Genomic DNA, 72089 nt, shown 5'->3' on the forward strand with positions numbered 1-72089 from the left:
CATGCAGGGAAACGCAGTTTGTTCCAGTTTTGTTTTTTGTTTTTTGTTTTTTTGTCTCTACGTCTTTCAGAGCCGTCCTCACCCCCCGCTGCATTTAATGGAGATCAACTCTGTTGTAATATCAAAGCGGGGAGACGGTGTCTTTGTCTGCCGCGGCCTTGTTTATCGATCGCAGGGCGCTGTGCTCGCTGCTCGCTGTGGAAGCCGGCGACAGAAAGAGGAGGAGGTTTTATTGACAGGTGACACAGACAGTCCCCGACCAAAAGGAAGACGGAGCTCCATTAAAAATGAGTTTTTACTCGCTTCCTCCAGCTTGTGCTCGGTGAACAGATGAGTTTCACCGATTCCCACGAGGAGGCACAAAATCCACGATTTCAATATTTTCAATTTCAACAACAAAAAAAAGTATCTGCGAGCGCCTCAGCCTCAGTGGTTTGAATATCACGGAAGAGAAAAATTCATGCAAAGGGGAGATAAAGTGTGAACGAATGGAGGGAAAGAGTCGATAAGAATGTGTGTAATAATGTTTTAATGCACTTCAGTAATGAGATCTTCTCCACTAACATGAATATTTTAAAGCCGCTTTATTGAAAAAACGTTGATCATCGGCGATTAGATTTTTCCCTGTTGAATAACGTGAGAAATGTTCAGTTTTTGACCAAATATGCAAATAGAATTCTGTCTCTTTCTTTCTTTCCAGTAACATAAGATAACGTTATTCAGTCGACTGCACAGTGGAAAGACTGTCGAACAACATCGTAAACGTGAACGTTCTGACGCTTTTAAGCGTGAATAAGCCTTTTTTTTTTTCTCTCTCTCCCTCAGCAGACGCTTTGACACGTGTCAGCAGAAAACTCACAGGTGTGACTAACGCCATTAGTGAAGTCAGCACAGTGAAAAAACAGCTTGCAGCGATTTTAATGTGACGTGTTGAACTTGAAAAATGTCCTCGCCAGATGTTTAGAGCCACGTGATATCATCAAGGAGACCAAACAACTTAAAGGGATAGTTCGGAATTTTGGACATAAGACCTGTTTTCCAACTCAGCCGGTGTGATGGAGACGTCTGGAGACGTTTTCAAGAAATTTCATTCAGTTCTTCTAGTTGCCGAGTTCGCCGATGCTATGGCTAGCATAGCGCAAGTCAATGATACAAGTTAGCATGGCATTAAAAACACTCATACTGACTCCACAGTGCACCCGAGGCAAATCGATTGTAACGGCAGACTATCGATGTACATATCTGTGTTGATAGAATGTTTGAAATAAAACCAACCTTGCAATTTGAAGGATTTATGTCTCAGCAGCAGCAGCGCGTCATACTTCCGGCAGCGGCGGAAGTATAGTGCTGAGAAAGTAGTCCCTCAAAAATCCATGCGATGCGACGTTAGTTTTGTTTCAAATATTATTCTATCAACACAGATATGTACATCGATAGTCTGCCGTTACAATCGGAGTGTTTTTAATGCCATGCTAACTTGCTGCTAACTATCATTGACTTGCGCTAGCCATAGCATCAGCGAACTCGGCAACTAGAAGAAATTTCTTGAAAACGTCTCCAGACGTCTCCATCACACCGGCTGAGTTGGAAAATAGGTCTTATGTTCAAAATTCCCAACTATCCCTTTAAACGTGTCAGGGTTTTGGAGCATATTGAAATCTCTGAGGTTTTTACACAACAGCTTCTACAGTCTGTGTTTTTTTTTTCTTAATTTCTGCTGTTGTCTCGTAGGACTACAAGAGAGTCTCCTGTGACTGAATTTGCAGAGAGAGAAATAGTTTGTTTTCTTGCAAATCCCAATCCACAGTCTTCTGCTGACTTTGTGTTTTCATACATTAACCGGAATACTTTACAACTGACGAGGGAGCGGGTGCCTCAACAACTCACAGCAGACAGAGATTAACAACTACAACAACGCCTTTGCTTTCAAGTTTGGGATGAACTTTTAATTTCTAACAGAAAGGAAGATGCTATTATGGACATTTAGTCATAAAAGGTTAAAAAAAATCAAGATTTTTGTCCACAAACCAAAATGATTCAGTTTTTAATGATTTCTTTGTTATGTGGAGCAAAGAAACAAAGAAAATATTCACACATAAAGGTGCATTATGTAATAAACCTAAAGCAACTGGCCATAAAATCCTCCTAATATGTCACAGAGACTCAGGAATAATGTTCATATAACAAACTGAACTCACCAACAACAACAGTACAGACAAAATATTTGCATTAAAAAAAAGATTTTGCAGACTGCAAATCATGTTTATGTTTTGAAATCACGTTTTTTGCATGTGGCGCCACCTACCGCCGTCTACCGATCATTCAGCTGCAGAGCAACCACGGGTTGCCAGTTACGTCAGAAAAACGAAACCTAGAAGACCTCGGTGTTTTGAATTTGAATGTAGTAACTGTTGTTGGCCACATTCTTACATATGGCGCCTTTAAGAAGCTCAAACAATGAGAAATCTTGTTTTAATCATGAAAAAAGACTCTAGAGCAAATGTCTGTAAAAAAAAAAAAATAGGTCTCAAATGTTCTTTTGACAGGAATTTGATGTCAGTTAATCTGCCTTTTGGATCTCTCTCTTTATTTAAGTTTGGATTTCTCTCACATGTAAGCGTATTCCACTTAAAGGTGAAGTAAGTAGTTTATAGTGCCATCTAGAGGAGAGGCTGAAATGTACAACAAAGAACTGCTCCTCTGCTCACCCCCCTTATCATATAAACCCATAAATACTACACAGTGTCCCTTTAAACTGGAAAAATAACTTCTCGGAGCTCATTTCTTTCCTCAGCACATCCTTCCATCCAAAAAAAATAAAAATCAGTGACATTTATTTCAATTTTATTTCTGCTCTTGCAGTCTGACCTTTGATGCCGTTGACTGACTTACTGATCTAGAAAATTAAGTTACGTGCAATCTGTGCCATATTGGAGCGGCGGCTAAATGCATGAATGCAGATGCTTTTGAAAAGATTACATAAAACAGGGCTATTCAACTAAAATTTCCAATACCAGTGGGCCGGTCAACCCCTGTACTACTGTTTGCTTGTATAGTAAACGGATACAACAGGTTATAAATTTTTTAGCACTTATTTATTGAAATGGCTGCTAGTTTTGTGCTAAAAAGGTAAGAAACAAAACCACCAACATTCAGGTACAATACAATTTGCATACAGGGCAAAAAGGTTACAGTTACAGTATCACCAACATTTGGGTATAACGGTCACAATTGGCTCTCACAAAATTGGTGGTAACAATATAAACAACATTAAGGTGCAATGGCCACAAAAGGCTATTTTTGCAGAAATAAAAGTACAATACAGTACCAACAAGACACAGGTACCAACAATTATAGGTGTACTAGTATTTGCCAAAAAGGGACATAAAGTGTTGCAAAGAAATAGGCGACGCTACGGTTTTTATTGGCTTTTCAATAATACATTCATTGTTTATGGGTTAATGGGCAGCCAAGGCTGGTCCAAATCGCTTGAAGGGCCGGTTCTAGCCCCCCCCCCCGGGCCTTTTGGTTGAATAGCCTTGACAATAAAATGTGTGTTTTGATTTCTCAACCAGATGAAAAGCCGCCAATGAGTGAACGCTAAGCACCGGCCATGGCTGCCCATCGAATCATCCGAGTAACAAACAACAACCACGTCCTCCCTCGCTGCAAGTCTGAGGGGACGCTGGTGGACCCGAGCGAGGGGGTCACCGGGGCCAGTCTCAACGATGTCAAAGGTCAGTGTTTCAGTCAGGTGTTGGATACATCCTTTTTTTTACCTATTTGTTTTTACATCTTTGACAAATAAATTATTCATGCCCTAATTACGAGCGGCATTAATCATCCCCCGTCTGTTTCACTTCACCGGTTGAATTAATGCTTTGTTTGCATGCTCCATATGCACTAACGAGGTGCACTAAAAATAGTAGATTATGCAGTCGTGCTCATGCGCTGAACCAGTGATGTGTAAATGTTCCAGCGGAATTAAACGTGAGCCCACGAGGGTCCATAAATGGAATATTCTGAGAACCAAAGACATCAAGACAAACATGAAATTATTGATCTGATCTGATCCTCTTTCCCTTTCAGTGCCTTCTCCCAGTGCCTTAAGGCTGGACACTTCCTCCTCCTACGGGGCTGCACAGGAAGTGGTTGCCATAAAAGATTATTGCCCCAGCAGTTTCACAACGCTGAAGTTCTCCAAAGGCGATCGCCTCTATGTGCTGGACACGTCGGGTGGAGAGTGGTGGTACGCCCACAACAACACGGAGATGGGATACATCCCAGCTGCCTACGTTCAACCGGTCAACTTCAGGAACTCCTCGCTGAGCGACAGTGGGATGATCGACAGTCTCGGGGAAGGGTACGAGGAAGGGTCCAAGGAGTTTGGGGGTTTGGGGGAGTGGACAGGGATGAGCCTGAAGTCTTCCCTCATTTACAACAACAACCCCTTCTCTGTGAACCCCTTTAGCTGCACGTTAGCTCAACGCCACAAAGCTGCGGGGACGAGGAACTCGGCAGACCTTATTCTTTTTGACGCTCTTGCATCGCCATCGTCTTGTTCCAACATCAACACGAGCTCAGTCAACGGTTTCAGCAACCACCACGTCAACAATACCACCCCCGCCAGCCCAAACCAAGAGATTGTACCTAACCTTCACAGGGATAATCCCTTTTTCAGGAGTAAACGTTCTCATAGTCTGTCAGAACTGTCTGTTCTGCAGGCACAATCCAATCCGACGTTACCGTCTTCTGGATTCTTTACTGGTCTCAAGGCTCCTTCCCCAGAGCAGTTTCAGAGCAGGGAGGATTTTAGAACTGCTTGGTTGAACCACAGAAAACTAGCTCGGTCTTGCCATGACCTCCAGTCCTTGGGCCAGAGTCCCGGTTGGGGTCAGACACAGCCGGTGGAGACCAACATTGTGTGTACGTTGGACAGTAATGGAGGGGTTGTCCAAATTCCAGACACCCATATCAGCGTGCACATTCCCGAGGGTCACGTCAGCCACGGAGACCACCAGCAGATCTCGTTGAAAGCCTTGCTCGACCCTCCATTGGAGCTTAACACCGACCGCTGCTCCTCTGTGAGTCCGGTGGTGGAGATAAAGCTCAGCAACATGGAGACCAAGTCCTTCATCACGCTAGAGATGAAGGTGTCAGTTACCGTGAAGAAGGACAGTTGTCAAACTGCTGAGGTGCTTTGTGTCCGCAGTGATTGCAAAGAAGGGCCTTACGCACGGATCCCCAATGCCTACATTTACAAGGACACCGTTCAGGTGCAGCTTGAAAGTCTAGAGCCCTGCATGTATATGGCCGTTGTGGCTCAGTCTCAGTTCCTCAGCCACAATACAACTGTTTGGGACTACGTGCAGAGGAAAGTAACTCTGGGTGTCTATGGACCCAAGCACATCCACCCTTCCTTCAAGACAGTTGTGGCCATGTTTGGGCACGACTGTGCCCCCAAAACCTTGCTGGTAAGCGAGGTGGGTCGGCAGGCTACCTCAACCCCACCAGTGGCTCTCCAGCTGTGGGGTAAGCACCAGTTCATGCTAGGATACCCTCAGGACCTCCAAGTGGGATTGTACTCCAACATGTCCAACTACCAGGTGAAAGCGAGCGAAGGCCGCGGAGTGATTTGCGGGTTTCAGGTCAAACTGGGGAAGGTCAGCAGGCTGCTGTACATGATCACGTCGCAAAACCCCAACAGTATCTCAGACTTTACTCTCAGGGTTCAAGTCAAGGACGCCCTCGATTGCATCATCACCCAGTTCTGTGTCCAAACTCCGCAGCCTCCCCCGAAGACGGGAGCGAGGATAACGGGTCAGAGGCGGTTCTTGAAGAAGAAAGAGCTGGACAAGATTGTCCTCTCGCCGCTGGCGGTCACCTCCAAATACCCAAAGTTTCAGGACCGGTGTATTACGAACCTGAAATTTGGCAAGTTGATCAAAACGGTGATCAGGCAGCACAAGAGCACCTACCTGTTGGAGTACAAGAAAGGGGATGTTATCGCTTTGCTCAGTGAGGAGAAAATCAAATTGCGAGGGCAGCTGCGGACCAAAGAATGGTACATCGGATACTATCAGGGCAAGATGGGGCTCGTCCACGCCAAGAATGTTTTGGTTCTGGGTAAAGTCAAGCCCATTTATTGGTGCGGCCCTGACCTAACCACCACGATACTGCTGGAACAAATCCTGAAGCCTTGCAAATTTCTGACATACATCTACGCAACGGTGAGGACCGTTTTAATGGAGAACGTAGGGAACTGGCGGGCGTTCGCAGATGCCCTGGGCTACGGGAATTTCACGCTGAATTACTTTTGCCGGACAGAGCTGGACAACGAGCCGGAGAAGGTGGCGTCGGTTCTGGAGAAACTCAAAGAGGAATGTACCAACGTGGAGAACAAGGAGAGGAAGTCCTTCCAGAGGGAACTCATGATGGTGAGTAGAAGTAAACGTGGGAATGAATGGTTTCATATTATCGTTTTGTACTTTTTCCACTCACCTGGTTATGGTGTATTAAAGGGATACTTCACCGATTTGAATGTGGCTTTGTATTGCTAGAATAGCAGTAGTATTTTTTAGAAAATATGCTTCCCTCCCTCAGTTTTTCCCTGACTTGTAAAAAAATCTGTTTTCCCTTATCCAAATGTGCCCTACTGTGAGTCAAATGACATGTTTTGCATCACAGTAGGGCACATTTTGAAAATGGAAACAGATTTTTTTTACAACTCAGTGAAAAACTGAGGGAGGGAAGCACAATTTCTAAAAAATACTACTCCTATTCTAGCAATACAAAGCCACATTCAAATCGGTGAAGTATCCCTTTAAGCAAATGTTCTGTTTAACCAACAGTTTATCACTGTATCTCTATCCATCCACAAACATGACATCCAAAAAATGCACCATTTCGCAGGTTTAAGAATACTTTGCATTGCTGGAACGGCGTAATCTTGGAAAGAATAGAGATTCTCCTTCATCTTCGACACTGCAGCAACAGCTGAAATGATGTAAATCATGAGGCAAAGCAGAGGAGACACTGTCTGTCTCACTCTCACTCAGCTCTCAGCTGGATGCTGCATCATTAGTCCAGCTTTGTTGCAGCTGAAAAGAACAGAAATCCAATTTCCTAACCAGTTAGTCACTCATTGCCTGATTAATTAATGTTCACTCACTGCAGCTAGATATTTTTTTTTTAACTGCTCTGCTTGTGTTGCAGTCAGGCGCTATGACACAGAAGGTCACACGGCAGTGCATTTTCATTCCAGACAGTATGTTCTCCTCGCGCTGAGATTTACAATCTCGCTCTAATCCCAGAGCAACTCCTGTCCCTGACATCCGCCTGCATATAAATACAAACGAGCTGCTCTTATTATTATGAAGCCTTGTCCCCGCCCATTTTTGTTGACCTGTTTTTTTCCCTATCTCTTCCCAGTCATGTGTTGAATAGAACAGCTGATTCCTTTTCCCCCCCGCGGGAATCCATGACCCACAGGAATCTTGAAGAATGTGAGACTCTTATAGATAGGAGTTCCAATTCCTATCTTAACCCTCAAGCTCAACCCTTAATCTTAACTGGCCCTCAAAACCAAGTGTTGAGGGTTATTTTGTCACTTAGAAATGGGACACCCCTTAAATGCACATACGTCTTCAGACTGTAGGGGGCAGAATAACGCGAAAGCTGCGTCCAGTCTGTCTTCAGAGGTCAACGATTCGATTCTAAACCGATTATCGATGCGTCTCGATGCAACAATTTTTTACTTTAATACTTTGCTACTCATTTAAAAGTCAAATAAATCAACATAAATATAAAAGTGGCAGTGCCCCCTCATCTGCCTCATCCGGTGCAGACAAACGGCCCTTATATTACCGCGCATCGCCCCTGCGCTGTTCTCTTCTCCCTCTCCTGCGCCGTTCGTCGCTCCTCTGCGCCTCCAAGCGTTCATTTCATATCTAAGGCAGACTGGATCATTTCTCTACGTGTTTTATCCCCACATAAAAATAATGATCTTTATGACGAGGATGGAGTGCAGTCGCGATGAAGTGCAGGTGATCCGAGTGAAACGTGGTGACAGGTGACATGGCGGCCCGCTAGGCTTATAATACACTGGGGGGAACCCTGGCTCTGCAGCGAGCGAAGCGAACAGAATGTTGCAGCAGGCGAAGGGATTACATTTTTAAAAATTCCGATTATTAACTTATCCGCATCGATTTGGAATCGTTCTAGAGAGAATCACGATGCATCGAGGAATCAATTATTTTTCCCACCCCTAACAGTTACCACACACCACGGCTCATTGAAAAGTAAACGATAGCAAACGATCGCTTGGCCGCACCGGCCGGCTATTGACAAAAGATCGTAAAATAAAAATAAATGTTACGCAACAATGACGTTAGTAATCCATAATATGGGCCTAAACTAAGATAATAAAATGGTTTTCATCATTTTTATATCTCTATTAACAAAGAAAACACTTAATTTGTAGCGTACTCGTTTCGCTGCTTTCGGCGCCATTTTGTTATGTGAAAACACGCAATGCATTCTGGGTAGCCCTTGCTCCCAAGGGTGGTCTCGGAAAATCTCAATATTGAGGGCGATACAGCCCTTAAACTTGCCCTCAACTTAATTTTTCTGAGAATCGGGACAGCACTTGGACTAGAGGGAGCACATTTTTGAGATTGAGGGTTAAGATTGAGGAATTGGAATTCACCCTAAATGGCCAATTTCTTGCCTCAAATTATCTTAAAACTGCGTTTCCGTTTTAAGCAAGGAATTGGAATTCAGCAAATCTGTGTGTGTGTGTGTGTCTTTACGTTCACTTACATCAGTGATCAGCAGCTCGTCTTATTGCCTGTAGCAAAAATGGAGGGTGGAGGAGAGAGAGGACTGAAATTAACATCTGGAGTTTAAGCAAAAACAACTCAATCACATGGACACACACACAGAGGCCTGGATGTGTTTCGTTGCCTCACAGCGCTGCCACCCTGAGGGAGGAGAAATCGTCCAGAGGCATTCATTCCCCTCTTTCTCAGACGCCATTATTCAAAAAGTACTTCAGCAAATGTTGTTTATCCGGCGCAGCAGAGTTGATGAAGCGCGCGCGTCTCCTTTTGTCACAGCGTCGTGTTCGGCGTGGCCACAATTCAGCCGGCAGCCAGTGAAACAGCTGGCGGTGGTAAAGTGGAGCTGTTGTGCAAAATGATAGCGGTTCGTCGTTTGCTGTGCTACGCGGAACAATTTACGCCCGGTGTTTCCGCCTCGCTGTGTTCAACTGTGAGTCACGTGACCCTCCCCATAATCTCGCCGATCTGTAAAACTAATAACGCATGGTTTTATGCTTCATAAAAGGCCAGCGTTCTGTTCTGTTCTATTCTGTTCTGGCAGATGCTTCCAGCTCCTGCTGACACTCTCTCACAGTACAGTACCTGCAGTGTGCACACTTTGGCTTTACTGTCTCTAAACAGAGAAACAGAGATCCCTCATTGATTCCACTGAGGAAAGTGTAACAAAGAACAACACTTAAAGGTGCATTATGTAATAAATCCAAAGCAACTGGCCGTTAAAATCCTCCTAATGTGTCACAGAGACTCAGGAATAATGTTCATAATATAACAAACTGAACTCACCAACAGCAACAGTACAGACAAAATAATTATTTGCATAAAAAAAATATATTTTGCAGACTGGAAATCATGTTTTATGTTTTGAAATCATGTTTTTTTCGCGTCATGTGGCGCCACCTACCGCCGTCTACCGATCATTGCAGTCAGTAGAGTCTCAGCTGCCGAGCAACCACGGGTTGCCAGTTAAGTCAGAAAACCAAACCTTAATAATTCTTACATATGGCGCCTTTAAGCCTCTTTTATTCAGGGATCTTGTCGTTTCGCCATTACGACATAAGTCTTCCCTCGCCACCGCTTGCTTGTTTTCACTGAATCAAACATAATGATGCCCAAATGTTGGGCTACCCGACATAAAAAAAATGGAGCAACAATTCCCCCCATGCTGTCTGAAATGGCAAAACAGAATAAAGGTACTTACACTACAATTCTGGCTGTTTTAAATGGATTTTTAAGGTTCGGCAATTGTCTTTTGAAGCCAGCAATTAGTCCGTATCACCTTATTGTCCACGATGTGGAACGCCGTCTTTGTCTCCACATTAAAGCACAATATATGAGCCAATTAAACAATTAAAATCACAAGCAGGGCGACGGTAGGCGACAACTTTGAGACAGAGGATGCACCGAGCTGTTTAAAATCACCTGTGTGGCGGCATTTTGGATTCCCTATATAGACAAATACAACCGGTGAGAACTGGACGGACAAAACCAAAACAGCATGTAAATATCGCAAGAGACTGCTAACCTATAGCGGCAACACGAGCAACATGCAGCAGCATATAAGCCGCCACCACAGTGAGAAGCAAAGTAACGTTACGCCACCTCGTTAGCTGCCAAACTATAAATACGTCATATCTTAACACACACGGCACACGATTAGACTCTAAATGGCCAATTTCTCGCCTCGAATTATCTTAAAACTGCGTTCCGTCACACAGAAAAGTGAGAAACGGCCACTGTTTCAATGTTATTCCGCTTCCACAGTCTCTCTCTCTCTCGGACAATGGCGTCCTGTAGCCAAAAGCACAACAGCCTTGCGTAGCGACCTCTACTGATCGGGCGGGAAATTGCCTCGCGTATCCGTCACCACGACGCAGAAGTATGAAGGCTTGAGTGGTCTCCGTGGTTACGCAGTCGGATAACGTATAATGTGGCCTTTACTTGTGAGAGTGTTAATATATGGAGTTAGATTTGTGTCTTTATTATTCAATCAAAAAAAAGTTTGCTTCAATCAAAAAAAATATTACTTTCATTACTTCAATCAAAACTTGCTTCAAACCAAAAAAACGTTGGTTTGAAGCAAGTTTTGATTGAAGTAATGCTGTTTTACGTTTGGGCCATATTATGGGTAGGACATTTGTGTCTTTATAACTCAATCAAATAAGTTGCTTCAAACAAAAAAAAAATATATTTTCAATCAAAAAAAATCACTTCAATCAAAAAAATCCTTTTCAATCAAAGAAAAACAGTGTTCAAATGTATTTTTTTGAGTCTCAAATATATTTTTGCATTCAAACAATTTTTTTCTTTGATTAAAAAGGTTTTTTTTTGATTGAGGTGAAGGTTTTTTTTGATTGAAAAAATGTTTTTTGATTGAATCTAACTCCATATTTATAAAGAAAATAGATATTTTTCATGTATTTTGTTGTTTAAGACGACCGTGTAAGTTGCACTTTTTATAAGAGGACGCAAACTGTTTTTTTCTGTAAAGAGAGAGCACCTCTAAGACTTTTTTCCGACGAATAAAAGATTTTTTTTTAAAATCGTGAGAAAATCGTATATCGTGAACGAAAAATCGTGAACCGTACCGAGTCGTGAGTCGAGTGTGTCGTCGTTACATCCCTGCCCTTTACTCTTGCCATGGATAAAACACAGTTTCTTTCATGAGATCGTGGGGGAAACGGAGACGCGAAGATAAAGGTGTTTTGAGGTTGGAATGTGGAAACTGATACAAGCGGAGAAGAAAGAGTGCAGACACACCTTTTCACACAGGTTTAGGGGGAAAAAAGGCTGAACTTTCTCAGCTTGTGTCCCCGAATCCAATCGTTTTACGCCGATTCGATCTCGAAATGTCACCGAACGACGTCCTCTCGCTTAAATAAAAGCGTTCCGTTGCGTCTGAAAACATGAAGACGCAGAGTGTGGGGTGAGGGTTTTGGCTTGGTCTTCAGTGTCACATCAACCCTCCTCCTTCTCTGGCCACACTATCTCAGACAGGTGCTCGCATGTGAAACGCGAGCAGGTTTCCGTGGATCGGGACGCGGCTCGAGGCCCCCCGGGGGCACCCGACACCGCCCCGGCAGATCTTTTGACGCCGCGGCTCGCGTTACAGAGGCACTTGGACGCAACGAGAAAGACGTCTCTTGTGCTCGCCGGCGGCTGAAAAGCCGGGGAGAGTGTTCTTTAATAATGGATCGGCACACAGAGGAGAGGCGAGGTGAATCGCTCCTGCAGGGGGAACGTAATCAATCCCATGCTAGACCCCCCCCATCTAAAACAAAAAAAAACAAGGCTTTTAGCAGCGCGGTGAGCAAGTCTACGGCTCCGGAAAATTAGACTTCTTTATAAATGTACGGTGGCCTCAAACCCCAGTGATGGATAATAAAGAATTGCACTTTACAATTAAGTGATAAATATTTAACAGCCAGCCTGATTATGCAGACCTGGCTGCGGCAGGATTGTCAGACCGCTAACCGGGAGAAATGAAAACATATGCCGCCGATTAGACAAAGAGCTGTTTGTCAGAGTTTCAGGTGTAAACAAAAGAACAGAAGGACGTTTTACAAAATCTGCAGCGACACCTGCTCCGTCGACGAAAGACGACTGAAAATGAGCAAAATCCCTCTTTTTGCCCCATTGAGGATTTGTCACATTTGCGTGGAAACTGAGACTGAGCTGTCGTTTCTGCAGCTGCTGAAATGAGATGATAAAAAATGACGAAAAAAAGGGAGAAGAAACAAAGGCTTTTTTAGTTTAGTTTTTCTTGTCACCGGTGATTGGATTCATGTCTTAAAAAAATCGTAAAAAAGTTGGTGCAAAGCAAACAGGTCACTTTTGCTCAGTGACAAACGGTGACATTTTATTTTAAGCTGCTGTTTAGAAGTTTGCTGTTAGAAGACACTTTAGGGCTTTTAGAAATTCCTTTTCCTTGAAGGTGGTTTGTGCATTTTCAGGAGCGGGAAATGAGATCAAAGACGTTCTCACACGTCGGTGCAAACAGAGCAAACACTGACGCTTTTCACGAAGACTCGTTAGAGAACGGCAGCTCAGGATTTGCAAAAAGGGAGGGGGTGAGCAGAGGAGTAGTTCTTTGTTGTAAATTTCATCTTCTCCTCTAGATGGCACTATAAACTACTTACTTCACCTTTAAAGGCCACATTATACTTCTCCAACTGCGCAACCACGGAGACCCCTCGAACCTTCATACTTCTGCGTCGTGGTGACAGATACGCGCTGCAATTTCCCGCCCGATCAGTAGGTGTCGCTGTGCAAGGTTGTTGTGCTTCTGGCTACAGTGAGCTATGGTGTCCAAGAGAGAAAGACTGTTGTTGTTGAAACAGTGGCCGTTTCTCACTTTTCTGTGTGACAGAACGCAGTTTTAAGATAATTTGCGGCGAGAAATTGGCCATTTAGAGTCTAAACATGTGCTGTGTGTGTTAAGATATGACGTATTTATAGTTTGGCAGCGACGTTATCAGCGGGGATCAGCTCCGCCTCTGTCAGGACGCTCGGTGCTCACTGTGAGCCGGCACAGAGCAGCTTAGCTCGGCCTGTCCTGAGGACCAATCGCAGCTCTTGCCGTCTCCGTTGTCCCTTGACGGAGTGACGGACACTTAAAAGATATTTCGTGCAGTCGGAGACGACGCAGAGGCTCTTCGTAACTTACGTAGAGCACTTTACGCAGGAGTATAAATTGGGCTTAAGACAAAAGTTATAGGTGCATTACGTAATAAATCATAAAATCCTCCTAATGTGTCACAGAGACTCAGGAATAATGTTCATATAACAAACTGAACTCACCAACAACAACAGTACAGACAAAATATTTGCATTAAAAAAAAATATTTTGCAGACTGCAAATCATGTTTTGGCGTCATGTGTCGCCACCTACCGCCGTCTACCACTCATTGCATTCAGTAGAGTCTCAGCTGCCGAGCAACCACGGGTTGCCAGTTACGTCGGAAAAACAACAACCTAAAAGACCTTGGTATTTTGAATATGAATGTAGTAACCGTTTTTGGCCACATTCTTACATATGGCGCCTTTAACGTTTATTCATTCAAAACCTATAAAAACGTACTTACTGTACAAAAAAACTACTTGCATATATAAAAGCTTAGTCTAGCTGCCTTTTTCTCCCAGAAGTCACAAAAATAAACTGTACACAAATAACATAAACTGGTGTTTTTTCACCTACAAAGAACCGTGTAACCGATTTTCCAAAGTCCACTCTTAGAAATAAAAGTGCTTGGTAGAACCATATAAGGGTCTTCGGCTTGTCCTCATAGGAGAACCCTTTTGGAGGTTCCACCAAGAACCCTGTTAAAACCCTTTATTAAGGAAAGATTTTTCAACACAGGACTCTCTCTCTTTTTTTAATATCTCTGTGAACACAACAGTGCGTCAGTGACAAGGTGAATAATGTTCTTGTCATATTTTGTCGGTCTGGAGAAGAAGGCGGAGAAAAAAAAAACTATAGCTACAGATATAATAATACTAATAATAATAATATAAGAAAAAACAGCAGCTAGAAGAATATTAAAATAGTGAAGTCAAGGGCAAACAACAAATCACACATGACAACTTTAGATTACTGTGCAAGTGTAAGCAAATAATGGAGGTCTTCATTAAAATATAGCTGGATGTGTTGTTTTTGGACGTGCATGAGCGCACGTTCTGACAGCTTTTATTATTAATATTACTCTGAAGCAATAGCCACCTTTATCTGTGCTCTCTCTCTCTCTCTCTTTCCCTGTTTGTCTCTATCTCTCTCTACCACCTGGCCGACGAGCACTCTGGCCTTCTGCTGTGATGTCGTCCATCTGCTGATTCAAACAAAACACAGGTTTTAGTCTAAATATAGATGCTGCTTAGGTCACACACACACACACACACACACACACACACACACACACACACACACACACACACACACACACACACATTCTTGTACTTGCTGCATACTGAGGACCGGGTTGCTGACAAAGTGAGGACCAGCATTTTCCACTTCATAAATCAATACAATTACAAATATCTACTTCATGAATGACAAAGAACTACTGGTTGCAGTACCATAAAATGTCTGTAGGTGGAGCCCCAGAGCAAGTACGTTTGGTCCAAAACGTTACATAAACGTCATACTATACTATGCTGACCAAAATTTGAAAAAAGAAATCAATTCTTGGACAACATTTTTTTTCCAAAATTGGACCCAAAATTTTCTGTCCAAAATTTGACCCAAAATGTTTTGTCCAAAATTTGACAAAAACGTCATACTAGTCATCCAAAAAAAATTGAAACAAACAATAAAAAAAAAAAAAATGAAACATTTTTCAGAAAATCTTTTTTGAAAAAAAATTATTGAAAAAAAAAATGTGAAAAACGTTTTTGAAAAAAAAATGTGAAAAACGTTTTTGAAAAAAAAATTTTGGTCCAAAAATTGAGAAAAAGTCATACTATACTATGTCGTCCAAAATGTTTTTTTTTTTTTTTGACAAATTGAGTATAGCATGTTATAGCAACCTAAGGAAGTGATTTCCATGAATACAAAGTGAGGACCGGCCAAAATGTCCTCACTCCGTAAAAATGACCTCACTTTGTTGGTTAAAAACCCTCACTGGTCCTCAGTATGCCACAAGTACAGGAACACGCACACACACACACACACACACACACACACACACACACACTTGAGCCGCCTGCTGTCTGTATAGATGAGCAAGAGGAGTTCAAATGCAAATCAGCGCGATTATGTGTCTATTTAAGCCGGAGAGGATTTAAAAGCAGGCGACACAATAAGGAAACGGGAAGGAGTTTGTTAAACGCATCAAAACGAAGGTCAAAGGTTCAGGAATAATCACGTTCTCCTTTACTGCGACAGAAGGACATGAAAGGTCTTTGTGGAATTAACATATGTGTCATTATGGTCAGATAAAAACACATTTCTTTTTACATTATGTGAAGGAAAATGCATCCTCACGAGCGCCCACGCAGCTCTTTGTGCTTCTGCGTGAGCCCACGCGTTGATTTATCTGCCGCAGCATTAAACTGACCGACACACGGTCACACAGTGTGACCAGAGCCTTTGCCTCTGTCGTCTCGTATTTCACTTCCAGTCACCAGCACTCGCAGCGGCGGCACAGTATACACTCTTAGAAATAAGGGTTCCAAAAGGGTTCTTCTACAAGGGCTGAGGTTTTTACCTGGAACCATTTGCTCCTGAAAAACCCTTTTCCCGAAGAAAGTACGAACCATTTCGATCCAGAGAACCCTTTAAAACCCCTTCCCTGAATAAAGGGTTTATAGCAGGGGTTCCCAAAGTGTTGATACCTGAGGGCCAATTTAGGAACCCAACATTGGACTGAGGGCCGCCAAAGGAAAATAAAAGAAAAAAAAAAAAAACAGAAATAAATCCCATTTGTAATCATTTTAATGACCAGATTTCTGTTATAATCTCTTCTGTAAACCAGTGACTCTGATCCCTGTAGTTCTAACACTCAGCAGGTGATTCTGACGCTTTTGACGTTGACTGTTTTACTAAATCACTGCATATTTAATCAAACCAGAGCTTCACTCCACCCCCACACGAGAGGATCGTTGGCCAGATTTCAGTCCCAATCTGGCCCTTCAGACCAGCGAGTTGAGCGGGAAAAACTGATGAAACGCAATTTGAATCTCAAGTGGTAAAATAATAGCACAATAACCCACATGAACAACAAGATCTGCACATTTCCCCCCCATTGTTTTACATGTAATGAAGTATCTTTTCTCCAAAACCTGAGATTTCTTGATAAAAAAAGGAGCAATTTCAACCACATTGTGCAAAAGTTTGACCATTTCCACGCGTGTGTGTCATAACAACGTACAGACGACGGCATCTGAAACTGACCAATATGGTAATTCATATAAGATAAGAAAAGATAATATAACAGTGGCTTGATATTTACAGTATAAACAGATTCGATTATGAGTAAACTGACATTTGAACTCATTCATCCTGCGGGTCCAGATTGGTCCCTTGGCTGCGCTGTTTCTGGCCCACGTGCTGTATGTTTGACACCCCTGGACTCCAGATTGTGCTTTCTTTGCACACTCTTAGAATAAGGGTTCCAAAAGGGTTCTTCTACAAGGGCTGAGGTTCTACCTGGAACCATTTGAAAAACCCTTTCCTGAATAAAGGGTTCTTGGTAACACTAATGATTCCAGTAAGAACCATTTTGATCCAGAGAACCCTTTAAAACCCCTTTTCCTGAATAAAGGGTTTTAAAAGGGTGTTTGGTGGAACCCTCCGAAAGGGTTCCAGGTAGAACCTTTTACCTGGAGCCAAAAAGGGTTCTCCTATGAGGACAAGCTGAAGAACCTTATATGGTTCTACTTAGCACTTTTATTTCTAAGAGTGTAGAAGATAAACCACTTCATTTATGGTAATGTCTTCATCATGAAATCCTCATTTCTGCCTACATCACATGGAGTTAGATTTGTGTCTTTATTACTCAATCAAAAAAACCTTCACTTCAATCAAAAAAAAAACTTTTTAATCAAAGAAAAAAATTGTTTGAATGCAAAAATATATTTGAGACTCAAAAAAATACATTTGAACACTGTTTTTCTTTGATTGAAAAGGATTTTTTTGATTGAAGTGATTTTTTTTGATTGAAAAAATGTTTGTTTTGTTTGAAGCAACTTCTTCTTTGATTGAGTAGGACACAAATGTCCTACCCATAATATGGCCCAGACGGAAAACAGCATTACTTCAATCAAAACTTGCTTCAAACCAAAAAAACCTTCACTTCAATCAAAGAAAACATTTTCAATCAAAGAAAAACAGTGTTCAAATGAAACTTTTTGAGTCTCAAATATATTATTGCATTCAAACTATTTTTTTCTTTGCTTGAAAAGGTTTTTTTTGATTGAAGTTAAGGTTTTTTTGATTGAAAATATTTTTTTTGATTGAAGCAAACTTTTTTTTGATTGAATAATAAAGAATCAAATCTAACTCCATAACATCGGGCAAACGGTGAATGATCCCTTGTATTGAATTGCATACGTCTGGCGTTATATATATTTATGACGTGATACCGTGGCTCACAAAACGCAGAAATAATCTGTGATGAGACGGTTTCACGCGTCACTGAACGCAACACGAGCGATCTGACTGTGATCTGACGAAGCCGTTAATAGAGTGGATGTTCACCGTGTGGAGGAGAGAGGAAGTGCGCTGTGCTTTTTATTTAATGCAACAATTAATGTCCCCTTCCTTCTGTTGGAAGCTCTCATTTGATTTTGTCCGTACAATAAAAGCAGATTCCTCTGCGTCTTTTAGTCGCAGCGACTGAAGATGAAGGACAAACACGCCAGAGTTCGTCCAGCAGATGAGGTTTGAAGTCACGGCTCGTCGCTCACGCGTTTTTTTGCTCACGTGCTGTTTGTAATTACACGGTCGCGGCGCGCCGGAGTTTGTGCGTATCTTTGATTCGTCGTTGTCGTCGGAGCCTTTGGAAACAAAAAGGAACACAATGATTCTTGCATTATTTCTGTGGTGTGTGTGTGTGTGTGTTCATCAGACTTTGCATCTGAACCAGAAAACCACTGATGTAAAATCACTAAACACTAAAAACCCGCAGGAGGAAAATCGACATTTCACTGCTCTCATACGTCTTTGTCGCTGTGTCCCACGTTGTCACTCTCTGTGATTTATGCCCGTGCTTTTCTAAATGTTGCTGAAGTTTTTTTGTTCAGCTTTATTTAGCATCTCTGCTTTCCTTCATCGCAACCTCACATTGTCTCCTTCGCCTGCCCCCAGGCGCTGCTGAAGATGGACTGCCAGGGCCTGGTTGCCAGGTTGGTCCTGGACTTTGTCCTGTTGACCACAGCGGTGGAGGTGGCGTCGCGGTGGAGGGAGCTGGCCGAGAAGCTGGCCCGAGTGTCCCGGCAGCAGATGGAGGCGTACGAGGCTCCGCACCTGGACAAGAACGGACTGCTGGACAACGAGGTAGAGACGGAACAACGTCGGCCCAACACAGCGCACTAGGGCTGTAACGATACACAAACTCACGGTTCGATTTCGCGTCACGATTTTTGACCCACGATTCGATACATTCCACGATTTTTTTTACATTTAAAAAAACATTTTCTTTAAACAACATTTACTTATATAGCAACTTAAAGGGGAAATAAGTAGTTTATAGTGCCATCTAGAGGAGAGGCTGACATTTACAACAAAGAACTGCTCCTCTGCTCACCCCCCTCCCTTCCCTGAGCGCTACGGTGTCCTCAGCCGGTCAAATGTCGTCCTCGTCGTCTTTCTCCGTGTCAGCAGATGAGGTTCGTGATGCGAGGGAGAGGGCGGAGCTACCGCGGCCGTAGCAGACGAAGCGGAGAGAGAGGAGGCGGGACTTCAGCTACAAGTAAAGAGACGCTTGATTTGTTCTCTCGCGTTTGTCCTTACAGGCTCCCGTAGAAACATGGCGTCTCGCTGCTAACAGTGGCTATGCAACCGCGGCCCGCGGCCATGTTATTTTACATGACTTTTTGAAATATTATACAGCGACTAGACAATGCAGGAGCACATAATATGTATAAAAAAGTGGATTTTGGGTTATATAAACCCATAAATACTACACAGTGTCCCTTTAATGTAACATTTAATAACAATATTTTGGAACACTGTGGACAGATTTGAACGTAAATAAATAAATAACCAAATATTTCTCTCTTTTCTGTAACAAAATAATACTGTTGAGAAATACAAAGTAATGATCAATCAGATTGGGATTTGTCCCCAAAGCATGCTGGGTAATGTAGTTCTTCATTAGAAGCAGTTTTGTTCCGGTGGAAATAACTTGTTTTGATAAACAGCAAAGGTGAGAGAACATTTCCACTTGTTTTTCTTGAAAGTCAGTTGTTGTTTTGCTCTTATTTTGGGGCTGAATCTTGTTCGTAGGGTGATAAAAGTCTGTGAATTCTCCTCCGTTTACATAATCACGCTGACGCTCCGGTGTCGCTTTTCAATGTGTGCGCTGGAACAGGTTTTTTCCGCTATTGCTGGTTTGATCCGTCGGTGTTTTAACTGTGTTTGGTGAACATAAGAATGGTTTATATGAGCTTTTAGCTGAGTTTCTGACCTTTCTGTGGGTATGCAGCATGTCTGTGTTTGTTAAAGTTAGACGTGGTTTTATGACGCTTTTGTCGCTGCATCTGACGCTGCCCCTGTGTCTCGATTCTGCCTTCTCAAATCGCGACACAGGTTCGTGGCTCTGAGTAATCGCGGTTTTCGATTTTCGACACGCGTATCGTTACAGCCCTACAGCGCACATATTGTCCGTATTGCTTTCGCTAAAAAAAACACGAATCTCCCCCTCTTTTTTTTTTTTTCCTTCCTTCAGTCCATGTGGAAGCCGGCGTACGACTTCCTCCTGACGTGGGCGGCGCACATCGGCGACAGCTACCGCGACATCATCCAAGAGCTTCACCTCGGCCTGGACAAGATGAGGAACCCCATCACCAAGAGGTGGAAGCACCTCACGGGCACGCTGATCCTGGTCAACTGCCTGGACAGCCTGCGCAGCGCCGCCTTCTGTCCCACGGGATACGGAGACTTTGCCGTCTGAACGTTTATTCCTCGATGCACGAGGGTTTGACTCTTCGGCTCGTTTCTGCGATCAGAGCCAGACTGAAGGACCTCGTTTTCTGTGACTTCACTTCCTGAAGACGTCTTTCTTGTTCTTTCTGACTATGGAGTTAGATTTGTGTCTTTATTATTCAATCAAAAAAAAGTTTGCTTCAATCAAAAAAAATATTTTCAATCAAAAAAACCTTCACTTCGATCAAAAAAACCTTTTCAATCAAAGAAAAAAATTGTTTGAATGCAAAAATGTATTTGAGACTCAAAAAGTTTCATTTGAACACTGTTTTTCTTTGATTGAAAATGTTTTCTTTGATCGAAGTGAAGGTTTTTTTGGTTTGAAGCAAGTTTTGATTGAAGTAATGCTTTTTTTGCGTTTTTTCTGACTGCGTTGAAAATGTCACTCAAAAACTACACTTTCCAATTAAAGGTTTGTATGTTGTATCTCTTTCTTACTTTCTAAACATCGTTGTTGAGAACTTTTGACAAAGATTTGCCAAAAAAAACAGCTGCTTTACAAACTATTTTTTCACACACAGAAGATAACATTATATTCTGTTTTTTTTCCCCCGCTTCTTGTCAGCGAATCTTTTACTAGATTTAAAAAAAAGTTCCACATAGAAATATTTTAAAGATAATGTTGTGAAGATGGATACCAAATGTGTGGAAAAGCATAGTTGTTTTGAAATGAACAAAACGCAGAATAAATCCAATTATTTTTCACATTTGTTTTGAGAACAAACGCCTCTGCCCCGTCTTTCCTCACCTGTTTCCTAACCCTATTATTAGCTAATCAAATCAAGGATTAGGATTATCCAGGAGCTGCCACAGACACCGAGAGCAACCAGAACAGTCTGGAGTATCTGAACACCAGGATCATCGAGGAGGCTGAGTTTGAAAAAGAAGGAGAAAGGAAACGTCTGCCAAACCTCACTTCACCTCCTCTTCTCTGTTCTGTCCTTTCATTATATTTCCTTAATGTTTGTTGTGGACGTTTTCAAACCTGTTTATTAAAAAATAAAAAAACGCTTTTTATTCCATCATCAGGTTATTCTTTGCGTTAGTATCTGGACCTTGGACTTTAAAGCGGACCTAGACCGGAAGCTCCAATTAACGCTGGTTTTTTTTTGTGTGTATCTATGGAGTTAGATTTGTGTCTTTATTATTCAATCAAAAAAATTGTTTGAATGCAAAAATATATTTGATACTCAAAAAATTTCATTTGAACACTGTTTTTCTTTGATTGAAAATGTTTTCTTTGATCAAAGTGAAGGTTTTTTTGGTTTGAAGCAAGTTTTGATTGAAGTAATGCTGTTTTGCGTTTGGGCCATATTATGGGTAGGACATTTGTGTCTTTATAACTCAATCAAAGAAAAAGTTGCTTCAAACAAAAAAAAAAAATTTCAATCAAAAAAATCACTTCAATCAAAAAAATCCTTTTCAATCAAAGAAAAACAGTGTTCAAATGTATTTTTTTGAGTCTCAAATATATTTTTGCATTCAAACTATTTTTTTCTTTGATTAAAAAGGGTTTTTTATTGAAAAAAATTTTTTTGATTGAAGCAAACTTTTTTTTGATTGAATAATAAAGACACAAATCTAACTCCATATGTATCTGCATCATTACCTTGTTTACAAAGCCCTGAAGTTTCTAAACAAACAGTTCAGCCACTGCTGAGAACGCTGTGTTTTATTGTAATCTCGGACTCAGCAAGATCTCTGAAAAAACCTGGTCCGGTTATGTTAACAGCATTTCTCCTGAACAGCAGATCCTCCTGCTCCGGGCACTAGTCCGGGCACATCCGGTTGCGTACATTGAACCACAGAAGAAGAATAACGTCCGTTGTGGAGGTGTTTCACGAGCGACAGGGTCTTCTGACTCTGGGTCAAAGGTCGTCAAAGGGACTGCGGCGGGGAGTCGTGAAGAAGCTATTTTTAAACACTGTTAAAACAGTGTTTTGATAATGAGTAGCAGTGCATCCAGCGTTCCAGAGGGGGGAGCTGTGTTTCTGAGAGCTGGTGTGCAGAATATGTCACTTCCGGGTACTGGCCAATCACAAGACAGTTGGGAAGGCTCTACGCTGGCTGGCCAATCACAACACACTCTGTCTTCTGGGGGTGAGAGTTCAGTCTGAAACAGCGCGACTGAGGAGAGCTTCAGTAAGGAGAGATTTCTATCGGCTCATTTACAGCAACTAGGAGTTTTTTGAGCATAAAAACAAGTTAATGTATGTAAGTAGACCTCCATAACTAACATATATTTTGTGCGACAGGACCACTCTATGGGAGCTTTAATTTTCCTGATAACGCTTGAGTTTTTCTTGTATTTTACGAGGTTTTTTTGTGTGGATTTCCTGTTTTATTTTCACCGTTTTTCTTGTGGCCTTTGTCTGTTTTCCCGCCTTTTTTCGATGACCGGCCCCGCCCTTAATTACTTTCACCTGTGTCTCGTTGTCACGCCATTCCTGGTGTGTATATAAACTCACTCTTTCACCCCGTGTTCTCTTTTAGGTCGTCTGTGTTGCTTTCTCCTGTTATGCTGTTAGAATTCTGATTTTTTTCCTCATGTTCTACTCCTTTGTTCTGCTTTTATTTTGCACAAATCTGCCGTTGTTTTTATATAAATACGCTTTTTTATTTTGTTTTTACCTCACACGGTCTCCTAATCTCAGAATTACGCTAAAACTACACATGTATTATGTTGAATTATTCAGGGTTAGGGTTATACAGTCCAGAGGTCAGCGTCTGGTCATATGTTGTTATGTTTTATATGATAAATCAGTTCAAATGTTTAGAAAATAACCAAAAAGACCCATGAGTTGTCCTGTTTATCGGCAAATATAAGACCATAACTCGGTGCGACGTTATTAACGACCTTTAATCCATACCTGTTTGGATTGTTTGTTGACGAGGGAAGAAGAAAACAAAGCTATAAAATGTGGTTGGCAACTGATGAATCATTCATTACAGACAAAGTGTAGCATAGCATAGATGTGCTGTTTGCACCACTAGATGGCAGCATTCTATTTACTTTGCGGTGTCTCTGCAGGCTGCAAACATTCACCCACTGTCCCATGATGCTCTTCTTTCTGCAGGTTCACTTCAACCCAATCACGTGTCTAATGGTGTGTAAAGGTTATAAATCCTCTTACAAGACAATAAAAGCTTTATTGCAGAGAGAGAGAGGGGGGGGGGGGGGTATCACAGCACAAATCACCTCACACACATTTATTCATGCCTGACTCCACACATGAACGCACACACGGTTCACAGGCCTTTTTTTATTCAATTTACTTCATTAAAGCACATGCTTGATGACTCACCCTCCATATGCCTGTGTGTGTGTGTGTGTGTGTGTGTTCTTGTAGTTGCAGCATACTGAGGACCAGTGAGGGTTTTAAACCAACAAAGTGAGGTCATTTTTACGGAGTGAGGACATTTTGGCCGGTCCTCACTTTGTTTTCATTGAAATCACTTCCTTAGGTTGCTATAACATGCTATACTCAATTTGTCAAAAATTTTAATTTTGGACGACTTTTTCTCAAATTTTGGACCATAATTTTTTTTTTCAAATTCTGGACCAATTTTTTTTTTCACATTTTGGACCAAATTTTTTTTTTTAATTTTGGACCAAATTTTTTTTTTCAAATTTTGGACCAAATGCATTTTTTAAATTTTGGACCAAATTTTTTTTTTTTAATTTTGGACCAAATTTTTTTTTCAAATTTTGGACCAAAATTTTTGGGTCAATTTTTTTTTTCAAAATGTGGGTCATTTTTTTTTCTTCCAAATTTTTTCAATTTTTTTTTCCAAATTTGGGTCAACATTTTTGTTCAAATTTTGGGTCAAATTTGTTTTTTTAATTTTGGGTCAAATTTTTATTTCAAATTTTGGTCGACATAGTATAGTATGACGTTTTTGTAAAATGTTGGACCAACAATTTAAAAAATAAAATAAAATCGAAAAAGTTTTCCAGCCCTTTTTGCTCTGGGGCTCCACCTGCAGACATTTTATGGTACTGCAACCAGTAGTTCTTTATAGATGTCATTCATGAAGTAGATATTTGTAATTGTGTTGATTTATAAAGTGGAAATGCTGGTCCTCAGTATGCAGCAAGTACAAGAATGTGTGTGTGTGTGTGTGTGTGTTTGTAGTGTAGTGCCTATAATTTAAAAAACACATTAAAAGTGAATGCATTAGTGTATATTAGTCACACGGCTGGGTATAGTTGGTCATACATTATGCAAACGATTGTTAAAATCATTATTGTTCTCGTGGTGACAGCATTTGCATACATATAAATATTTACAGGAACATAAAAACTAGTTTTTTTTTAGTCTATTATGACTCCAACGTCTTCTTTATTTTGAAAAACTGGATAAAAAACAACAACAACTAGGCTTGATGTTGTTGGAGTGATGGTGAAAATGTGTTATTTCACCACTAGGTGTCAGCATTGGCGCTGTTTCGGTGGCGCTTCCGTGCGCAGAGGAAACACAAGAGCACACGCCTTTCAAAATAAAAGCCCTCGCTCGTCCCTCTCGCGTGTTTTCAACAGCGTTTCTGGTTCACGTTCAAACAACGCGTTTACGTTTGAGTTCACCGTGACGTAAGCAGAGCGCGTATCGTGGTGTTTCCTGCTGTAACTTGACGCATTTTTTGCATGTCGACGTTCAAGAGAGGCTGGTCCTCACGTCACGCACCACGACTGTGTGTGTGAGTGTCTGTGTGTGTGTGTGTGTCTCTCTCTCTCTGTGTCTGTCTGTGTGAGTGAGTGTGTGTGTGTGTTTTTTTTTACTACATGAGCTCTGCTACGCAATTGGACACACAAACAGATGAGAGACACGATGTGACGCTCGACCGCGCGTAATTTACGCATTTGGAGAGCGGTGCGCGCTGCGAACGCACGGCTGCACGGTGCCGCTGCTGCTGCTGCTGCTGCTGCTGCTGCTGATTCCGCCTGATGCTGATGTTGTTGGAGTGATTCCAGGGATGCTGCGGCTCGTCTGGCTGCCCGAGTGCCGCCGCGCAACGCGGGGCTGCGCCCTCCACCTCTGCTGAGGCGTTTTTTTTTTTTTTAGTGCGTTTCTTTTGGGAAAATGCATTGACAACTAATCTGGGGTTGGAATCGCCCGCTATGGATCACTCAGGAGACATTTAAGCATCTCCCCCTGCTGCGGTGATATCGCTCTTTGCCGAGACTGCGGGAGCGCATGTTGTTTCTCCTCCGCTCCACGCTGCAAGATGGGGAACAGTTTCTCTAATTTGGCCGCGTTCCAGTCCCTGCACATAGTCATGCTCGGGCTGGACTCTGCGGGCAAGACCACGGTGCTGTACCGGCTCAAATTCAACGAGTTCGTCAACACGGTGCCCACGATCGGATTCAACACGGAGAAGATCCGGCTCGGCGGCGCGGGGGCCTCCCGGGGCATCAGCTGCCACTTCTGGGACGTCGGGGGCCAGGAGAAGCTGCGGCCCCTGTGGAAGCCGTACAGCCGCTGCACGGACGGCATCGTGTACGTGGTGGACTCCGTGGACGCGGAGAGGCTCGAGGAGGCCCGCACCGAGCTGCACAAGATCACGCGCTTCTCCGAGAACCAGGGCACGCCGCTGCTGGTCATCGCCAACAAGCAGGACCTGCCGCGGGCGCTGGATGTCGGGGAGATCGAGCGGCAGCTGGCCCTGGCCGAGCTGAGTCCCTCCACTCCGTATCACGTCCAGCCGGCCTGCGCCATCATAGGCGAGGGGCTGGACGAGGGCATGGATAAACTGTACGAGATGATCGTGAAGAGGAGGAAGTCACTGAAGCAGAAGAAGAAGAGGCAGTGATGGCAGGATATAGTTTGGGGCTGGATGACTTTGGGGGGGGAATTGATAAATCTCTATGACTGAAATATTATTATAGGGTGGATGATACAGAGGTAGCCTGCGTAGCAGATATATATATATTAAAAAAAACAATCTTTATGACGCTTAAAATCCTCATTAGTCTCCATTGGAAAATAATGTAATAATAACAGAAATTCATTCATTAACCATTTTATTTTCCCAAAAAAAACAACCACATGGACACAAATAAGATAAAAAAGCAATGGATGAGCTGATATGATATTAGGGTATTGATATCGGTCCGATATCGAGGGGAAAAAAAGAACTAAACTCAGGCCATAAAGTGAAACCAGGGAGGATCAGTGAGCTTTGTAGACGTATTTTAAGATAAAAGAAAAAGCAGATTAGTATAATTTTGTACAAAAAAAATGAAATATAAATGGTCAATATCAATATTATTATCAATCATTAAAAAAACTCACAATTGAACAAATTGTCAAAACTGATTCAGATTCACTGGAAAACGTAGATTTTTGCCTTAATTAACGACTGTTTTAAAGAGTCTGTATAAACCGCGGCACCTTGTGTTGATGTAAAGGGACATAAAAGCGACCGCTTCATTATAGGGACGTCTAAGTATATATATGTAATATATATATATATATATATATATATACATATACACAGTATATGGACCTGCTGCGGCATTGTGCTGTGCACAGATGTGAGACTGTTGTAAATGGGATTAGGGATGCACTCATGCACAGACTTAGGTGTTTAGAGCTGGGAGATGGTGTCACACCAAAGATGGCTCTCCTGGGAAGACACACAAAAAGAAAAAAACCCTCTCTGTGTCTCTTTTATTGTCATTTACAGCCCTCTGTACCAATATGAGGGAAAGAATATCCCTTATAATTTAACATCCATGTGGTCCACATTTCTAAGTTCAACAGATGTTTTTACCTGGCATCGATTATTGCTTTACAGAAGCAGGTTTTTGAAAGAAATGACCCCCACTGACCCCTGTGTTTTTCCCAGAGAAACCCCTTTGATCACCCCGTCACACCTCCCCCCCCCCCCCCCCTCCCAGCTCTGTGAACGGCTAATGCTGTCTCAACACAACACAGATGTCTGCCTTTAGACGAGAAACTGACCATTTTATCGCTGCTTCGTCTCCCCGCTTCTTTTTGAAACCCCCGGTCGCGGTCGTTCTCGCGACGCACGCGACGAAATACGACTCGGTTTTTACGCCGAATACCGACGTGCCGACGCGTCGCGGTCTCCCGATCTCTGAATTAGCCCAAAACTGCACACGTGTTATGTTCAGTTATTGACTTGAAACACAAATTAGTTGGTATCATACTTCTATTGTATTGGTATAATACTAAATAATGAAAATGCAGAAATCAAACGCTTTTTTGCTGATTGTTTAAAGGTGCATTATGTAATAAATCTAAAGCAACTGGCCATAAAATCCTCCTAATATGTCACAGAGACTCAGGAATAATGTTCATATAACAAACTGAACTCACCAACAACAACAGTACATTTGCATTTAAAGAAAATATTTTGCAGACTGCAAATTATATTTTGAAATCATGTTTTGGCGTCATGTGGCGCCACCTACCGCCGTCTACCAATCATTGCAGGCAGTAGAGTCTCAGCTGCCGAGCAACCACGGGTTGCCAGTTACGTCAGAAAAAAAACGAAACCTAAAAGACCTCGGCGTTTTGAATTTGAATGTAGTAACCGTTTTTGGCCACATTCTTACATATGGCGCCTTTAAGTGTCCAGAGCGGGTGTCGGCGTCTTTTTGCGTACTAGTTCCATGTTTTATTCAAGCCGGAAAACAAATCATGTGCCAAAAACTATGATATTTATACACGTTTTTTTTAATCTCTGCATGCAAAATAATGACTTACTGTGTCGTTAGCAGCGTAAACAAATGGCAGATTCACTGTGTCAAACTTTAGCGAGAGGACTGTGAAGGGTGTGAAAGAGTGCATCCCGTGCTGTGTCGACCTGCTGGCAGTGACAGGACGGAGATGTCCAACAAAACAAAACAAAAACAAAAACAAAAACAAAAGTGTCTTCCTGTGAGAGAACGATGCGGCGAAAGCAAACCAAACAGGCTGGAACCTGTTCAGCTGCTCCACACACACACACACACACACATAAAAAGAAATTGAACTCCAGTATTTTTAAATCAAAAATATAGCCCCTAACAGTGTTAGCACCGAGCGAGAAACTGTAGCCTACGAAGAAAAGCAGTTTGGTCTGAACGGAAAAGCAAAACATTCTGTTTTCACGATAATTTGATCATTTAACGATACGAATCTTTGAATGTCATACTCGTATCCGCCACCGGGGGGCAGACGTGAATGTCGTTAACTCGTCGGCCGTGTGTGTTTCAACATTGCAATGACGGGCCTTCATCGGAAAAAACAATGTCAACGATACGGCCGAGATACAGCGAGACCAAACCATGTGTAATGTGCCAAAACGGAGAGAAGAAGAAGAAGAAGACAAAGAAAGTATTTTTTGGGATTAAACTCTTTGCAATTGAACTCGTTTGGGTGTTTGGTGTCAGCTTTGTGTTTGATTCTCAAAGGTTTCATCACAACAGGAGCTGGGGAACTCCCAGCAGCTTGTAGGTAACGATTAAAAATGACATAAAGCCACTGCAACGTTGCCCTAAATGCCACCATCTTTGAAGATAAACACCTACGTCTTCTTTATTAAAATCATGCACATAGGCAAAATGATAAACATCAGATTTAACCCTAGAACACCATTGTCGGGTGGTTTTAACCCGAGCAAATAAAGTTATGTGATTTTTATTTTTATTTTTGACATTTTTTTCTACCCAAATTCCTAATTTTCCAGTAATTTCGGAGCATTTTTATATTTGTCCCCTCATGATGGTTTTCTTTCATTTTGTTAGACATGACACAGTTTAAAATAATTTTAAAAAAACACTCCTCAAATGTGTCATGTATTGTCATGTCATGTTTTGATATATTTTTTATTGGGTGTATTTAGTGTTCGATGGGTTAAACCGGTCATCCAATCCAACTTTTATTTATAAAGCACTTTAAAAACAACAGCAGCTGAAACAAAGTGCTTGTACATCAGAAATAAGTAAACAACACAATTAAACAGTACAATAAAACTATAACGTGTCATGCAAGGACGAAATTAGACGACAACCACACTTTTATAAAAGCGTGGAGGCTAAAACGCTATTCCTGGACACCAAAAGTGCATGTTTTCCTCGCGCTTGTTTACTCCGCATTTAGTTCTCGTGCGGTCCGTGTACCTGTTGTGCAGTTTTACCCTTTTGTTTATATAGACCAAATGGGCGCCATCTTTCCTCTGCGAGCATTAATGACACATTGCTGCGCATGTAAATAAACATTCTTCCACGTTTGTTGCACTCCATTCTGCAAGATACTGCAAACTCTCATGTCTCTGCCGTGCACACAAAAAAACCTCCTCTTCTCTTTGATTCACTTCCTCACTCTCAGTCAGCGAGGATTCCAGCATCTCCCTCTTTGATTATCTGACAGTGTGTCGACGTTCCTCAGCTCTTCCTTTGTTTTTCTTTTTTACCTTCCTCTCATGTGTGTGTGTGTGTGTGTGTGTTTTCTGTGGGCGGACTGGATTTCATATCTTGTGGTTCTGCCGGATGATAATCCCCTCAGTAAAAAAAAATGTGTGCCACATTTCTGCTGAGCACATGAAACGCCACCGTCGACATGTGTGGGAGCGACACAATTCAACGACCCGTGCTCTATTTTGCTTCGTTTGTTGTCATTTCACTCAACTGAAACTATGGATATCACTAAAGATTTGATTGACGATGGGGAGATTAAAAAAAAAAAAAAATACGACATAATAAAGAAAATCCTTTATTCGGTATAGTATACGCTGGCGTTTTTAATCCACTCTGAATGCATCATCGTTTCTATTCTCCCATTCAAAATGGCTCTTTTGGAAATAAACTCCTTCCCCATAAAAATGCAAATTTCAGCTATAAATAACCGCTTTTCCGGTTGGTTTTTAATCATCTCTCATTCACACACACACACACACACACACATACACACACTGGGTTTGTGGAGCGTGTTCAGGGTTTGCAGCACTAACCCGTGATCCAGTTCGGGTAGAGAGAGGCTAATCTGGCTGTGTTTGTGTGTGTGTGTGTGTGTGTGTGTGTGTGTGTGTGTCAGGGTGAACCCAGAGTCAGAGCTGACGTCTGAAACCCTCATCTGGCTCATTATCATTTTAATTAGAGGCCGGGAGTATGGGAAAAGAGCCGAGGAGAGTCATCAACACATTATTACGTGTCAAATTAAGGTTTTTTTTTTTTTTTTTAAAGCTGTAAGCGTGTTCTCAGAGCCGGAGTCTTTCACACTGGCCAGCAAAAGTCCTTTAGGGGCAAGTTCAAGGGTGAATTCCAATTCCTTGCTTAACCCTCAATCTCAAAAACGTGCTCCCTCTAGTCCAAGTGTTGTCCCGATTCTCAGAAAAATTAAGCTGAGGGGCGAGTTTAAGGGCTGTATCGCCCTCAATACTGAGATTTTCCGAGACCACCCTTGGGAGCAAGGGCTACCCAGAATGCATTGCGTGTTTTCACATGAGAAAGATGGCGTCGAAAGCAGCGAAGCGAGTGCGATACAAATGAAGTATTTTCTTTGTTAATAGAGATATAAAAATGATGAAAACCATTGTATTATCTTAGTTTAGGCCCATATTATGGATTACTGACGTCATTGTTGCGTAACATTTATTTTTATTTCACGATCTTTTGTCAATAGCCGGCCGGTGCGGACAAGCGATGGTTTGCTATGGTTTACTTTTCAATAAGCCGCGTTATTCTGCCCCCTACAGTCTGAAGATGTATCTGCATTTAAGGGGTGTCCCATTTCTAAGTGACAAAATAACCCTCAACACTTGGTTTTGAGGGCCAGTTAAGATTAAGGGTTAAGATTGAGGGTTAAGATAGGAATTGGAATTGGCCCCAAGTCTTTATTGCGTTGAGGTCTCGAAATATTGACGATAAAAAAATGTACTTTTTATAGCTTTAACACCCACGGACAACAGCACGGACTTCCATGAAGAGGATCTGCTCAAAACCGCGAGGTCCTTTTACACATCGTGGTTTTAGAAGGCGAAGAGTAAAGGGGTCGATGTTCAAGTCCCGTTTGTCATTACTGGATTAAAGCAGGTCACAGCTGATGTGACTTGACCTGAAAGCAGAAAAAACATGTCACGTCTCTGCGAAACTCGAATCCCACGACAGTCAAGTCTGACTCCAGTCTGCAGCTTCTCGCGTTTGCTGCGACGACAGTCACACGATCCGTCTTTGAACCCTCACAAACAAAATGTCACAGTTTATCAACCGTTAAAGCACAATTGTAATCTGTCGAGCTAATTCCACTCAATACAAACAGATTATTTCTTCTAATTCCAGCTGTGATCTTCTTTCAGTGAGAGGAACCTGTTTTCTCTGTGTCGGTGGCAGAGAAACTCCGATTCTCCTCTTCGATGCTGTCAAAGCCAATTATTTCATATGTAACACACACACACTTGTGTTGCACATTTCAACAACAAGGCATTTCAAAGAGAAAGCAGCATAAAAGACATAAAAGATGTGATAAAAGACAATAAAAAAAAGTCGAAATTCAAAGTTGCAGCTACAGCTGAGGTGCAGCAGTGATAATACTTTTATTTGTATTTAAACGCAGTGGAAAACAGGTACTTTTTCAGGCTGCATTTAAACTAATTCATGGAATGAGGATATTTAGGGATGCCGAGCAAAATCACCTTTAAAATGAGTCGAGCTCATGTCTTTAAAACAGTCAGATTTATGACTTTAATGAAGGCTGTTTGCTGCAGCATGTCATTAACATGTGAAATGACACAGCTCACCTCTGTAATCTGGAGGGCAGGTCTGCGTCTGCCGCAGCAGCAGAGGATGCTGGGAGATCATAAAGTGGGAAATACCACCTCAGAGACTCTCTTCTGTCTGACTGCCACCACTTTCTGTAATCTTCCTGTGTTCGCTCAAGCCCGTTCCCCTATTCCAGTCATTTTCAGATTTAGAGTGCTTTTGTGTTTCCTCTCGGTGCCACTTCATAAAAGCATGGACTTGTCCCCTCCAGGGTTATAGGACATCACTCTTCACATTAGCATTGTTGTGCTGTTATTTCTGCTCACTGGTTACAAAGAAGTTAAAATCTTATGTTTCTATCTATCTATTTACTGTATATATTACCTAGCAAGCTATCATTCTAGCGAGCAATCGCTTAAGTTAGCAATTGTCTTTTCTTTCTATCTATCTATCTATCTATCTATCTATCTATCTATCTATCTATCTATCTATCTATCTATCTATCTATCTATCTATCTATCTATCTATCTATCTATCTATCTATCTATCTATCTATCTATCTATCTATCTATCTATCTATCTATCTAATATGTTAACTAGCAAAGTATCTATCTATTTATCATGTTAGCTGGCAAAGTATATATCTATCTACTGTCTATCTATCTTGTCAGCTAGAGCTAACAAAGTATCTATCTATCTATCTATCTATCTATCTATCTATCTATCTATCTATCTATCTATCTATCTATCTATCTATCTATCTAATATGTTAACTAGCAAAGTATCTATCTATTTATCATGTTAGCTGGCAAAGTATATATCTATCTACTGTCTATCTATCTTGTCAGCTAGAGCTAGCAAAGTATCTATCTATCTATCTATCTATCTATCTATCTATCTATCTATCTATCTATCTATCTATCTATCTATCTATCTATCTATCTATCTAATGTTAACTAGCAAAGTATCTTGCTAGCTAGCTGACTATCTATCTAGCTATCTATCTTGTTAGCTAGCAAAGTATCTATCTATCTATCTATCTATCTATCTATCTATCTATCTATCTATCTATCTAATATGTTAACTAGAAAAGTATCTAGCTAGCTAGCTGACTATCTAGCTAGCTAGCTAGCAAAGTATCTAGCTAGCTAGCTAGCTATCTTGTGAGCTAGCAAAGTATCTATCTATCTATCTATCTATCTATCTATCTATCTATCTATCTATCTATCTATCTATCTATCTATCTATCTATCTATCTATCTATCTATCTAATATGTTAACTAGAAAAGTATCTAGCTAGCTAGCTGACTATCTATATAGCTAGCAAAGTATCTATCTATCTATCTATCTATCTATCTATCTATCTATCTATCTATCTATCTATCTATCTATCTATCTATCTATCTATCTATCTATCTATCTATCTATCTATCTATCTATCTATCTATCTATCTATCTATCTATCTAATATGTTAACTAGAAAAGTATCTAGCTAGCTAGCTGACTATCTAGCTAGGAAAGAGGAGGGTTTGTTTTTGTTTTTTTGTTTTCCAGCAAAGGAATTGGTTTCTGAATTCCTTTCCTTTGAATTTATCTTAAAACGAATGCAGAAACATCATCAAAAATTGGTCTTTTGCAGTGTCGTGTGTGGTTATTCACAATATTTTACATGCAAATGTGTATTTTTCTTTTGAAAATGTGCTTCACCTGCTGCTTTTTACACGTGCACAGACACAATATCAATGTTTGTCTCATTCTGTTTATCTCTAGATAGTAAACAGAATGAGACAAACATTGACATAAATAATACATTTGCATGTAAAATATTGTGAATAACCACAGACGACACTGCAAAAGACCAATTTTTGATGATGTTTCTGCATTCATTTTTAAGATAAAGTCAAAGGAAAGGGATTCAGAAACCAATTCCTTTGCTGTAAAAAAACCCCCGCAAACAAACCCTCCTCTTTCCTCACAAAGGAGAAAAAGTTGTGCTCTGCTACAAGCTCAGGCCTGCTGCGGTTTGTTTAGCCTCCTCGCTGACATGAACTTACTCTGAGCGTCCGTCACTCATGTGTGTGTGTAAAAAAACAAATCAATCCTCGTGTCTGCTGCAGCTGTTGTTCCTCTGTCTGTTTTTATGTTTTATCCCTCGCTGAAGAAACGCACACGGCCTTTAAATTTTTGCAATTTTGCACACTTTTTTGCACTTTCTTGGGTGTTTGCCACGGCTGTGATTTAAAGGTGGAGGTGCGTGGTTTCTGCTGTTGTCAGCTGGAAGCTGGGGAAAAAAAAAAAAACCCTCCAACCGTATGAAGCTCACAATCAGATTCTAGGCTGTAAAGTGAAGTTTTGGCGTCACCAGAGACACTTCTCAAACTTTTAGCTGAGCTGCAAACGCACAGTTGTTTGTAATTCACCTCCCTAAATACAGCGTACACGAGCCAAGTGAGGGAACTACCACTTTCATTTAGGGATTTGGCAATTAACCACAAGGAAGTGTGAGGCGATTTATGTTTTGTAAAGTCATTTTCTGCAACAAGAAACCGTGATAGAATAGAAAAGCAGACTGCGTTATTATGAAAACATCAGCAACCAGAGGGAGAGAGAGAGAGAGGGGTAGTTTTTAAAGGATGTCCATTTTGTTATTATTTACGACCAAAAGCACACACACACACACACACACACACACACTCACACACACACAAGCATGACCCATTTAATGTGAAGCAGAGAGAGAGTTGGGACTGAGGCGGCCTCTGTCTAACCAGTGTAAACATGAGTGCGACTGTGTTTGCTCTATATACAAGTTACATAAACACATTAGAAGGATTTAGACTCTTGTTTAGGTTCAGTCTGGTGCCAAAGCATCGAGGGAACGGAGTTCGGGGGGAACATGGGACCCCGTCGCTCCAAAACAGCTGGCTTTAACATCTCTGTTTGGGCTCCGTGAGATCGAGACAGATAGATAGATAGATAGATAGATAGATAGATAGATAGATAGATAGATAGATAGATAGATAGATAGATAGATAGATAGATAGATAGATAGATAGATAGATAGATAGATAGGACAATTGCTAGCGAAAACGATTGCTCGCTAGAATGATAGCTTGCTAGGTAATATATACAGTAGATAGATAGATAGATAGATAGATAGATAGATAGATAGATAGATAGATAGATAGATAGATAGATAGATAGATAGATAGATAGATAGATAGATAGATAGATAGATAGATAGATAGATAGGACAATTGCTAGCGAAAACGATTGCTCGCTAGAATGATAGCTTGCTAGGTAATATATACAGTAGATAGATAGATAGATAGATAGATAGATAGATAGATAGATAGATAGATAGATAGATAGATAGATAGATAGATAGATAGATAGATAGATAGATAGATAGATAGATAGATATGACAATTGCTAGCAAAAACGATTGCTCGCTAGAATGATAGCTTGCTAGGTTATATATACAGTAGATAGATAGATAGATAGATAGATAGATAGATAGATAGATAGATAGATAGATAGATAGATAGATAGATAGATAGATAGATAGATAGATAGATAGATAGATAGATAGATAGATAGATAGATAGATAGATAATTTGCAAGCTAACAAGATAGATAGAACATGGGGGCTGGCTTTAACATTTCTGTTTGGGCTCCATGAGCTCCAGATAGATAGATAGGTAGGACAATTGCTAGCGAAAACGATTGCTTGCTAGAATGATAGCTTGCTAGGATATATATATATATAAATATATATATAAACATATATATATATATATATATATATATATAAATATATATATATATATGTATATATACACGTACGTACATATATACATATATATATATATATATATATATATATATATATATATATATATATATGTACGTGTGTGTAATAGGGAAGCCACAAGGCAGTGCTGGTTAGTAGATTAAAAGTTATGGCTAAAACCTACAACAGGTCTATCGTGTTTGCTCTACAAAAATATATCAAAACAATAATAGTCCCTCTTTCCCATGAAGAGGCAAAGGCAGGTTGAGAAAATGAATTCATGAACTATTGTTTTTAGAGGATTTACATGGCCTGTCCTAATACCTGTGATCCATTCAAACCATGAAGAGCAATGAAAAATATTTCCTCATATTTTGTTTCACAGTTTATATATTAATGACACACCAATACTCCAAAAAGTGATCGGTGTGGTCAAAGAGAAAAAAATATCATTATTTTGGCACAAAAAACTCAAAATCCATCAACGTTGTCTGTGCGTCGAACGTCACACGTCATCACGTGGACAGAAGATGACGCAACACACACCTCGCCAGGTTCTGAAAACCGCGAAGCGCGAGCCACCACCGGGCGGAACCGGACCATGGATGAACCGGACCGGCGAAGGAAAACGGGAACAAAAGGTCTGTGCACACTTCATAGGGTATCTAATTCACACTTTGTGTTGCGTTTATTTAGTAGTTTATTTAGTAGTATATTTATATTGTCGTGGCTAGTGGGTTGGTTTGTAGCAACAACGTAGCTAGCCATTTAGCCGCTAGCATGGAAGCTCACAAGCTATCGTCTCCCCCGGAACGTCTCTCTCGTCGTGGGCTTAATATCCCGAAGTCATGGAACGTTAATTTACTTTATTCTTTATTATTTATGTATTATCACCCACACATACACATACACACGCACACACACATACACATACGTACACACACGCACACACACATACAGTTTTGAGGTGAGTTCGGAGTGGGATTTGGGGGGGGGGGGGGGGTTTAAGGGGGTGTGTTTCGGCGTTGATGGCAAACTAAGCGCAGTGTTGGGAAGGCTGTATATTACATACATGTTATATATATATATATGTCAAAATGAACGCGTTAACGCAAGATGATTAATAATTTGTGGAATTAACGTGTTAATTTTTTTAACGCATTAACGCACTTTCTCACTTTCATCGCGCTACGGGTAGACGTGCAGTTTATGAACAGGCAAGACAGGCAACTGCTTGGGTCCCCGAGTCGATAGGGGGGCTCCCGACACTCGGAGCCTAAATGCATCAGTGAGCAGCCGCATCCCCGCCCCCCTTAAACAACAATGGTTGATTTGCAATGACATCCCAGTAGGAAACCCCCCTAACGGGGCCCCACGTCTCCTCACGCTAACCTGTGTGAAGCTGAAGGAAAATGAAGAGGAGTTATCAATCAGGAAGTTAGAAGAGGAAGAAAAAAGAAAGAAAGACACACAGTTGTAAGTGGCGCTGCTGGCGCAGATAATGATATAATCATAACATTAACAGTCACTGTCTAACTAACGGGGACACAGACAGCAGCTAACATTAGCGTCAGAATGCTAGCTGCCGCTAACGCTAACTAGTAGCTGTGGGTTTAATTCCCCCAGGAAAACTGAAACGAAAACTAGCTGAAACGGTAATATATACGATAGATAGATAGATAGATAGATAGATAGATAGATAGATAGATAGATCTGCCAATAAAATTCATCATGTGCATACTCTTTTTGTAGGTTATTGTGCTGCCACTTCTCCTCCGAAGTGGCTGAACAGGACAGGTTAAACAAACTGTGTAGAAAAAAACAGGCTGAGCTGTAAAGTAAGACGGGCTTTTGCCTGAGGCGGTTTCTGTCTCGTCAGGTATATACGTGAGAGAGAAACTCAAACCTCTGAGAAAAGACGGCGCCATTTATGTTTAATAAAGAAGCCGAGTCAATAAACTCCGAGGAAGTTAAACGGGGATAGGAGGGGGTGTGTGTGTGTGTTCAAAGTTCACTTGGCTTTTTTAATCCACAAAAAATGAAAGGAAAACACGTCTATTTTGTGACTTATGCACAATTATTGCTACTTTATGTCACTACTAAAAATGTGATAACAAATGAAACATAACTTTTGTACTTGATGGACTTGCAGTGACCGTGTAACTGACCTGCACAGGGTGGATCCTGGTCTTGGTGCTGCCGATGCCCTCCACCGTGATGACTGCAGCTCCATGGAGCTGACTGACTGGCAGGAGGCAGGCGTTGGCAGAGTAATGTCTGATGGGACAGTGAAGGTAAGACTGACACATGCACAACTGTTCTGGCACAGGGCTTTAGTTCTTTTCTTCAACATTATTACAGAAGTGATAGAAAAATGGTCAAGACAAACTATTATACACATCATTAAGAATGAAAATAGATTGTTTTTTCTGAGGACAAATGTTATTTTAGAGTTAATGAAGATTATGTACAAATATTATGTGCAACAAAGTTTACATAGTTTATGTAACTGAGTGACAGTGAGTCAGTTTATGCACACTGAAAGGAGGAAGCAAACGGGGTATTCAGTCAATATTAATTTGATTATGTATACCTGTGTTTCCGCCATCAATCCATTGCTCAATAAGACACACAAGGTTGTGAAATCAGGAAAAATGTCAATATTGCTGTCAATGAACAGTTTGAATCCTATTTTGACATGAATTTACACTGTAAATGTAAATTTTTGTGCAAAATGTTTTGTTTTATTCAAGGATGAACTTTTCTTAACTGCATTAGAAGCATTTAGAATACACTTATCTTTACAACTGCTCTATGTTCAGTAATAGTTGAAGAAAAGTGTCACCTGACGTGACACTAACATTTATGCTTCACATGTGTGTGTGTGTGTGTGTGTGTGTGTGTGTGTGTGTGTGTGTGTGTGTGTGTTTTCCAGGCCTTTCCCACACTCAAAGAGCTGAAGAGAGATGACATGTTATTTCATTCATTTCGGAAAAAAATTATATTTTGAACTCATACATTTTTCGTTGGTGTCAGCTTATTTATAACATAATACAATCGTTTTAACAAACAAGACAAAAGTCTGAAGTTTTACCGGATACCACGTGGCACCGCACCCCTTTCGAGGCTAACCGGAGACGTCTTTGGTTGCGACTTGCAAGCTATCAGGAGGAGCGACGGGACCAAATGATTTGCAGTGCTCACTTCATATCAGGGAACGTTACGTTAATGTTTGGCCTCGGGTAACAAGCTAACATGACTTTAGTAATTATTACTATGCATAACAATGTTAAAAATCAATGCTTGCGAGCAACGGCGTAATTAAACTCAAATTTAAGTCAAACTGTCGTAGCTTAGAAGCTAGATGGATAGCTAGCTAACAAGATATATACTTTGCTAGCTCACAAGATAGATAGATCGATAGATACTCTGCTAGCTAACAAGATAGATAGATAGCTGTCAGTTGGCTAGCTAGATACTTTGCTAGCTAACAAGATAGACAGATACTTTGCTAGCTAACAAGATAGATAAGACAATTGCTAGCGAATACAATTACTTGACAGACAGACGGATAGATAGATAGACAATTTGATGAAACATTTATTTAATTTTCACCAACTCTATCAAGACACCTGAGCAAAAAAGTACTCAAAATGTTTAAAATCAGTTTGCGAAACTTGGCAATGCGTCACAGTTCAAAGTTCACTTGGCTCGTTTTAATCAACAGAAAATAATAGAAAAACACGTCTATTTTGTGACTTCTGCACAATTATTGCTACTTTAGTTTAATAAACAAATAAAACATAATTTTAGCAGAACTCAACAACATAAGAAGATGAAAACAAGCCCGAATATGTGACTTATAAACTCCTGCTTGTTTTAGTGTTTTTATTGTACAGCCCTTTGTTCCAGCTGTGGCTGTTTTCAAAGCACTTTATAAATAGAGTTGAGTTGAGCTGAGAATGGGAAAAAAAGAATGACGTTTTCTCTTCTTTTTAGCAGCTGGAGTTGACACCTCCAATATCACACGATTTCCACATGATGGCGACAGAAGACACCTTGAGAACGTGTCATCATACAAACAGAGGACAGAGGAAGCCTCCCTTTGTTAAAGGGAGGCGGTTCTGCTCTCGGATGTAAAAGCTCAGTGTCTGCATCATAATCTTTTATTCTGACAGTGTGTTGAGCTGACAGTGTTTGCAACTCATACAAAGGTAGAGGAAACATGACCACAAGGAAACAAGGAGACACTTTGTGCTTCTTCATCAATGGGAAAAAGGTATGTGAAGCATAAATGTTAGTGTCATGTAATGTAATCTGTATTGTTTCTTCAACTATTACTGAACATAGAGCAGTTGTATAGATAAGTGTATTCTAAGTGCTTCTAATGCAGTTAAGAAAAGTTCATCCTTGAATACAACAAAACTTTTTGCATAAACATGTACATTTACAGTGTAAATTCATGTCAAAATAGGATTCAAACTGTTCATTGACAGCAATATTGAAATTTTTCCTGATTTTACAACCTTGTGTGTCTTATTGAGCAATGGATTGATGGGGGAAGCACAGGTATACATAATCAAATGAATGTTGACTGAATATCCAGTTTGCTTCCTCTGTTTCAGTGTGCATATACTGACCCACGGTCATTCAGTGACAAACTATGTAAACATTGTTGGATATTTTGCTAAAAAAAAAGATTTGACATGAAAAACATTTCAATCATAAAAGATGGCAGCAGAAATACATCATAAATATGTTTAAGTTGTTTTTCACTTACAAAAACCCTGACACCTCTGAATACTATCAACCTCCACATTATGGTGAAACATTTAAATTGATCATTTGTCTTTGTGTTGAACCAGATTATCGTCATCAATTACTTTTACTTTTCGTTAGTTATTTCTGAATGTGATTTTGCTTTGCATCTAAACAGGTAACGGAGAACCATGCAGACCCCGAAATGACGCTGTTGCCCTTTCTCAGGGAGAAACGTATCCTTCCAATCCCCAGTGTGCATGTATACATCTACTGATGCCAGTCCTCACCTGGAGTGCTCAGTCAAAGTCCTTGCCAAAATATAAAGATTCATAAATGAAGAGTGTGATTTTTGTTTCCCACAAATGTTGTTTCTTAACTGTGACTGCAGTGAGGTTAACTGGAACCAAGTTTGGCTGTGGAGGTGGAGGCTGTGGAGCGTGTACGGTTATGGTGTCCCGCTATCAACCTGCCACCAAAACCATCAGGTATCCTTTAAACTCTAAAGCACACGGTCCTCTGATTGTCTGACTATTTTATGTCAGTTTAAGTTGTAAAGGTGTGATTCACCTCAAGAACCTCTCAAGATTTTTTAAGTTTTCAGGCCTCAGAATATATTTCAAAAGAGAAGCAGAACACACCTGTATTCACTGACTTGTGTCAGTAGTAGCCGTACTTCTTGAATTGGTAAATGTCATGTAATAGTTTGTACATAATCTTCTATAACTCTAAAATAACATCTGTCTTCGGAAACACCCATGAAACCATTTACAATACAATCTATTTTCATTCTTAATGATGTGTATAATAGTTTGTCTTGACCATTTTTCTATCACTTCTGTAATAATGTTGAAGAAAAGAACTAAAGCCCTGTGCCAGAACAGTTGTGCATGTGTCAGTCTTACCTTCACTGTCCCATCAGACATTACTCTGCCAACGCCTGCCTCCTGCCAGTCAGTCAGCTCCATGGAGCTGCAGTCATCACGGTGGAGGGCATCGGCAGCACCAAGACCAGGATCCACCCTGTGCAGGTCAGTTACACGGTCACTGCAAGTCTGTAAAGGGAAAAAAGAAAGCAAGAAATTTACTTCATTGATCGTATGGAAAACGTATGGATGTGGAGAACTTGGAGAACCTTCTAAAAACATGTATCATCTTGATGTGTAAAAATTAACTCAATGAGCTGTGGATGTTGTGCTGTGCTGGCTGTACAGGAGCGGATCGCCAAGGCTCATGGCTCACAGTGTGGCTTCTGCACTCCAGGAATGGTGATGTCCATGTACACTCTGCTGAGGAACAGACCTCAGCCCACCATGGAGGACATCACCCAGGCTCTGGCTGGTTTGTTGACTTTGTTTTGTCCTGTTTGTCTGGAGGAGACGTTGAGGTGTCTCAGGTCCTTATCTCTGTTTGCTTGTTTTTCAGGTAATCTGTGTCGTTGCACTGGGTATCGACCGATTATTGACGGCTTCAAGACTTTCTGTCAGGTACAGGTTTGAACTCTTATCGGCCAGTGTATGTCACATTATTCATGAAATGTCAGCACAGACTGGTATTGACTTACAAAGGAAAACATGTTGAGTAAGATAGTTGTATGATGTGAAACTTCATGTGACATAAATGTAAAATTACCAGGAAGCCAACTGTTGCCAAACCAATGGAGTTGGAAACGGTTGCCTCAACGGAGAGAAACATATTGATGAACCAGAGCAGGTGAGATCAGTTTTGTTCTTCTTTTTTCATTCAGACTTCCACATTTTTAATTTTTTAAGGTTCTAATTTATGTCTTATTGTCTTACCTGTGTCCTCCAGGAAAAGCCACAGTTGTTTAACGAAGAAGAGTTTTTGCCTCTGGACTCCACGCAGGAGCTGATCTTCCCTCCTGAACTGATTGTACGTCATCATATTATTCAGTCAAGTAGCCACTTTATATGATAACCTGAGAAAATTACTATAAATGAAAACATTTTAATTTGTCCAAAAGCTGATGGCAGAGACGGCAAACCCTAAGACACTCACCTTCCATGGGGAGAGGATGACCTGGGTTCTCCCCACTTCACTGGAGGAGTTGGTCCAGCTGAAGACCAGTAACCCTAATGCTCCACTTGTCATGGGCAACACTAACATAGGTGAACATCTTATTTAACATTAATTACAGACACAGGACATTCCTCACTCTATGGATGAATAAATATACATATTTTTGATGATGATTTATTTTTTAATTCAGACTGAATTGTGGTCTCTGCTTTGTGTTGAAGGTCCAGATATGAAGTTCAAAGGTGTCCTGCATCCACTGATAATATCTCCAGGCAGAGTTAGAGAGCTGTTTGAGGTCACTCAGACACCTCAGGGTGGGTGAAACTGTCACACAGACACCAACTGTTAAGTACAATAGATTTGACAAATTTAGGAACAAACCAACTTGTTTTATTGTGTAGGTGTTTGGTTCGGAGCTGGCTGGTGTCTCTCTGAGCTCCAGTCTCTTCTAGAGGATCTGGTTCCTCAGTTTCCAGAGACGAAGACCGAACTCTTCAAGGCTCTGATCCAGCAGCTGAGGAACCTGGCAGGCCAGCAGATCCGTAACGTTGCTGTCAGTGGATTTTAATTTTATAAATGTATATCCAGCCAGAGATTCAGAATATTCTTTACTTTACATGTTCCTTTAATCTGTTTCTCTGACGTTGCTTCTTGGCTGCCTGTCTTTGCTCCCTTATCTGTCTTATTTCCTCCTTCTTTGTCCATTGGTTGGCGTTTTTGAAAAGAAAACATATTTACCACATGTAAAATCACATAAATTGATTAATTTTCTGTTATTGTTTTTCCATATTCAGTCTCTTGGAGGACACATCATGAGTGCATACCCTAATTCAAACCTGAACCCCATTTTGGCTGCTGGGAATTGCAAACTTAGCGTCTTTTCCAGCGGTGAGTGGTTTTACAGATTTTATTACATTTTACAGAAAGTATTTCTTGACTCCTTGACTCTATTTATTAAGAGGTTATGTTTGAATTCACCAGGAGGAAAACAAGAGGTCGCTCTGAATCAGGACTTCTTTGTGAGCTTTGGGAAAACCGTCCTGAAACCTGAAGAGATTGTTGTCTCTGTGTTCATTCCCTTCTCAAGAAAGGTACAAACGATCCTAAACCTAACTCAAACACTCACCTATCCACAAGCCCTTTGAAAAACAAAGGGTTTGTGCAAACTATGTTATTTGGTAAATCATTTCCACAGTTTATTAATAAATAAATGTAATGTAATGTTTGTCCTGCAGGGGGAGTTTATTCGAACCTTCCGTCAGGCTCCGAAGAAGGAGAGCGCCTTTGCCACTGTTACGACTGGGATGCGTGTGTTTTTCTCTGAGGGATCCAGAGTCGTGGAGGACGTCAGTATTTACTACGGAGGAATGGGACCAACCATTGTGTGTGCTGCCAAAACCTGTGCAGCCCTCATCGCAAAGTTAGTGTGATATTTCACTCATTATGGATTAATTTCTTCTAATCAACTGGAAGTTGGAATTGGAAGTAATGAATGCATGAATCATTGCTCTATTTTTGGGACAATCCGAACCAGAAAACACTTAAATTTCAATTCCACTAGAAAATAAAAATAAATCCACAGAAATTATTTTTTTCTTTCAGGCCCTGGAACGATGACACTTTCAGCCAGGTCTATGACCTCCTCCAGGAAGAGTTGACACTGCCTCCTTCAGCTCCAGGAGGAAAAGTAGAGTTTCGGCAGTCCCTGACTCTCAGCTTCCTCTTCAAGTTTTACCTGGAGATCCTGCAGAAGCTCAGAGAAGTGAACGCGATCACAGATGAGCTTCTTGAGACGACGCCGATCCAACCTTTACCCAGAGAGATCCAACCCGGCCTGCAGGAATTTCAGGTCCAAAAGCAAAGAAGACTTTTTATATTAATTATGTGTTGCCCCTTATCGTAAAGGTGAAGTAAGTAGTTTATAGTGACATCTAGAGGAGAGGCTGAAATTTACAACAAAGAACTACTCCTCTGCTCACCCCCTCCCTTCCCTGAGCACTACAGTGTCCTCAGCCGGTCAAATGTCGTCATCGTCATCTTTCTCCGTGTCAGCAGATGAGGTTCGTGAGGCGAGGGAGAGGGCGAGCTACCGCGGCCGTAGCAGAAGAAGCGGAGAGAGTGGAGGCGGGACTTCCGTTACAAAAAAACACTTGATTTGTCCTCTCGCGTTTGTCCTTACAGGCTCCGGTAGAAACATGGCGTCTCGCTGCTAACAGTGGCAACGCAACTGCGGCCCGCGACCATGTTATTTTACATGACTTTTTGAAACACTACGAAAATGAAACAAAAAATATTATACAGCGACTAGACAATGCAGGAGCACATAATATGTATAAAAAAGTGGATTTTGGGTCATATAAACCCATAAATACTACACAGTGTCCCTTTAAATAAATGCTTCTCTTCTGTTTTTGCAGAATGTGTCAAAGGACCAGTGCAACCATGACCCAGTGGGGCGTCCCATCATGCATCGCTCTGCCATCAGCCAGGCCACAGGTGAAGCCGTCTACTGTGACGACATCCCCAGAACAGAGGGGGAGCTCTTCCTGGCTCTGGTCACGAGCTCTCGAGCACACGCTAAGATCACGTAAGTGATCATTCACATATTCTCCTAAATCTCCACTTCTTTTTTTTTTGGTAATGTGACTTGTGTCCAACAGGGGGCTGGACGTGAGCGAAGCTCTGCAGCTTCCTGGTGTTGTGGACGTCGTCACAGCTGCAGATATTCCTGGAACGAAAGTTCAAGCACTGGAAGGTTATGATGAGGAACTGCTTGCCGAGAAAGAGGTAAAGCATATATGTATGTTTTTCTCATTATGCTGAGCAGTGTCACTGATTGCAGCGACAGCCGAGTTACAGATGGTAGGGACATTATCTACATGTACACAGTGTGTCCCTTATCTTAAAGAAGATTCCGAAACTGTCCATGAAATCAAAATTATCAGAGACTTAAGTTAAAACACAATTTTCTGACCAATTAACTTATCTTTGTCTTTATCTTACCTTACGTGATTCTCTTCATCGCTGTGTATCCTCAGGTGTCCTGCATCGGTCAGATGATATGTGCAGTCCTCGCTGATACCAGAGCGAACGCCAAACGAGCTGCAGCAGCTGTGAAAATCAGCTATGAAGATTTACCAGAGCCTGTTTTCACCATAGAGGTCCGTGGTGGTAAAAATGAGAGAAATCTGGACTTTTTGTAATTCGGTCAAATCTTGTTTTGTGCACAGAAACCCCCGAATTTAGAGTACATGTCAGTGAGTGCAATGTGAACTCACCCAATATCTTTCACCTGATCTCAGATTCAAAATATTTTTCTCTGACAGGAAGCTGTTGAAAAGTCGTCTTTCTTTGAGCCTCAGAGGATGATTGAGAGAGGAAATGTAACGGAGGCTTTTAAAAATGTCGATCAGACTTTTGAAGGTAAAAATCTTCTACGAGTACAAGAACACACTCTGAATGAATGACACACACACCAGTCTGTATATAAACAGATTTTAAACTGGCACGTAAAGATCAATCATCTTCAATTTCTTTTTCATCTTCATCTCATGTTTTCATCTTATTTCATTTTCCTCAGGTGAGATTCGAATAGGTGGACAGGAGCATTTCTACATGGAGACTCAGTCTATGCTGGTTGTTCCTGTCGGAGAGGAGACGCTGTTTAAAGCTTACGTCGCCACACAGGGGCCGTCTTTAACTCAGGTGCATGGAGAACTCGGTGTACTCAAATTGTACAAAAAAAAACTAATTTGTAAAGTTAAAACTGTGATATTGAAAATATGTTTTTAGTTTTGTTAAAGCTCCCATAGAGTGGTCCTGTTGCACATATATGTTAGCTATGGAGGTCTACTTACATACATTAACATGTTTTTATGGTCAAAAACCTCCTAGTTTATGTAAATGAGCCCATAGAAATCTCTCCTCACTGAGGCTCTCGTCAGCCGCGCTGTTTCAGACTGAAATCTCACCCCCAGAAGACAGAACTGTGTTGTGATTGGCCAGCCAGCGTAGAGCCTTCCCAACTGTCTTGTGATTGGCCTGGAAGTGACGTAATTAGCACACCAGAACATTATCAGAACATTGTTTTCACAATGTTGCAAAATAGCCTCGTCACGACTCCCCGCCGCAGTCCCTTTTAGGCCTTTGACCCAGAGTCAGAAGACACTGTCGCTCGTGAAACACCTCCACAACAGACGTTCTTCTTCTTCTGCCGTTCAATGTACGCACTTGGTTAATTGGTACTTCCGGTCTAAGTCCGTGTTAAAATTGAGGAGAAACACATCTGATCTGAAACTTGTAGTTTGTGTGGTAATGGTGACTGTGTGGTGAATGTAGCTGACAAGAATCAGCATGGCATGTTATTTTGGAATTCTGCCCTTTTTTTTGCAGTTCTTAATAGCAAAGACACTGGGAATCCCGTACAACAGAGTCACCTGTCATGTGAAAAGGATCGGCGGAGGTTTCGGAGGGAAATACACTAAAACAGCCATTCTGGCTTCTATTACCTCTGTGGCTGCGTGGAAGTAAGTCTACTACTGCAGTGAAGACTCTTTTGGATGAAAGCAACAACTTTTTAGAAGCCAATGTTACAAGAAATTAAATATATTTTTAAAAGAAAGAAAAAGCCTGGAATCTTTTCTGTTCAGGACCAATCGGGCAGTCCGCTGTGTTCTGGACAGAGGCGAGGACATGCTGATTACAGGAGGTCGTCACCCTGTTCTGGGGAAGTACAAGGTACAACACCACCACCCTTTATTTTTTTTGGGCCTTTTTGCCTTTAATGATAGTATAGTGGAGAGAGACAGGAAACAGGAGGCAGACCGCTTGGTGCGGGATTCGAACCAGGGTCACCTGCAGCGAGGACTACAGCCTCAGCATATGGGGCAGATGCTATCACATATAAAGTTTACAGGCTCAAGGCACAGCAACAAGGTACAATACATAAAAACAGTAAAACAGAAAAATATGTGGGTAAATTGTTCCAAAGTTAACATACAAGGCTTAAAAACTGCTGTCCCAATATCAATTAATATTTTATGAAAAAAAAACAAAAGAAAATGGAATTAAACAAATCTTGCCTGTGATTTATTTTTCTGGCTTTCCGCTTGTTTGTTTTCTTTTCTTTTCAAATAGTAACTAATTGTATTTCCTTTATCTTCAGCTTTGTGCAAATTGAATTCTTTTAACAGACACGTGAAGAAACTCTGAAACTTGACAGCTGCTTGTTTTCAGGTCGGCTTCATGAATGATGGAAGGATCGTGGCTGCAGATGTCCAGTACTACACCAATGCTGGAAACACGCTGGATGACTCTGTTTGGGTTGGTGAAACAGCTTTTGCTTGTGTCTTAACAGAGACAGGTCACACCGTGACAACGCATTAAATGTGCAATTGTTTCCTCTTTGCAGGTGGCTCAGGTTATGCTGTTGCAGATGGACAGTGTTTATAATATCCCCAACCTCCGAGGTCATGCTGCTGCCTGCAGGACAAACTTACCCTCCAACACTGCTTTCAGGGGCTTCGGTGTGCCGCAGAGCGTCTTTGTGGTGGAGAACATGATCAATGATGTGGCCACGGTGTTGGGACTCCCTGCAGACCAGGTCATATCCTCAAAAACACTCATTTTAATCATCTATTTGTTCAAATCTAACACTTTATTTGCTATTTTCTTTCTTTAACCTCAGGTTCGGGAGACCAACATGTACAAGGGTCTTTCACTCACTCCTTACAAGTTTGAGTTCAGCGCAGAGAACATACAGCGTTGCTGGGACCAATGTAAGGCCGTGTCTGACTACGACGCTCGCCGCAGAGCCATCGAGCAGTTTAACCAGCAGAGCCGCTGGAAGAAGAGGGGCATGTCCATCATCCCCATTAAACATGGCAACGCGATCGCTGAGAGGTCCTGTAATCAGGTGTCTGGGATTCCGTTTTTGTTATTCTGGCATTTTTCACATCTTGTCAGAATATAATGTTATAATGTGAAATTGTGTTTGTTCTTGTAAAAGGCTGGTGCTCTGGTCCACATCTATAAAGACGGATCTGTTGTGGTCACTCAGGGCGGGATAGAGATGGGTCAGGGAGTCCACACCAAATTTCATCAGGTACTCGATCCTTCCTTGACTCTGAATCTTACCTCAAAATGACTCAGAGGTTGTGCTCTTTATTCTCTGGTTGCAAGTTTTGTATTGCTGCTCCTTAACACCCAGAGCCTTCAGCATTCCTGGAGGTGTCCCCTCAAACCTAAACTAAAATAACTAAGGGCGCTTTCACACCAACAGCAGTTGGTGCGCACCAAACGATCCATTCCCTACCTACCTTGTAGGTCTTTGGAGCAATCTTCGTCACATTCATGAAAATAGCGCGTCTCCTCTGCCTGAAATGACGCGCTATACGTCTTCGCCGACTCCAGCGCATCAGCAGATTGTTCTCCAGACGCAGCCGCGACTCATTCTCAAATTGGATATTTTGCCAAAAATGGCCAATACAGAGAATGTAATAAACAAAGATCAGAGCAAGTAGCAATGTGCAAACGTGTTGCTCCATAGTGAGTAAAAAACTGTAAAAGTGGCGCTTTTCTACCGGAAGATATAAACACATTGATGAAACGTCAATCGTGCCAATTTTGGTTTGTTTGCTGGTGTGAAAGCAAACCACACTGGAGTCATATGTTACATAATAACAATTGTATTGCCTGGTGCGGATCAAATAATCGAACTAGTGGTGTGAAAGCACCCTAAATTAAGATTTGCTAGATTTTATTGCTAACATCACCTTTAAAGCTCAGGCTCTGTCTCCTGTGTGCTCCTAGGTTGCAAGTCGGGAGCTTCATATACCAATCTCTAAGATTCACATCAGTGAAACCAGCACCAGCACTGTTCCCAACACCTGCCCCTCTGGTGCTTCCTTTACCGCTGACAGCAACGGTGTGGCCGTTAAGGTGAAGTCCAGGTCCTGCAGTAAAATATTTGTCAGTTAAATGAAGAATAATTTTACCAATTTCTCTCGTTCAGAATGCCTGCCAGACTCTGTACCAGCGACTGGAGCCAATCAGGAAGACAAATCCCAAAGGATCATGGGAAAGCTGGGTATGATGACCTGAGATGAAAATGAGATTATAAGATAATTACAAATCTAATTATCAATATTTTTTGTCAGATCCAAGAAGCCTTTAATGAGAGAATCAGTTTATCAGCGACTGGATACTACGGGTGAGACGCTAACAGACTTATGTCAAACTGAAACAATCAACTGTTTGACCAAGAAACACTTGGCAGAAAGACTATGTACAGTATTAATACCATGTGTGTCCTCAGAGGTCCAGACATTCACATAGACTGGGAGAAGATGGAGGGTCGGCCTTTTGCTTACTTCATATATGGAGTGTGTTGCTGTGAGGTGGAGCTGGACTGCCTCACAGGAGACTACAGGGTCAGAACTCACACATTTCTGATCTTTATGCCAAATTTTCTGAGGTTTTTAAAAATTTGAAGACAAATCTGAGAGACATTTTTGTTGTAAATCTTGTAGACTGTGAGGACAGACATTGTGGTCGACGTCGGCAGGAGTATGAACCCCTCTGTGGACATTGGACAGGTAGCACAAGTTCATCACTCTAAGATTATGTCAACGTTTTCATGTGTGACATAATTTCTCTTCCCCTCCATCTTTTTTGTCCCTTTCCTTTCTTTGATCTCTCAGATTGAAGGATCCTTCATGCAGGGTTTGGGTCTCTTCACCATGGAGGAGCTGAAGTTTTCCCCCTCTGGGCTCCTGTATACTCAAGGCCCCACTCAGTATAAGATCCCTGGCGTTTGTGATTTGCCGCTTCAATTCAACGTCTATCTGCTGCCCGACTCAGACAACCCCGACGGCGTCATCTACTCCTCAAAGGTTTTAGGACTGTCTTTGTTCATTGTACATTTGTGCTGTCACTGATTGAGTAGCATTTCTGATAATTCTTCAACAATTCAGGGAATCGGTGAACCCGCTCTATTCCTGGGCAGTTCAGCATTTTTCGCCATCAAAGACGCCGTGGCCGCAGCTCGCTCAGAGTCCGGTTTAGTCGGCCCGTTTTCCCTTGACAGTCCTTCAACACCAGAGAGGGCGTGTCTGGCCTGTGCATCCGTGTTCACACAGAAGGTAATGATAGTCAAATAGTTTTGTTCTGGCAGAACTACAGTCAAATTAATTGAGGCAAAATAATTGAGTGAATTTGTTGTAGTTCTTTGAAAACATTTTGAAAAAGTTACCTCAATGCCACAAACTTAATAAAATATAATACGAAAATCACATCTGAATTTCTGTTTTTCTTCCCAGGTTCCAGTCAGCGAACCAGGATCTTTCAAACCATGGGCATTGAAGTGGAACTGACTTAGAAGTAAATGTAACTATCACTGAGAAGAAATATCCTAATACAACAACATAATGTATCGCGATTTGAAATGCAGTGAAAAGCGTTATAGCTACTTGTTTTTGCTGCTTTAGTGTAATGATGGTAAAATAAACTGAATCTGAAAATGTGCTCAGGACTGCTCAAACTGTGTTGACTGTTTGTTAGAATTGCAGGGTAATAAAGCACATGGTCCTGGTGCTTGGCTCTGATTGGAGACTATTTCATGTCAGAAGTGTGGAAAAACTATACTTCCTCACACCATATGGTGACAAATGGTGTCTCATTACTGATCTCTGGATTGCGAAGTTTTTTTTTTTTGCAAAGTTTTGCAGTATTGAGTTCTCAGGAAATATATTTCAGAAGAGAAGCAGACACAACAATTTAATGAGTAGTAGTGTGGTAAGTAGGTCTTACCACACTTTCAATCATTTTCTTTTCATGCTCTTGGAGTGAAAATGGCAGCGCATGTTTCGGGAGAGGAAACAGAAGCGGGGCTGCAGAGCCGGTGTCGTGCCAATGTAAGTATCCCCGACAGAAAGTGTTTCCCCTGGCCATGGCCGCGGAGGCGGAGAAACAGTGGTGCGCTTGCTATAATAAAACTAACAACAATTGCATTGTTTCATGATTTATTTTATGTATACTTCACATAGTACTCTAACCTTAGGTATTATGAACAGCTTTGTTCTATTCTAGCCAAAGATATGGGGGGAAACACATTATTCAGACTGTTTAGCTGTCTGCCATAATTTGTATCCCCCCCTCAGAATGGACAGCTGAATCCTGATTATCAAATGATTTATTTTATGTATATTTCACATAGTACTCTGTAACCTCTGGGATTATGAACAACTTACTTCTCTTCTAGCTAAAGATATGGGGGAAACACATTATTTCAGACTGTTTACATGGCTGCCATGATTTGTATCCCCCCATATCTTTGACTAGAAGAGAAGAAAACTGTTCATAATCCCAGAGGTTATAGAGTAGTATATGAAGTATATTATAGCAGACAGGTAAACAGCAGACAGGTAAACAGTCTGAAATAATGTGTTTCCCCCCATATCTTTGGCTAGAATAGAACAAAGCTGTTCATAATACCAGAGGTTATAGATTACTATGTGAAGTATACATAAAATAAATCATTAAACAATGCAATTGTTGTTAGTTTTAATTTACTTGGGTGAAAGCAAGCGCACCACTGTTTCTCCGCCTCCGCGGCCGTGGCCAGGGGAAACACTTTCTGTCGGGGATACTTACATTGGCACGACACCGGCGTGCAAGCAAGACTACGGAGGCAACCCCACAAACCACCGCTTCCCCAGCATCTCCCTCACCAACGCCAAGGTCGCCCGTGAATAAAATGAACTGAGGCCTCAGGTTGCGGTAAACAAAAACACAAAACCGCTGTCTCGATCACACTTCTGTTTACATTCCACCGGACGCTAACGCTAACGTAGCTCTTGGATGTTTACATTCCACCATCAAGCTAGGTTTAATTTGTTTAATTTTGCCGCTTCTACACGCACTTGTATGGCCCTTCTGTCCGATTTGGGGATGGTTGTCCCCAAATCTTTTTTCTTTCTTTCTTTCTTTCTCCCAACTCAGCTTCTTCTCCTCGTTGGACTTGCTGTTTGTTTACATTCGCGAAACCTACAACATGGCCGCCACGTCCCAGAATGCAACGCGGTGCCCAAGCGCGAAACACCGAAACCATGAGAGAGACGGACAGTCGTTTTGAGACCAATGAAAGCGATATGCGGAAAGTTTGTTTACTACTGTTGCTAGGCAGCGGGTGTTTCATCCGGCAGCACAAGTTTGATAGTTTGGTTGTACGCCCCCTGCCGTTGCGGCGAATACTGCTACGAACAACACGGTGAGTATAACCTAGCTTAACGCGTACGTAGCTCTTGGATTTTTACATAGCAGCATTAGCAGTCAGCAGAGCAGGTATCCTGATTCAGTGTTTTGTTCATTCATACTCAGCCATACTGTAAAACATCCCAGATTAAGCCAAATAATACATCTAAATGATATGAAAGGTTAAATGTTGGTTAAGGGTGTATTTATTTGATCATGCTATGTGAACTCGGGAAGATAGTTTTGCATATGTGTTTTACACCAGTGTCCAGATCATAGTTTGTCATAGGCTCACAAAGCATGAACACTATGAGCCAATGAAACGTACTGGCACACTATGAGCCAATGAAACGTACTGGCACACTATGAGCCAATGAAACGTACTGGCACACTATGAGCCAATGAAACGCTACGAAACATTTTGAAGCAATGAAGCACTTAGTGCTTCCATCCGACACAGAGGTTCGAACCACTCCGCTTCAGGAAGAGCGACACAAGCTCCAACGCCTCGGTATCATTTGCCCATCACTAGAGCTAACACACCTGACAGGGTCTACTCAAACATCAAGAAAGGCTACAGGGTCATGTCACTACCACACCTAGCCCAGTTTGACCACCTGTCACTGCTTTCAGTTCCGGTAACACTCCCCTCAGCAAAACTACCTCATAACATCATAAGGGCCGTCAAAACATGGCCTGACGGAGCCTCTCAGCTGTTGTAGGACTGATTTGTCAGGACCTGCTGGGAAATATTGGACCACCCAGACCTGGAGGTGTTTACGTTCAGTAGCTGCTGATGGAGAGGGACACTGCCTTCAGATCAGGCGAGGAGGCTCTGTACAGTGCAGCACGCTCCAAACTCGAGAGGGGCGTCCGTAAGGCCAAGTCGGACTACAGGAGGAGGGTTGAGTACCACCTGGACAGCAGCAGCAACAACAGCAGCCAGGTGTGGCAGGGAATCCAGCACATTACCAAGACCAACTCTGGGGGCTGCTGAAGGGGATTTTTCACTGGCGGAGGAGCTCAACCACTTCTTCCCCCCGCTTCGAGGTAAAACCACCAGAGGCAGCAACGACATCGTGGAGGGGCATGAGGGTGAGGCGTATGCTGCGGGCTGACGGCATCTGTGGGCGATTTCTCGAGGACTGCAGACCAGCTGGCGGGGGTCTTTACCAAGATCTTCAACCGGCCACTCTCCCAGTCCACCGTCCCATCCTGTCTGAAGTCCTCCACCATAGTCCATCTGCCCAAAAAAAACAAATATCTCCACCCTCATTGACTACCGGCCAGTAGCTGATGAAGTGCTTTGAAAAACGGGTTCGGAAGCGCATCATGTCATTCATCACCCCCCACCTTTGACCCACACCAATTTGCGTATAGGGCTAACACTGGATTATATTTGAGTACTACTCTGTCATATCCTATTTGTGACAGTTGATATAGCATGAGAAGTATGTGCAGAGCATGCAAATGGGTGTGTGTTTTAGACGAGAAAACAAATAACCTGGACTGACAAACAGCTCATGGTGTAACAGTAGAGACGCAGTGGCAGCATTCGCTCTAAACCTTTTGACCTAAAAACCTGAGGGCAGTCATTTTATAGTCACACCAGGCAAATTAGAGCAAAGGTAAATAGATGTTTAAGTAACCTTTGTGTTTTTTTGTGAGCTCTCATCTCCCCGTGTTGAGCCTCAGGCTAAAAATTGCCGCATGTACTTTTTAACCTTTGGTGACTCACGCAGCCGCAGATGCATCCACGGTAATTTGCCGTTTTATGGATTTTTTCAAAATTCTATTTTCACAAATAGAATAAAATATTTCCCAAAATAAATAATATATATTATTATTCTTATATGTATGATCCTCATTGTTGTCTCATGACAGGGAAGCAGGCAGAACTACAGTCAACTTAATTGTGTCATTCAGTTAATGTTTTGTTGTGAAAAAGTTACCTAAATGCAACAAACTTTATGAAACATTATACAAAAATCACATCTGAATATCCCTTTATTTTTATTTTTTATTTTTATAGTCAGAAAATCCAGGATCTTTCAAATTAAAGGCAAGGCAAGTTTATTTGTATAGCGCCATTCTTACATAAGGCAATTCATAGTGCTTTACAGGCAGGAAATACGACGAAATCAATTATAGAATATAGAAATTAAAACCATTTAAAACATCAAACAATTGAATTCAAATTAAATTAAATCTGACTAACACTGAATACCTAATAATAAATAATGTATTATTAAATATCCTAATACAACAACATAAATGTATCATGATGTGAAAAACATTATAGCTACTTGTCAGCATATTGGGGTATTTGTTGATGCAGCGTATGATGTAAATAAACTGAATCTGATGTGCTCACGACATATATACGTATGTATAATTTCATAATTTGCTAAATCATTAGCATCACGCTCAACTCTTTACCATTTGATATCATGTTATGGACTGCTTTAAATAGTCTCTGCAGCTCTGTTATTTGCAGAACTGTAGATACAGCTGAAGGAGTTGACACCTGCCGTACCGCAGTATGTCCACACGATGTCGCAGGGACCCGGTGAGAACGGTGCATAATCGAAGAAAGTAAACAACCACAAACAAGGGAGGGGGGGGGGGGTCCTACTTTCTGATATATAAAGGCTTTGTGAATGGAGAACAAGCAGCTGTGTGAGCCGGTGTCTGCGTCATCTTTTCATGAGCCGAGTGTTCCAGCTTTGGAGGAAACATGTCCACAAGGAAACAAGGAGACACTTTGTGCTTCTACATCAATGGGAAAAAGGTACGTGAATCAACAATGTATGTGAAGTGAGGCTCATTGATGTTAATAGACATACAGTATGTACATGTAAGTGCTTCTAATGCAGTTAAGAATCCTTGAATACAAAGATATGTTCATTTATTTGTCAAAATAGGATTCAAATGTGTTAATTGACAGCCATATGGACCTTTTTCATGATTTAATTGTATATTTTATTCCTGCTATTTTATTGAATGTTTATTTTCTACTATTCCTTATGTTATGGAAAAGCACCTAGGGTGCCTTGTGTGTCTTATCGATCAATGCATAGACGGAGGTTAATCAGGTCGCAGGTGTTGGTGAAGCACAGGTGTACATAATCAATGAATGTTGACTCATTGTCACTCAGTTACACAGACTATGTCAACATTGTTGGACATTATGTAAAATGTAAAATGTAAAATCGCTCACTTTTACTGTACATTTTGTATATGTACAACATATTATTGATTTTAGTGCACAACAAGTTTTTTTTGTTGCCATACTTATTCAACAAATGACATGAAAAGTACAACTTTTAAATGTTTTGACTTAAATGATCCGTACTCCTGACACCATTTACCTCTAAATACTATATCAACCTCCGTGTTATTGTGAAAAATGTAAAAATATGCTGTCTCCTAAGAAAAAGTAGTCCATGCATTGTTTTACTGGATTAAGTTTGGACAAATTATAATAGTTATAGTTATTATTATAAAAAAAATGTCCCAATAAGTTTGTGAAAAGCATCCAATTTATCCAAATGGCTGCAGCACAAGAGCTGAAAGGAAAGAACAATTGCACTGGCTCTTTGCAAAATGTCAGCTCTGACTGGTTCTACCAGTACAGTGCCTTGGGTTAATGTATGTTGTGAATCAGCTCTATACAAATAACATTTAATTGAATTGAATTATCATGATCAATGACTTTGTGATTGTGGTTTTGCTTTGCATTTAAACAGATAACCGAGAACCACGCAGACCCTGAAATGACGCTGTTGCCCTTTCTCAGGGAGAAACGTATCCTTCCGATCCCCAAATGTAAAGATTCATAAATGAAGAGTGTGATTTTTCTTGTTTCCCACAAATGTTGTTTCTTAACTGTGACTGCAGTGAGGTTAACTGGGACCAAGTATGGCTGTGGAGGTGGAGGCTGTGGAGCGTGTACGGTTATGGTGTCCCGCTATCAACCTGCCACCAAAACCATCAGGTATCCTTTAAACTCTAAAGCACACGGTCCTCTGATTGTCTGACTATTTTATGTCAGCAGTGTTAGAAACTATACTTCCTAACACCATATGGTGACCGATGTATTAGCATAACCATCGTGTGACTTGTGAAGTTAACACGAGTTGTAAAGGTGTGATTCACCTCAAGAACCTCTCAATACTCATAAAAAGGGCTTTTTATTAAATCCTGGCAAAAAAGAGAGGACTGAATGAATTATTTAAATTTGTATTAATTGTATTAAAACCGGTTTATTCTGCACACGTTTGAGTACACGGTCATACTGCCAGAACAAAGGATAATACTTTTACAGTCAATTAGGGGAGCGGTTCCTCAAAGGTAAGTCGTTGGACTTTTGGAATTAGTGTCAAGTAATAGTATGTACATCTTCAATTAATCTAATAATAATAATAATGATAATAATAATTTATTCATGTAAAATAACATCTGTCCTCAGAAACACTCATGAAACCACCGACATTAATCTATTTTCATTCTTAAACAAAGACGACAGACAACAAAATTATGTGTGTAATAGTTTGTCTTCATCGTTTTTCTATCACTTCTGTAATAATGTCGAAGAAAAGAACTATTGCCTTGTTCAGTACACTCTTAGAAATAAGGGTTCCGAAAGGGTCCTTCTACAAGGGCTGAGGTTCTACCTGGAACCATTTGCTTCTGAAAAACCCCTTTTCTGGAGAAAGGGTTTTTCAAGAGTTCTTGGTAACACTAATGGTTCCAGTAAGAACCATTTTGACCCAGAGAACCCTTTAAAACCCCTTTCCCGAATAAGGGGTTTTAAAAGGGTTCCAGGTGGAACCATCCAAAAGGGTTCCAGGTGGAACCTTTACAAAAAGGTTCTTCCTGGAGCCAAAAAGGGTTCTCCTATGACGACAAGCCGAAGAACCTTATATGGTTCTACCTTGCACTTTTATTTCTAAGAGTGTACAAGTAATCCTTGTAATAGTAGGATTAGTATCAACGAGCCAGAACAGTTGTGCATGTGTCAGTCTTACCTTCACTGTCCCATCAGACATTACTCTGCCAACGCCTGCCTCCTGCCAGTCAGTCAGCTCCATGGAGCTGCAGTCATCACGGTGGAGGGCATCGGCAGCACCAAGACCAGGATCCACCCTGTGCAGGTCAGTTACACGGTCACTGCAAGTCTGTAAAAGGGAAAAAAGAAAGCAACAATTGTCCTTCCTTGACAGTATGGGAAAACGTATGGATGTGGAGAACTTGGAGAACTACTTCTAAGAACCATGTACCATTTTGTTCTATGTGTAAAAATGTTGTGCTGTGCTGGCTGTACAGGAGCGGATCGCCAAGGCTCATGGCTCCCAGTGTGGCTTCTGCACTCCAGGAATGGTGATGTCCATGTACACTCTGCTGAGGAACAGACCTCAGCCCACCATGGAGGACATCACCCAGGCTCTGGCTGGTTTGTTGACTTTGTTTTGTCCTGTTTGTCTGGAGGATAAATCTGGAGTTTCAGTTGTTAGATCCTACCTCCTTTTCACCTACTAAATACTAATAGGAACAATCGTGTTATATACAACCCGGATGCGATATAAATAACAACAGAAACAAGCGCATAAACCTTAGGTCCTTATCTCTGTTTGCTTGTTTTTCAGGTAATCTGTGTCGTTGCACTGGTTATCGACCGATTATTGACGGCTTCAAGACTTTCTGTCAGGTACAGGTTTGAACTCTTATCGGCCAGTGTATGTCACATTATTCATGAAATGTCAGCACAGACTGGTATTGACTTACAAAGGAAAACATGTTGAGTAAGATAGTTGTATGATGTGAAACTTCATGTGACATAAATGTAAAATTACCAGGAAGCCAACTGTTGCCAAACCAATGGAGTTGGAAACGGTTGCCTCAACGGAGAGAAACATATTGATGAACCAGAGCAGGTGAGATCAGTTTTGTTCTTCTTTTTTCATTCAGACTTTACATTTTTAATTTTTTAAGGTTCTAATTTATGTCTTATTGTCTTACCTGTGTCCTCCAGGAAAAGCCACAGTTGTTTAACGAAGAAGAGTTTTTGCCTCTGGACTCCACGCAGGAGCTGATCTTCCCTCCTGAACTGATTGTACGTCATCATATTATTCAGTCAAGTAGCCACTTTATATGATAACCTGAGAAAATTACTATAAAGGAAAACATTTTAATTTGTCCAAAAGCTGATGGCAGAGACGGCAAACCCTAAGACACTCACCTTCCATGGGGAGAGGATGACCTGGGTTCTCCCCACTTCACTGGAGGAGTTGGTCCAGCTGAAGACCAGTAACCCTAATGCTCCACTTGTCATGGGCAACACTAACATAGGTGAACATCTTATTTAACATCAATTACAGAGACACGGGACAAGGTAAACTCTATAAAAGTCAATTGTGGTCTCTGCTTTGTGTTGAAGGTCCAGATATGAAGTTCAAAGGTGTCCTGCATCCACTGATAATATCTCCAGGCAGAGTTAGAGAGCTGTTTGAGGTCACTCAGACACCTCAGGGTGGGTGAACCTGTCACACAGACACCAATTTGGCAAAATAGTGCAATAGATTTGACAAATGTTGGAACAAACCAACTTGTTTTATTGTGTAGGTGTTTGGTTCGGAGCTGGCTGGTGTCTCTCTGAGCTCCAGTCTCTTCTGGAGGATCTGGTTCCTCAGTTTCCAGAGACAAAGACCGAACTCTTCAAGGCTCTGATCCAGCAGCTGAGGAACCTGGCAAGCCAGCAGATCCGTAACGTTGCTGTCAGTGGATTTTGTTTTTCCAGATGTATATTCAGTATGTCTTTACTTTACAAGCACTGTCCGTCTTTGCTCCCTTATCTTATGTCTTATTTCTGCCTTGTACAATCATTTTGAATACAGACATAAACGGATTCACTTTCTGTTATTGTTTTTCCATGTTCAGTCTCTTGGAGGAAACATCATGAGTGCATACCCTAATTCAGACCTCAACCCCATTTTGGCTGCTGGGAATTGCAAACTCAGCGTGTTTTCCAGCGGTGAGTCGCCACACACCAGTTTCACAGATTTTGTTAAGTGTTAATATTTCTTGACTCCGAATCAACAAGACGTTATGTTTGAATCCACCAGGAGGAAAACGAGAGGTCGCTCTGAATCAGGACTTCTTTGTGAGCTTTGGGAAAACCGTCCTGAAACCTGAAGAGATTGTTGTCTCTGTGTTCATTCCCTTCTCAAGAAAGGTACAAACGATCCTAAACACTAACACTAACCTTTGAAAAGCAAGAAAAACTCATCACAGGTTCAGAGTAGCGCCTCAAACTGAGCACAAAGTGGAGCTGTGTGAGCCGACATTTCTCTGGCTAACTTCCTCGTCGGTTCAGTGGCTTTTGTGGTTTTCCCACAATCTTGCCTGCCAAGGATACACTCCTTGTTTATAGTGACACTCTTAATGTGCGAGCTTTACAATATACCAAGTTCCAGGATCTGGGAATTGAAGGCAGCTCAGTGTTCTAAGAAGTCGCTGTGAACGTCTCTTGAAAACCTGCCACCCCCTGCTCAGTTTATCGATTATGAAATGCATTGCACAGCCATGATCAGGTAGAAAAACATAACGTACTGCCACGTTTTGTCCTGCAGGGGGAGTTTGTTCGAGCTTTCCGTCAGGCTCCGAGGAAGGAGAGCGCCTTTGCCACCGTGACGACTGGGATGCGAGTGTTTTTCTCTGAGGGATCCAGAGTCGTGGACGACGTCAGTATTTACTACGGAGGAATGGGACCAACCACTGTGTGTGCTGCCAAAACCTGTGCAGCCCTCATCGCAAAGTTAGTGAGATATGTCTTACTTGCAGTATAATAATTTACATTTGACCATTTATTCATGTCAGAAGTGGATTAAAAGTGATTCCTCTGTTTACAATTTCATCATTTTTTTTCTTCTTCAGGCCCTGGAACGACGACACTCTCAGCCAGGTCTACGACGTCCTCCTGGAAGAGTTGACACTGCCTCCTTCAGCTCCGGGAGGAAAAGTAGAGTTTCGGCAGTCCCTGACTCTCAGCTTCCTCTTCAAGTTTTACCTGGAGATCCTGCAGAAGCTCAGAGAAGCGAACGCGATCACAGATGAGCTTCTTGAGACGACGCCGATCCAACCTTTACCCAGAGAGATCCGACCCGGCCTGCAGGAATTTCAGGTCCAAAAACAAAACAAAAATTGCATTAAAAAAATATTTTGCAGACTGCAAATCATGTTTATGTTTTGAAATCATGTTTTGGCGTCATGTGGCGCCACCTACAGCTGTCTACCAATCATTGCAGTCAGTAGAGTCTCAGCTGCCGAGCCGGGTTGCCAGTCACGTCAGAAACCGAAACCTAAAAGACCTCGGTATTTTGAATTTGAATGTTGTAACTGTTTTTGGCCACATTCTTACATACGGCGTAAAGAAAGTGCAGAATTGGAACTTTAGACGCGTTGCTAAATGCATCTCACCATACTTTCTTTCACGAAACCTGCAGTTAAGCCCCGAGCGATACAGACATCGTCAGTGTTAGCAAACGTGTACCACGTGTACGCAATCAGTTAGTGCTGCGAGCCGTTAAAGCAACACAATCCTCTGTGTATTTTTCAAACGCACGGAGCTTGGCTTAGAGCGCCGCCACCAGCGAGGCCAACAACTTATCGGGAGACGTGACCCGAAGATATCCCCTCCTCTCTTTGCTCAGTTCACGAATGGCGCAAGTATGCAAGTTTGTGCCTGCCAAAAAAAGATCCTCATTGAAAATGCATTGGAGAGTATGATTTCTGAATTTTCACTTTGAATTTTTATACAAATCGCCCCAAAAGAGGCAGGACTTGACTTGAATCTCACAATTCTGATCGGAACAATGACAGATAATGTCTAGAACGTCGATAATAACTCCTTCTGCTTGCAGAGACCATTGAAAGGAATATTGGTACTAAGGGTCTTTGGAATTGGTTAGGAAATTCCAAATGGCCCCTTATCTTCAATGAATGCTTCTCTTCTCCTTTTGCAGAATGTGTCAAAGGACCAGTGCAACCAGGACACAGTGGGGCGTCCCCTCATGCATCGCTCTGCCATCAGCCAGGCCACAGGCGAAGCCGTCTACTGTGACGACATGCCCAGAACAGAGGGGGAGCTCTTCCTGGCTCTGGTCACGAGCTCTCGAGCACACGCTAAGATCACGTAAGCCAACAGCTCATCGATAAACTCTCCGATATGTCAGATCTCCGCTTCCTTTTTTTTTTCCGTAACGTGACTTGCGTCCAACAGGGGGCTGGACGTGAGCGAAGCGCTGCAGCTTCCCGGTGTCTTCGACGTCGTCACAGCTGCAGATATTCCTGGAAAGAAGGTTCGACCGATGGAAGGTTATGACGAGGAGCTGCTTGCTGAGAAAGAGGTAGACGGCCCGGACAGAAACCTGAGATGGAATTCTGATGGAAAACATCCACCTTTTCTTGATTCTCTTCATCGCTGTGTGTCCTCAGGTGTCCTGCATCGGTCAGATGATATGTGCAGTGCTCGCTGATACCAGAGCGCACGCCAAACGAGCTGCAGCGGCTGTGAAAATCAGCTATGAAGATTTACCGGAGCCTGTTTTCACCGTAGAGGTCCGTGAGAGGGCTTTTCGTCATTGTGTCAAATCTTGTTTGTTGTGCAACGAAAATACTCCTCAAAAGCACATTTACAATACACGTCAGTGAGTGCGAGTGCCAATATTCTTCCTCTGTGACAGGAAGCTATTGAAAAGTCGTCTTACTTTGAGCCTCGGAGGTTGATTGAGAGAGGAAATGTAACGGAGGCTTTTAAAAGTGTCGATCGGATTTTTGAAGGTAAAAGATTTGACTGTTTTGTTAAAATACGGTTTGTCTCTTTCTTCATCTCACGTCTTCATTCTCATTTCATTTTCCTCAGGTGATATTCGAATAGGTGGACAGGAGCATTTCTACATGGAGACTCAGTCGATGCTGGTTGTTCCTGTCGGAGAGGAGACGGAGTTTAATGTTTACATCTCCAGTCAATGGCCGACTTTAGCTCAGGTGCATGGAGACGCCAGGATTCTCACTTGTGATTCTCAACATTCTTTTCATTGAACATTTTCAAGTATAACAGTCCAGTACGGTGCATGCAGATTATGTGCGATATGTTGCAAATCCAGAATATATCCACAGCAATGATCTCAAAGGACCTTGTTAGGTCTTACACTTCAGGCAGTAGCACTCCCGAGTTCCAAAGGAACCTTAACGCTTTGTCAAACCTTGTTGAAAAAAGGTAATTCTGACCGTTTATACAAAATCTTAGTCTTTCCAGAGAAATATAGACTTCCACAGATGTATTGAAGTAGGTTCATCTCCTACCCAAGACTTTCACAACACATAAAATACACTTACAATACAAACAATAACTAATCCCTAATCACCACCCACCCACCAGACCTGTACCACGAAATCAAAACACAGTTATTTTGCATATTTGTTGACAAGGCAAAAAAATAAATACAAATAAAATTAAATAAATAAGAATTAGAGTATTATAGAGTCAAATTTTCTATTTCCATTTGCTCCACAAATGTCAGGAATGGCTGCCAGATTGCATAACACTTCGACACAGACCCTTGCAGAGAGTACCTTATTTTTTCCAGCTTCAGATGTTGCATAGTCTCTTTAATCCAGTGGGAGTACAAAGGAGGAAGAGGGTCTTTCCATCTGAACAGAATCAGTCGTCTGGCCAGCAGTGTACAAAAGGCCACCATATTGGATTTGCTTACCTAAATTCACAACCTGTGGAGTGACACCAAATAAAGCAGTAAGAGGGGATGGATCTACTGGCTGCATTAATATTTTAGAGAGAGTGTCGAAAATGGACTGCCAGAAGTGGTGTAAGTCCAAAACATGTGTAATAGGGTTCGCAGGGCCTTGCTTACATCGATCACAGATAGGGTCAAGCTCTGGTCGGATTTTAGACGGCCTAACCTTCGACCAGTGAAGTCGGTGGACTATCTTAAATTGTATAACGGTATGTCGTTGACAAACAGATGATGTGTGGATCCTCCTGATAACTTTCTGCCATACTGCATCTGGAATCTGTTCGTTTAAATCCTCCTCCCATTTGTGTTTAAGACCATCTAGAGTCGATAACTGACACAGATTGAGAAGGCCATATAGCTTCCCTATAACCTGCTTTAAGTTTTTAACTTCTTTCAACTTTCTCGTCACCTCGAGTCGCGGAGGCTTCGGGCCCTAGCGCTCGAGGGGCCGCTGTACTTAAATTTACGGAGTTGGGACGTCATTAAAGTAGCGCGCGAAGCTCAAACTTGCTCCAGGGTATTTTGGTCGCGATAGTCAGGGTTTGTTTTTTAGCAACACATTTTTAGCAGAAAACGCGCTTTGAAATAGTATTTTTGAAAAAGTTAGGCCGGAGCTCAGCACACAACCGGTCTTACTCCATCGCCAGCTCACTAGCGCCCCCTATCTCCTACCCATTTGTTCATAACGGCCTTTCGTCCCCACATAAACAAAAATTGTACGGTGTTCTTATGTGACCTCAGTGATTCAGGGATATATCCCAATAAACATAATCTTGGATTAGGCTGCATTTGCTGCTTAATTATCACCTTGACCTCCTCACATACAGATTGCCAAAACCGCTCGGCATGTTTTTTAAGAGTCCTTTTTTTTTCGTTGTTGTTGTCCTGACTGCAGTTGGCAGTAGCAGAGACGCTGGACATCCCGTCCAACAGAGTCACCTGTCACACCAAGAGGATGGGCGGAGGGTTTGGAGGGAAGGTCACCAAAACAGCCATTCTGGCTTGTATCACCTCTGTGGCCGCGTGGAAGTGAGTCACACCGGAGTCTGTTTCGGGTTGGAAGACGTTATATTAAACGATTGATGATATTAAAAGCCTGGAATCATTTTTTTTTCTTCAGGACCAATCGAGCCGTCCGCTGTGTGCTGGAACGAGGCGAGGACATGCTGATCACAGGAGCTCGTCACCCTGTCCTGGGGAAGTACAAGGTACAACACCGCACTTTGTTTCAATGTCAATCATCCATACATACATCTGTTGTTTGCCATTTTATCCTCCACTTTGAATCGGAATACTTTATTGACGGCTGCTGGTGCCAATCCCAGCTGACAGTGGGCACCATGGACAGGTCACCAGGGCCGACATATAGAGACAAACAAACCATTCACTCTCACATTCACACCTACAGGCAATTTACACTCTTAGAAATTAAAGTGCTAAGTAGAACCGTATAAGGTTCTTCGGCTTGTCCTCATAGGAGAACCCTGTTTGGCTCCAGGTAGAACCTTTTTTTAAAGGTTCCACCAAGAACACTTCTAATAATCCTTTATTCAGGAAAGGGGTTTTAAAGGGTTCTCTGGATCAAAATGGTTCTTCCTGGAACCATTAGTGTTACCAAGAACCCTTGAAAAACCAGAAGCAAATGGTTCCAGGAAGAACCCTCAGCTCTTGTAGAAGGACCCTTTTGGAACCCTTATTTCTAAGAATGTAGAGCAGGGGTTCTCAAAGTTTTGATACCTGAGGGTCAATTTAGGAACCCAACATTGGACTGAGGGACGCCGAAGGAAAAAAAAAAACAGAAAGAAATCCCATTTGTAATAATTTTAATGACCAGATTGCAGTTCTACAGTTTACACTTATTGGTCGGTATCCAGTTATGTCCATTGGCTCACGGGCCGCACTTTGAGAACCAATGGTGTAGATGGTGTGTCCAATTGACATTTGTACGTTGGGAGGAAACCGGAGAACCTGGAGAAAACCCACACACACACAGAACTCCACAGAAAGACCAGGAAATACCGTTACAACTGAACACGACTGCTTGTTTTCAGGTCGGCTTCATGAACGATGGAAGGATCGTGGCTGCAGATGTCCAGTACTACACCAACGCCGGAAACACTGTGGACGACTCGACTCTGGTTGGTGAAACGGCGCTTGCTTGTTTCTTAACAGCGACAGATTCAGACCGTGACGAAGCATCTAATCTGCAATCTTTTTTTTGTTTGTTTGCAGGTGGTTGATAAGATTCTGCTCCACATGGACAATGTTTACAATATCCCCAACCTCCGAGGTCATGCTGCCGCCTGCAGGACAAACTTACCCTCCAACACTGCTTTCAGGGGCTTCGGTGTGCCGCAGAGCATCTTCGTGGTGGAGAACATGATCAACGACGTGGCCTTGGTGTTGGGACACCCTGCGGACCAGGTCATATCGTCAAACACACTGATTTTGATCATCTAATTGTTCAAAGGTAACACTTTATTTGCTATTTTCATTTTTGTAACCACAGATCCGCGAGACCAACATGTACAAGGGGCTTGTACGCACTCCTTACAAGTTTGAGTTCAGCGCAGAGAACATGCAGCGTTGCTGGGACCAATGTAAGGCCGTGTCCGACTACGACGCTCGCCGCAGAGCCGTCGAGCAGTTTAACCAGCGGAGCCGCTGGAAGAAGAGGGGCATGTCCATCATCCCCATTAAATATGGCATCGGGTTTTCCGACGGCCTCTTAAATCAGGTCTGGGATTCTTTTTTTTCTTGCACGATCTCTGATACGACGACCACGTTAGCTCGTCACGTCATGTTTTCTCCTGTCGTGTAAAAAAAAAAAGGCTGGTGCTCTGGTCCACATCTATCAAGACGGATCCGTGCTGCTCACTCACGGCGGGACAGAGATGGGTCAGGGAATCCACACCAAAATGCAGCAGGTACTTTGACTTCAGAATATACCAATATCTCTGCCTCCCTCTGTCTCCACGCCTCACCCACATGCGGCAGCATATCCGTACTTAATCCGCGTCGGGGGAAATTGGTGAAATAAAGACATAAAAAGGCAGCGCGACCAGTAAATAAAGACGTCTTCTTTCTTTTTCACCTCCCTGAGATTGACTCCATGCCTGAAGGACTTTGTTGCCGGTGATCCAAGACTTGTTAGGACGAAACAGTGTTGATATATACGCAGCAAATCATCCTAGCTTATTGCTAACATCACCTTGTAAAGCTCCGTCTCCCGTGTGCTTCTAGATTGCAAGTCGGGAGCTTCACATACCGGTCTCTAAGATTCACATCAGCGAAACCAGCACCGGCACCGTCCCCAACACCTGCCCCTCCGCCGCTTCCTTCGCCACCGACAGCAACGGCGTGGCCGTCAAGGTGAAGTCCAGTTCACTGCAGTGAAGCGTTCCGTCAGACTTCCGCCAAATTAAATGAGTAATCCGTAACGATCTCTCTCGCTCAGAACGCCTGCCAGATTCTGTACCAGCGCCTGGCGCCGATCAGGAAAAAGAACCCCAAAGGATCATGGGAAAGCTGGGTATGATGACCTGAGTAAAATGCAGCATTCTAATAAAGAAAAACGAGACTTGAATGTAATTATTATAATTTTTTAAATTTTTGTCAGATCCAAGAAGCATTTTTGGCGAAAATCAGTTTATCGGCGACTGGATTCTGGAGGTGAGACGCAAAATAATTCACTCTATGAACACACACGTGTGTGTGTGAACACAGTCAGCGACGTCTTTCCTGTGTGTCCTCAGAGGTCCAGACGCTTACATGGACTGGGAGAAGATGGAGGGTCAGCCTTATGCTTACTTCATGTTCGGAGCGTGTTGCTGTGAGGTGGAGCTGGACTGTCTCACGGGAGACTACAGGGTCAGAACTCACACGGTTTTTTTTTTTTTTTTAATCTTTATGCCAAAAGATTGAAGCTTTAAAAACATGCGTCTGATAGACCATTCTTTCTCGTCCCGTAGACTGTGAGGACGGACATTATGGCCGACAACGGCAGGAGTATGAACCCCTCTCTGGACATCGGACAGGTAACACCAGTTTGTTTGTCACGCCAGAAGAACGTCACCTTTTTTAAAAATCTTTTTCATGTGTTACGTCCTTTCTCTTCCCCCTCCATCTTTTTTGTCCCTTTCCTTCTTTGATCTCTCAGATTGAAGGATCCTTCATTCAGGGTTTGGGTCTCTTCACCATGGAGGAGCTGAAGTTTTCCCCCTCTGGGCTCCTGTATACTCGAGGCCCCACTCAGTATAAGATCCCCGCCATTTGCGATTTGCCGCTTCAATTCAACATCTATCTGCTGCCCGACTCGGACAACCCCTACGCCATCTACTCCTCAAAGGTTTTTTTTTTTAGGACTGTCTTTGTTTATTGCACATTTCTGCTGTCGCCGATTGAGCCGGGCGTTCCTGACGATTCTTCCGCACACACACAGGGCATGGGGGAGGCCGTTCTCTTCCTGGGCAGTTCGGCGTTTTTCGCCATCAAGGACGCCGTGGCCGCAGCTCGCTCAGAGTCCGGTTTAGTCGGCCCGTTTTCCCTGGACAGCCCTTCAACACCGGAGAGGGCGTGTCTGGCCTGTGCATCCGTGTTCACACAGAAGGTAATGATAGTCAAATGGTTTTGTTCTGGCAGAACTACAGTCAAATTAGTTAAAGGGGTATTTTTCTGAAATCTTATTTTTCTTCTTTCCAGGTTCCAGTCAGCGAACCAGGGTCTTTCAAACCATGGGCATTAAAGTGGAACTGACTGAGGACTAAATGTAACTATCACTGAGAAGAAATATCCTAATACAACAACGTAATGTATCGTGATGTGAAATGCAGTGAAAAGCTAAGTTATAGCTACTTGTTTTGATGGTAAAATAAACTGAATCTGAAAAATGAAGTGGAGACTACACTCTTAGAAATAAGGGTTCCAAAAGGGTCCTTCTGCAAGGGCTGAGGTTCTGCCTGGAACCAGCTGCTTGTTGTGAACCAGAGTTCTTGGTAACACTAATGGTTCCATCCATCCATCCATCCATCATCTACCGCTTTATCCTCCACCGGAGGGTCGCGGGGGGTGCTGTGCCTATGTCAGCTGACATTGGGCGATAGGCGGGGTACAGTAAGAACCATTTTGATCCAGAGGTACCCTTTAAAACCCCTTTCCTGATGAAAGGGTTTTAAAAGGGTTCTTGGCGGAACCCTCCAAGCCAAAGAACCTTATATGGTTCTACTTTGCACTTTTATTTCATGTCAGAAGTGTTAAAAACTTTACTTCCTCGGTGTCCGAATGACTCTTTGGTGTTGGAATCATCTTCTGAAAATGATATAATAAGTGATCTGTATTTATTTAAAGTGTTTTCACCACTGGGTTTTATATTTGAGTACTCCACCGTCAAATCCTATTCGTAACAGTTGATATAGCATAAGAAGTATATAGCAGAGCATGCAAATGGGTGTGTGTTTTAGACGAGAAAACAAATGACCTTAAGACGCAGTTGGCTCTAAACCTGTTGACCCGAGCTAAACACCTGAGGGCCGTCATTTAGTATAGTCACACCAGGCAAATTAGAGCAAAAGTAAATAGCTGTGCGCGGTCACATACTGGCCTATTTACATTTCAACCCTTGGTACATTTACATTTGAACTCATGGTAATTTGTCGTGGGAATAATACACAACTCCTCCTCCTTTTTTTGTGGTCGCATATTCGGACTTTGAAAAATGTGAAAGGTATGTTATGTTTATATGTTATTTCACAAATAGAATAAAAATATTTCCAAAGATAAATACACAAATCTGTCATTGTGTGGATCAGACTTTCAGTCTCCATTTATACGTTTCATATACGGGTCATAAAATGTCATTTAACAGTCGGCCGTGCAGCTCATTATATGCTTTTCCTAAACTCTTACACATCGGCACCAGTTTTCACAAAATAAAAGTCATGGTGCAGTGTGCGTCGGTGTGTATGTTGTTACTTTAGCGTATCACCATTTAGCCACTATTTATATTCATATGGTCATATTTATTTGAAAGAAATACAGAAATCATTACAAAAATACAAAAAAAGTTAGAATTTTCTCTGTGGCTTTATTTTATTTTTTATTTTTGCAGCAATGTATTACATTATTATTATTATTATTTTTTTTTTTAAATTAAAAAAAAAAATTTTTTAATAAGGGGCTGAAGTCGTTGATACTTGCAATGCCACAGGTTTACCACAAGATGGCGACAGAAGACAAATCTGTTTTGTTTTTAGATCGCTCAGGAAGTGCACACACACACACACACACACACACACACACACACACACACACACACACACACACACACACACACACACACACACACACACACACACACACATTGTGAATAGAGAATATTTCTGTCTTATTTTGAAAGTGTGTTTCACCGGAAGTGTTGTTGTCACTATCGTTTTTTTTCCCCCTCACCAAGTTTTTGCAACCGCAAAGTTGGAGGAAACATGTCCACAAGGAAACAAGGAGACCTTTTGTGCTTCTATATCAATGGGAAAAAGGTACGTGAATCACACGTGTGTGTGTGTGTGTCGTGTGTTTTTTTTTTATTTGTTAGATATTTTGATTTCGTCGACATCACAAACGTCAAAAACGGGTTTCCCCCCCCCCCCTCTCCTCTCTCCAGCTGCTGGATCATGATCAGGCGAGAGGTCACTGTCAGGATGTTAGGTTTTAAACAAATATAACGGATCAGCTGTTATTGTAAGTGTAGATTTTTACAGTGTGTGAATGTTTTCTGCAAGAAGACTAACTGAAGTAAGAGCAGCAGCAGCAGCTGCAGCACAAAGGAGGGCAAAGGACAATAAAAACATTATGGAGGAGGGAAAGGAAAACACTTCACAAAGTGTGTTTCAGATGTGGACATCTGGATAAACTTGTCCTGCAAAAAGGACAATAATGCAAAAAGGCGGGGGGGGGGGGGAAACAAAAACCCTGCATACTTCCTGTAAAGGGTGTGTTTATGTGCACAAAACACAGCAAAGAGGCTCCATTCACTGTGATAAGAGGGAAACAGGCGTTATGTGCATCAAAGACCATGCCCTAAATTGCTCCAAAGTGTTCGTAAAACGTAATGCAACGCAAAATAAACCTGCACACGCATGAGCATATAACACACGCGTGTCAAACTCAAGGCCCCGGGGGCCAGATGTGGCCCCCGGGAAACGTCCTTGTATGTGGCCCGTGAGTGATTAATTGGTTCTTAAAAATCTGTGTTAAATTAAAGGCCGCATTATACTCCCGATCAGTAAGGGGGTCGCTACGCAAGGTTGTTGTGCTTTTGGCTACGGTGAGCAATGGCGTCCGAGAGAGAGAGAAAGACTGTTGTTGTTGTTGAAACAGTGGCTCAGTTTCTCACTTTTCTGCGTCGCGGAACGCAGTTTAACGGTAATTAGAGGCGAGAAATTGGCCATTTAGAGTCTAAACGTCTGCTGAGTGTGTTAAGATATGACGTGTTATTTATAGTTTGGCAGCGACGTTGTCGGCGGTGATCAGCTCGGTGCGCACTGTGCGCCGCGTTAGCCGCGTTAGCAGCGTTAGCTCGGCCTGTCCTGAGGACCAATCGCAGCCCTTGCCGCCTCCGTTGTCCCTCGACGGAGTGAGCGACGTACTTAAAAAATATTTCGTACAGTCGGAGACAACGCAGAGGCTCTGTGTAACCTGCGTAGAGCACCTTACGCAGGAGTATAAATTGCTGCTTTAAAGGGACAATATGTAGTATTTATGGGTTTATATGACCCAAAATCCACTTTTTTATACATATTATGTGCTCCTGCATTGTCTAGTCGCTGTATAATAGTTTTTGTTTCATTTTCGTAGTGTTTCAAAAAGTCATGTAAAATAACACGGTCGCGGGCCGCGGTTGCATAGCCACTGTTAGCAGCGAGACGCCATGTTTCTACGGGAGCCTGTAAGGACAAACGCGAGAGAACAAATCAAGCGTCTCTTTACTTGTAGCAGGAAGTCCCGCCTCCTCTCTCTCCGCTTCGTCTGCTACGGCCGCGGTAGCTCCGCCCTCTCCCTCGCCTCACGAACCTCATCTGCTGACACGGAGAAAGACGACGAGGACGACATTTGACCGGCCGAGGACACCGTAGCGCTCAGAGGGAAGGGAGGGGGTGAGCAGAGGAGCAGTCCATTGTTGTAAATTTCAGCCTCTCCTCTAGATGTCACTATAAACTACTTACTTCACCTTTAAGGCGTGCGTTGACCATAAACT

General features: G+C 41.9%; 4 protein-coding genes across 4 annotated transcripts; all 4 read left to right on the plus strand.

Moving 5' to 3' along the window:
• Positions 1-3613: 3613 nt before the first annotated feature.
• On the plus strand, positions 3614-20446 carry LOC310943073 (SH3 domain-binding protein 4-A-like; the record flags this gene model as incomplete). The annotated part of the gene is made up of 4 exons (XM_083908576.1): positions 3614-3737; positions 4090-6437; positions 18640-18828; positions 20222-20446. The coding sequence occupies 4 exons, from the start codon at positions 3614-3616 to the stop codon at positions 20444-20446; spliced, it is 2886 nt and encodes a 961-aa protein (XP_083764702.1).
• Positions 20447-25704: 5258 nt separating this feature from the next.
• LOC310943292 (ADP-ribosylation factor-like protein 4C) lies at positions 25705-26289 on the plus strand (the record flags this gene model as incomplete). Its single annotated transcript, XM_083908833.1, has 1 exon — positions 25705-26289. The coding sequence occupies one exon, from the start codon at positions 25705-25707 to the stop codon at positions 26287-26289; it is 585 nt and encodes a 194-aa protein (XP_083764959.1).
• Positions 26290-40203: 13914 nt separating this feature from the next.
• Positions 40204-51148, plus strand: LOC310943196 (aldehyde oxidase 1-like; the record flags this gene model as incomplete). The annotated part of the gene is made up of 34 exons (XM_083908722.1): positions 40204-40257; positions 40915-40972; positions 41128-41224; positions 41659-41767; positions 41951-42077; positions 42162-42223; positions 42372-42449; positions 42549-42629; positions 42721-42865; positions 42998-43090; positions 43178-43329; positions 43571-43664; positions 43758-43867; positions 44012-44196; positions 44379-44625; positions 45194-45363; positions 45437-45563; positions 45815-45937; positions 46103-46199; positions 46357-46481; positions 47169-47302; positions 47426-47513; positions 48012-48098; positions 48187-48378; positions 48463-48690; positions 48784-48879; positions 49587-49715; positions 49789-49863; positions 49934-49986; positions 50092-50206; positions 50306-50371; positions 50477-50668; positions 50750-50917; positions 51095-51148. 34 exons carry the CDS (start codon positions 40204-40206, stop codon positions 51146-51148), a joined length of 4011 nt encoding a protein of 1336 aa, XP_083764848.1.
• A 4616-nt stretch (positions 51149-55764) lies between these two features.
• LOC310943197 (aldehyde oxidase 1-like) lies at positions 55765-68596 on the plus strand (the record flags this gene model as incomplete). Its single annotated transcript, XM_083908723.1, has 34 exons — positions 55765-55818; positions 56777-56834; positions 56928-57024; positions 58075-58183; positions 58356-58482; positions 58676-58737; positions 58886-58963; positions 59062-59142; positions 59234-59378; positions 59467-59559; positions 59652-59803; positions 59967-60060; positions 60152-60261; positions 60659-60843; positions 60963-61209; positions 62051-62220; positions 62308-62434; positions 62523-62645; positions 62771-62867; positions 62950-63074; positions 64737-64870; positions 64962-65049; positions 65893-65979; positions 66074-66265; positions 66351-66578; positions 66673-66768; positions 67085-67213; positions 67299-67373; positions 67461-67513; positions 67597-67711; positions 67813-67878; positions 68001-68189; positions 68283-68450; positions 68543-68596. 34 exons carry the CDS (start codon positions 55765-55767, stop codon positions 68594-68596), a joined length of 4008 nt encoding a protein of 1335 aa, XP_083764849.1.
• Between the last annotated feature and the right edge of the window lie 3493 nt (positions 68597-72089).

This window comes from Microchirus variegatus (genome assembly GCF_963457635.1).
Source record: "Microchirus variegatus genome assembly, chromosome: 22".
Lineage (NCBI taxonomy): Eukaryota > Metazoa > Chordata > Actinopteri > Pleuronectiformes > Soleidae > Microchirus > Microchirus variegatus.